Source organism: Daphnia pulicaria, chromosome 3 (genome assembly GCF_021234035.1).
Source record: "Daphnia pulicaria isolate SC F1-1A chromosome 3, SC_F0-13Bv2, whole genome shotgun sequence".
In the NCBI taxonomy this organism is placed as follows: domain Eukaryota; kingdom Metazoa; phylum Arthropoda; class Branchiopoda; order Diplostraca; family Daphniidae; genus Daphnia; species Daphnia pulicaria.
In genome coordinates, this window is record NC_060915.1 from 5,668,324 (window position 1) to 5,740,412 (window position 72,089).

Genomic DNA, 72,089 nt, shown 5'->3' on the forward strand with positions numbered 1-72,089 from the left:
TTGAAAAGAATATGGTGCCATTTGGGAGAGAAAAGTTTTTATATTTGATTGAAAAGAATTTGGTGCCATTTGGGAGAGAAAAGTTTTTATGTTTGATTGAGAAGAATATGGTGCCATTTGGAAGAGAAAAGTTTTTATGTTTAATTGAGAAGAATATGGTGCCATTTGGAAGAGAAAAGTTTTTATATTTGATTGAAAAGAATTGCTGCCATTTGGGAGAGAAAAATTTTTATGTTTGATTGAGAAGAATATGGTGCCATTTGGAAGAGAAAAGTTTTGATGTTTGATTGAGAAGAATATGGTGCCATTTGGGAGAGAAAAGTTTTTATATTTGATTGAAAAGAATATGGTGCCATTTTGGAGAGAAAAGTTTTTATATTTGATTAAAAAGAATATGGTGCCATTTGGGAGAGAAAAATTTTTATGTTTGATTGAGAAGAATATGGTGCCATTTGGAAAAGAAAAGTTTTTTATGTTTGATTGAGGAGAATATGGTGCCATTAGGGAGAGAAAAGTTTTTATGTTTGATTGATAAGATTATGGTGCCATTTGGGAGAGAAAAGTTTTTATGTTTGATTGAGAAGAATATGATGCCATTTGGGAGAGAAAAGTTTTTATGTTTGATTGAGAAGAATATGGTGCCATTTGGGAGAGAAAAGTTTTGATGTTTGATTAAGAAGAATATGTTGCCATTAGGGAGAGAAAAGTTTCTATATTTGATTGAGAAGAATATGGTGCCATTTGGGAGAGAAAATTTTTTATGTTTGATTGAGAAGAATATGGTGCCATTTGGGAGAGAAAAGTTTTGATGTTTGATTAAGAAGAATATGTTGCCATTTGGGAGAGAAAAGTTTCTATATTTGATTGAGAAGAATATGGTGCCATTTGGGAGAGAAAAGTTTTTATGTTTGATTGAGAAGAATTTGGTGCCATTCGGGAGAGCAAATTTTTTATGTTTGATTGAGAAGAATGTTGTGCCATTTGGGATAGAAAAGTTTTTATATTTGATTGAAATGAATATGGTGCCATTTGGAAGAGATAATTTTTTTTATGTTTGATTGAGAAGAATATGTTGCCATTTTGGAGAGAAAAGTTTTTATGTTTGATTGAGAAGAATATGGTGCCATTTGGGAGAGAAAAGTTTTGATGTTTGATTGAGAAGAATATGGTGCCATTTGGGAGAGAAAAGTTATTATTTTTGACTAAGAAGAATATTGTGCCATATGGGAGAGAAAAGTTTTTATGTTTGAATGAGAAGAATATGGTGCCATTTGGTAGAAAAAAGTTTTTATGTTTGATTGAGAAGAATATGGTGCCATTTGGAAAGAAAAGTTTTTATGTTTGATTGAGAAGATTATGGTGCCATTTGGAAAATAAAATTTTTTTATGTTTGATTGAGGAGAATATGGTGCAATTTGGAAGAGAAAAGTTTTGATGTTTGATTGAGAAGAATATGGTGCCATTTGGGAGAGAAAAGTTTTTATATTTGATTGAAAAGAATATGGTGCCATTTGGGAGAGAAAAGTTTTTATATTTGATTGAAAAGAATTTGGTGCCATTTGGGAGAGAAAAGTTTTTATGTTTGATTGAGAAGAATATGGTGCCATTTGGAAGAGAAAAGTTTTTATGTTTAATTGAGAAGAATATGGTGCCATTTGGAAGAGAAAAGTTTTTATATTTGATTAAGAAGAATATGTTGCCATTAGGGAGAGAAAAGTTTCTATATTTGATTGAGAAGAATATGGTGCCATTTGGGAGAGAAAATTTTTTATGTTTGATTGAGAAGAATATGGTGCCATTTGGGAGAGAAAAGTTTTGATGTTTGATTAAGAAGAATATGTTGCCATTTGGGAGAGAAAAGTTTCTATATTTGATTGAGAAGAATATGGTGCCATTTGGGAGAGAAAAGTTTTTATGTTTGATTGAGAAGAATTTGGTGCCATTCGGGAGAGCAAATTTTTTATGTTTGATTGAGAAGAATGTTGTGCCATTTGGGATAGAAAAGTTTTTATATTTGATTGAAATGAATATGGTGCCATTTGGAAGAGATAATTTTTTTTATGTTTGATTGAGAAGAATATGGTGCCATTTGGAAAAGAAAATTTTTTTATGTTTGATTGAGGAGAATATGGTGCCATTTGGGAGAGAAAATTTTTTATGTTTGATTGAGAAGAATATGGTGCCATTTGGGAGAGAAAAGTTTTTATGTTTGATTGAGAAGAATATGGTGCCATTTGGGAGAGAAAAGTTTTTCTATTTGATTGAAAAGAATATGGTGCCATTTGGAAGAGAAAAGTTTTTATGTTTGATTGAGAAGAATATGGTGCCATTTGGGAGAGAAAAGTTTTGATGTTTGATTGAGAAGAATATGGTGCCATTTTGGAGAGAAAAGTTTTGATGTTTGATTGAGAAGAATATGGTGCCATTTGGGAGAGAAAATTTTTCATGTTTGATTGAGAAGAATATGGTGCCATTTGGGAGAGAAAAGTTTCTATGTTTGATTGAGAAGAATATGGTGCCATTTGGAAAAGAAAAGTTTTTTATGTTTGATTGAGGAGAATATGGTGCCATTAGGGAGAGAAAAGTTTTCATGTTTGATTGAGAAGAATGTTGTGCCATTTGGGAGAGAAAAGTTTTTATATTTGATTAAGAAGAATATGGTTCATTTGGGAGAGAAAAGTTTTTATGTTTGATTGAGAAGATTATGGTGCCATTTGGGAGAGAAAAGTTTTTATGTTTGATTAAGAAGAATATGGTTCATTTGGGAGAGAAAAGTGTTTATGTTTGATTGAGAAGAATATGATGCCATTTGGGAGAGAAAAGTTTTTATGTTTGATTGAGAAGAATATGGTGCCATTTGGGAGAGAAAAGTTTTGATGTTTGATTGAGGAGAATATGGTGCCATTAGGGAGAGAAAAGTTTTGATGTTTGATTGAGAAGAATGTTGAGCCATTTGGGAGAGAAAAGTTTTTATATTTGATTAAGAAGAATATGGTTCATTTGGGAGAGAAAAATTTTGATGTTTGATTGAGAAGAATTTGGTGCCATTCGGGAGAGAAAAGTTTTGATGTTTGATTAAGAAGAATATGTTGCCATTTGGGAGAGAAAAGTTTTTATATTTGATTGAAAAGAATATGGTGCCATCTGGGAGAGATAAGTTTTGATGTTTGATTGAGAAGAATATGGTGCCATTTGGGAGAGAAAAGTTATTATTTTTGACTAAGAAGAATATTGTGCCATATGGGAGAGAAAAGTTTTTATGTTTGAATGAGAAGAATATGGTGCCATTTGGTAGAAAAAAGTTTTTATGTTTGATTGAGAAGAATATGGTGCCATTTGGAAAGAAAAGTTTTTATGTTTGATTGAGAAGATTATGGTGCCATTTGGAAAAGAAAATTTTTTTATGTTTGATTGAGGAGAATATGGTGCAATTTGGAAGAGAAAAGTTTTGATGTTTGATTGAGAAGAATATGGTGCCATTTGGGAGAGAAAAGTTTTTATATTTGATTGAAAAGAATATGGTGCCATTTGGGAGAGAAAAGTTTTTATATTTGATTGAAAAGAATTCGTGCCATTTGGGAGAGAAAAGTTTTTATGTTTGATTGAGAAGAATATGGTGCCATTTGGAAGAGAAAAGTTTTTATGTTTAATTGAGAAGAATATGGTGCCATTTGGAAGAGAAAAGTTTTTATATTTGATTGAAAAGAATTGCTGCCATTTGGGAGAGAAAAATTTTTATGTTTGATTGAGAAGAATATGGTGCCATTTGGAAGAGAAAAGTTTTGATGTTTGATTGAGAAGAATATGGTGCCATTTGGGAGAGAAAAGTTTTTATATTTGATTGAAAAGAATATGGTGCCATTTTGGAGAGAAAAGTTTTTATATTTGATTAAAAAGAATATGGTGCCATTTGGGAGAGAAAAATTTTTATGTTTGATTGAGAAGAATATGGTGCCATTTGGAAAAGAAAAGTTTTTTATGTTTGATTGAGGAGAATATGGTGCCATTAGGGAGAGAAAAGTTTTTATGTTTTATTGAGAAGTATATGGTGCCATTTGGGAGAGAAAAGTTTTTATGTTTGATTGAGAAGAATTTGGTGCCATTCGGGAGAGAAAAGTTTTGATGTTTGATTGAGAAGAATGTTGTGCCATTTGGGAGAGAAAAGTTTTTATATTTGATTAAGAAGAATATGGTGCCATTTGGGAGAGAAAAGTTTTTATGTTTGATTGAGAAGATTATGGTGCCATTTGGGAGAGAAAAGTTTTTATGTTTGATTGAGAAGAATATGATGCCATTTGGGAGAGAAAAGTTTTTATGTTTGATTGAGAAGAATATGGTGCCATTTGGGAGAGAAAAGTTTTGATGTTTGATTAAGAAGAATATGTTGCCATTAGGGAGAGAAAAGTTTCTATATTTGATTGAGAAGAATATGGTGCCATTTGGGAGAGAAAATTTTTTATGTTTGATTGAGAAGAATATGGTGCCATTTGGGAGAGAAAAGTTTTGATGTTTGATTAAGAAGAATATGTTGCCATTTGGGAGAGAAAAGTTTCTATATTTGATTGAGAAAAATATGGTGCCATTTGGGAGAGAAAAGTTTTTCTATTTGATTGAAAAGAATATGGTGCCATTTGGAAGAGAAAAGTTTTTATGTTTGATTGAGAAGATTATGGTGCCATTTGGGAGAGAAAAGTTTTTATGTTTGATTAAGAAGAATATGGTTCATTTGGGAGAGAAAAGTTTTTATGTTTGATTGAGAAGAATATGATGCCATTTGGGAGAGAAAAGTTTTTATGTTTGATTGAGAAGAATATGGTGCCATTTGGGAGAGAAAAGTTTTGATGTTTGATTGAGGAGAATATGGTGCCATTAGGGAGAGAAAAGTTTTGATGTTTGATTGAGAAGAATGTTGTGCCATTTGGGAGAGAAAAGTTTTTATATTTGATTAAGAAGAATATGGTTCATTTGGGAGAGAAAAATTTTGATGTTTGATTGAGAAGAATTTGGTGCCATTCGGGAGAGAAAAGTTTTGATGTTTGATTAAGAAGAATATGTTGCCATTTGGGAGAGAAAAGTTTTTATATTTGATTGAAAAGAATATGGTGCCATCTGGGAGAGATAAGTTTTGATGTTTGATTGAGAAGAATATGGTGCCGTTTGGGAGAGAAAAGTTATTATTTTTGACTAAGAAGAATATTGTGCCATATGGGAGAGAAAAGTTTTTATGTTTGAATGAGAAGAATATGGTGCCATTTGGTAGAAAAAAGTTTTTATGTTTGATTGAGAAGAATATGGTGCCATTTGGAAAGAAAAGTTTTTATGTTTGATTGAGAAGATTATGGTGCCATTTGGAAAAGAAAATTTTTTTATGTTTGATTGAGGAGAATATGGTGCAATTTGGAAGAGAAAAGTTTTGATGTTTGATTGAGAAGAATATGGTGCCATTTGGGAGAGAAAAGTTTTTATATTTGATTGAAAAGAATATGGTGCCATTTGGGAGAGAAAAGTTTTTATATTTGATTGAAAAGAATTCGTGCCATTTGGGAGAGAAAAGTTTTTATGTTTGATTGAGAAGAATATGGTGCCATTTGGAAGAGAAAAGTTTTTATGTTTAATTGAGAAGAATATGGTGCCATTTGGAAGAGAAAAGTTTTTATATTTGATTGAAAAGAATTGCTGCCATTTGGGAGAGAAAAATTTTTATGTTTGATTGAGAAGAATATGGTGCCATTTGGAAGAGAAAAGTTTTGATGTTTGATTGAGAAGAATATGGTGCCATTTGGGAGAGAAAAGTTTTTATATTTGATTGAAAAGAATATGGTGCCATTTTGGAGAGAAAAGTTTTTATATTTGATTAAAAAGAATATGGTGCCATTTGGGAGAGAAAAATTTTTATGTTTGATTGAGAAGAATATGGTGCCATTTGGAAAAGAAAAGTTTTTTATGTTTGATTGAGGAGAATATGGTGCCATTAGGGAGAGAAAAGTTTTTATGTTTTATTGAGAAGTATATGGTGCCATTTGGGAGAGAAAAGTTTTTATGTTTGATTGAAAAGAATTTGGTGCCATTCGGGAGAGAAAAGTTTTGATGTTTGATTGAGAAGAATGTTGTGCCATTTGGGAGAGAAAAGTTTTTATATTTGATTAAGAAGAATATGGTGCCATTTGGGAGAGAAAAGTTTTTATGTTTGATTGAGAAGATTATGGTGCCATTTGGGAGAGAAAAGTTTTTATGTTTGATTGAGAAGAATATGATGCCATTTGGGAGAGAAAAGTTTTTATGTTTGATTGAGAAGAATATGGTGCCATTTGGGAGAGAAAAGTTTTGATGTTTGATTAAGAAGAATATGTTGCCATTAGGGAGAGAAAAGTTTCTATATTTGATTGAGAAGAATATGGTGCCATTTGGGAGAGAAAATTTTTTATGTTTGATTGAGAAGAATATGGTGCCATTTGGGAGAGAAAAGTTTTGATGTTTGATTAAGAAGAATATGTTGCCATTTGGGAGAGAAAAGTTTCTATATTTGATTGAGAAGAATATGGTGCCATTTGGGAGAGAAAAGTTTTTCTATTTGATTGAAAAGAATATGGTGCCATTTGGAAGAGAAAAGTTTTTATGTTTGATTGAGAAGAATATGGTGCCATTTGGGAGAGAAAAGTTTTGATGTTTGATTGAGAAGAATATGGTGCCATTTGGGAGAGAAAAGTTTTTATGTTTGATTGAGAAGAATATGGTGCCATTCGGGAGAGCAAAGTTTTTTATGTTTGATTGAGAAGAATATGGAGCCATTTGGGAGAAAAAAGTTTTCATGTTTGATTGAGGAGAATATGGTGCCATTTGGGAGAGAAAAGTTTTTATATTTGATTGAGAAGAATATGGAGCCATTTGGAAAAGAAAATTTTTTAATGTTTGATTGAGGAGAATATGGTGCCATTTGGAAGAGATAATTTTTTTTATGTTTGATTGAGAAGAATATGGTGCCATTTGGAAAAGAAAATTTTTTTATGTTTGATTGAGGAGAATATGGTGCCATTTGGGAGAGAAAAGATTTGATGTTTGATTGAAAAGAATATGGTGCCATTTGGGAGAGAAAAGTTTTTATGTTTGATTGAGAAGAATATGGTGTCATTTGGAAGAGAAAAGTTTTTATATTTGAATAAAAAGAATTTTGTGCCATTTGGGAGAGAAAAGTTTTGATGTTTGATTAAGAAGAATATGTTGCCATTTGGGAGAGAAAAGTTTTTATGTTTGATTGAGAAGAATGTTGTGCCATTTGGGAGAGAAAAGTTTTTATATTTGATTAAGAAGAATATGGTTCATTTGGGAGAGAAAAGTTTTTATGTTTGATTAAGAAGATTATGGTGCCATTTGGGAGAGAAAAGTTTTTATGTTTGATTGAGAAGAATATGATGCCATTTGGGAGAGAAAAGTTTTTATGTTTGATTGAGAAGAATATGGTGCCATTTGGGAGAGAAAAGTTTTGATGTTTGATTGAGAAGAATATGGTGCCATTTGGGAGAGAAAAGTTTTGATGTTTGATTGAGGAGAATATGGTGCCATTAGGGAGAGAAAAGTTTTGATGTTTGATTGAGAAGAATGTTGTGCCATTTGGGAGAGAAAAGTTTTTATATTTGATTAAGAAGAATATGGTTCATTTGGGAGAGAAAAGTTTTTATGTTTGATTGAGAAGATTATGGTGCCATTTGGGAGAGAAAAGTTTTTATGTTTGATTGAGAAGAATATGATGCCATTTGGGAGAGAAAAGTTTTTATGTTTGATTGAGAAGAATATGGTGCCATTTGGGAGAGAAAAGTTTTTATGTTTGATTGAGAAGAATTTGGTGCCATTCGGGAGAGAAAAGTTTTGATGTTTGATTAAGAAGAATATGTTGCCATTTGGGAGAGAAAAGTTTTTATATTTGATTGAAAAGAATATGGTGCCATCTGGGAGAGATAAGTTTTGATGTTTGATTGAGAAGAATATGGTGCCATTTGGGAGAGAAAAGTTATTATTTTTGACTAAGTAGAATATTGTGCCATATGGGAGAGAAAAGTTTTTATGTTTGAATGAGAAGAATATGGTGCCATTTGGTAGAAAAAAGTTTTTATGTTTGATTGAGAAGAATATGGTGCCATTTGGAAAGAAAAGTTTTTATGTTTGATTGAGAAGATTATGGTGCCATTTGGAAAAGAAAATTTTTTTATGTTTGATTGAGGAGAATATGGTGCAATTTGGAAGAGAAAAGTTTTGATGTTTGATTGAGAAGAATATGGTGCCATTTGGGAGAGAAAAGTTTTTATATTTGATTGAAAAGAATATGGTGCCATTTGGGAGAGAAAAGTTTTTATATTTGATTGAAAAGAATTTGGTGCCATTTGGGAGAGAAAAGTTTTTATGTTTTATTGAGAAGTATATGGTGCCATTTGGGAGAGAAAAGTTTTTATGTTTGATTGAGAAGAATTTGGTGCCATTCGGGAGAGAAAAGTTTTGATGTTTGATTGAGAAGAATGTTGTGCCATTTGGGAGAGAAAAGTTTTTATATTTGATTAAGAAGAATATGGTGCCATTTGGGAGAGAAAAGTTTTTATGTTTGATTGAGAAGATTATGGTGCCATTTGGGAGAGAAAAGTTTTTATGTTTGATTGAGAAGAATATGATGTCATTTGGAAGAGAAAAGTTTTTATATTTGATTGAGAAGAATATGGAGCCATTTGGAAAAGAAAATTTTTTAATGTTTGATTGAGGAGAATATGGTGCCATTTGGAAGAGATAATTTTTTTTATGTTTGATTGAGAAGAATATGGTGCCATTTGGAAAAGAAAATTTTTTTATGTTTGATTGAGGAGAATATGGTGCCATTTGGGAGAGAAAAGATTTGATGTTTGATTGAAAAGAATATGGTGCCATTTGGGAGAGAAAAGTTTTTATGTTTGATTGAGAAGAATATGGTGTCATTTGGAAGAGAAAAGTTTTTATATTTGAATAAAAAGAATTTTGTGCCATTTGGGAGAGAAAAGTTTTGATGTTTGATTAAGAAGAATATGTTGCCATTTGGGAGAGAAAAGTTTTTATGTTTGATTGAGAAGAATTTGGTGCCATTCGGGAGAGAAAAGTTTTGATGTTTGATTAAGAAGAATATGTTGCCATTAGGGAGAGAAAAGTTTCTATATTTGATTAAGAAGAATATGGTGCCATTTGGGAGAGAAAATTTTTTATGTTTGATTGAGAAGAATATGGTGCCATTTGGGAGAGAAAAGTTTTGATGTTTCATTAAGAAGAATATGTTGCCATTTGGGAGAGAAAAGTTTCTATATTTGATTGAGAAGAATATGGTGCCATTTGGGAGAGAAAAGTTTTTATTTTTGATTGAGAAGAATTTGGTGCCATTCGGGAGAGCAAATTTTTTATGTTTGATTGAGAATAATGTTGTGCCATTTGGGATAGAAAAGTTTTTATATTTGATTGAAATGAATATGGTGCCATTTGGAAGAGATAATTTTTTTTATGTTTGATTGAGAAGAATATGGTGCCATTTGGAAAAGAAAATTTTTTTATGTTTGATTGAGGAGAATATGGTGCCATTTGGGAGAGAAAATTTTTTATGTTTGATTGAGAAGAATATGGTGCCATTTGGGAGAGAAAAGTTTTTATATTTGATTGAGAAGAATATGGAGCCATTTGGAAAAGAAAATTTTTTAATGTTTGATTGAGGAGAATATGGTGCCATTTGGAAGAGATAATTTTTTTTATGTTTGATTGAGAAGAATATGGTGCCATTTGGAAAAGAAAATTTTTTTATGTTTGATTGAGGAGAATATGGTGCCATTTGGGAGAGAAAAGATTTGATGTTTGATTGAAAAGAATATGGTGCCATTTGGGAGAGAAAAGTTTTTATGTTTGATTGAGAAGAATATGGTGTAATTTGGAAGAGAAAAGTTTTTATATTTGAATAAAAAGAATTTTGTGCCATTTGGGAGAGAAAAGTTTTGATGTTTGATTAAGAAGAATATGTTGCCATTTGGGAGAGAAAAGTTTTTATGTTTGATTGAGAAGAATGTTGTGCCATTTGGGAGAGAAAAGTTTTTATATTTGATTAAGAAGAATATGGTTCATTTGGGAGAGAAAAGTTTTTATGTTTGATTGAGAAGATTATGGTGCCATTTGGGAGAGAAAAGTTTTTATGTTTGATTGAGAAGAATATGATGCCATTTGGGAGAGAAAAGTTTTTATGTTTGATTGAGAAGAATATGGTGCCATTTGGGAGAGAAAAGTTTTGATGTTTGATTGAGAAGAATATGGTGCCATTTGGGAGAGAAAAGTTTTGATGTTTGATTGAGGAGAATATGGTGCCATTAGGGAGAGAAAAGTTTTGATGTTTGATTGAGAAGAATGTTGTGCCATTTGGGAGAGAAAAGTTTTTATATTTGATTAAGAAGAATATGGTTCATTTGGGAGAGAAAAGTTTTTATGTTTGATTGAGAAGATTATGGTGCCATTTGGGAGAGAAAAGTTTTTATGTTTGATTGAGAAGAATATGATGCCATTTGGGAGAGAAAAGTTTTTATGTTTGATTGAGAAGAATATGGTGCCATTTGGGAGAGAAAAGTTTTGATGTTTGATTGAGAAGAATATGGTGCCATTTGGGAGAGAAAAGTTTTGATGTTTGATTAAGAAGAATATGTTGCCATTTGGGAGAGAAAAGTTTCTATATTTGATTGAGAAGAATATGGTGCCATTTGGGAGAGAAAAGTTTTTATGTTTGATTGAGAAGAATATGGTGCCATTTGGGAGAGAAAAGTTTTTATGTTTGATTGAGAAGAATTTGGTGCCATTCGGGAGAGAAAAGTTTTGATGTTTGATTAAGAAGAATATGTTGCCATTTGGGAGAGAAAAGTTTTTATATTTGATTGAAAAGAATATGGTGCCATCTGGGAGAGATAAGTTTTGATGTTTGATTGAGAAGAATATGGTGCCATTTGGGAGAGAAAAGTTATTATTTTTGACTAAGAAGAATATTGTGCCATATGGGAGAGAAAAGTTTTTATGTTTGAATGAGAAGAATATGGTGCAATTTGGAAGAGAAAAGTTTTGATGTTTGATTGAGAAGAATATGGTGCCATTTGGGAGAGAAAAGTTTTTATATTTGATTGAAAAGAATATGGTGCCATTTGGGAGAGAAAAGTTTTTATATTTGATTGAAAAGAATTTGGTGCCATTTGGGAGAGAAAAGTTTTTATGTTTTATTGAGAAGTATATGGTGCCATTTGGGAGAGAAAAGTTTTTATGTTTGATTGAGAAGAATTTGGTGCCATTCGGGAGAGAAAAGTTTTGATGTTTGATTGAGAAGAATGTTGTGCCATTTGGGAGAGAAATGTTTTTATATTTGATTAAGAAGAATATGGTGCCATTTGGGAGAGAAAAGTTTTTATGTTTGATTGAGAAGATTATGGTGCCATTTGGGAGAGAAAAGTTTTTATGTTTGATTGAGAAGAATTTGGTGCCATTCGGGAGAGAAAAGTTTTGATGTTTGATTAAGAAGAATATGTTGCCATTTGGGAGAGAAAAGTTTTTATATTTGATTGAAAAGAATATGGTGCCATCTGGGAGAGATAAGTTTTGATGTTTGATTGAGAAGAATATGGTGCCATTTGGGAGAGAAAAGTTATTATTTTTGACTAAGAAGAATATTGTGCCATATGGGAGAGAAAAGTTTTTATGTTTGAATGAGAAGAATATGGTGCAATTTGGAAGAGAAAAGTTTTGATGTTTGATTGAGAAGAATATGGTGCCATTTGGGAGAGAAAAGTTTTTATATTTGATTGAAAAGAATATGGTGCCATTTGGGAGCGAAAAGTTTTTATATTTGATTGAAAAGAATTTGGTGCCATTTGGGAGAGAAAAGTTTTTATGTTTTATTGAGAAGTATATGGTGCCATTTGGGAGAGAAAAGTTTTTATGTTTGATTGAGAAGAATTTGGTGCCATTCGGGAGAGAAAAGTTTTGATGTTTGATTGAGAAGAATGTTGTGCCATTTGGGAGAGAAATGTTTTTATATTTGATTAAGAAGAATATGGTGCCATTTGGGAGAGAAAAGTTTTTATGTTTGATTGAGAAGATTATGGTGCCATTTGGGAGAGAAAAGTTTTTATGTTTGATTGAGAAGAATTTGGTGCCATTCGGGAGAGAAAAGTTTTGATGTTTGATTAAGAAGAATATGTTGCCATTTGGGAGAGAAAAGTTTTTATATTTGATTGAAAAGAATATGGTGCCATCTGGGAGAGATAAGTTTTGATGTTTGATTGAGAAGAATATGGTGCCATTTGGGAGAGAAAAGTTATTATTTTTGACTAAGAAGAATATTGTGCCATATGGGAGAGAAAAGTTTTTATGTTTGAATGAGAAGAATATGGTGCAATTTGGAAGAGAAAAGTTTTGATGTTTGATTGAGAAGAATATGGTGCCATTTGGGAGAGAAAAGTTTTTATATTTGATTGAAAAGAATATGGTGCCATTTGGGAGAGAAAAGTTTTTATATTTAATTGAAAAGAATTTGGTGCCATTTGGGAGAGAAAAGTTTTTATGTTTTATTGAGAAGTATATGGTGCCATTTGGGAGAGAAAAGTTTTTATGTTTGATTGAGAAGAATTTGGTGCCATTCGGGAGAGAAAAGTTTTGATGTTTGATTGAGAAGAATGTTGTGCCATTTGGGAGAGAAATGTTTTTATATTTGATTAAGAAGAATATGGTGCCATTTGGGAGAGAAAAGTTTCTATATTTGATTGAGAAGAATATGGTGCCATTTGGGAGAGAAAATTTTTTATGTTTGATTGAGAAGAATATGGTGCCATTTGGGAGAGAAAAGTTTTGATGTTTGATTCAGAAGAATATGTTGCCATTTGGGAGAGAAAAGTTTCTATATTTGATTGAGAAGAATATGGTGCCATTTGGGAGAGAAAAGTTTTTATGTTTGATTGAGAAGAATATGGTGCCATTTGGGAGAGAAAAGTTTTGATGTTTGATTGAGAAGAATATGGTGCCATTTGGGAGAGAAAAGTTTTTCTATTTGATTGAAAAGAATATGGTGCTATTTGGAAGAGAAAAGTTTTTATGTTTGATTGAGAAGAATATGGTTCCATTTGGGAGAGAAAAGTTTTTTATGTTTGATTGAGGAGAATATGGTGCCATTTGGAAGAGATAATTTTTTTTATGTTTGATTGAGAAGAATATGGTGCCATTTGGAAAAGAAAATTTTTTTATGTTTGATTGAGGAGAATATGGTGCCATTTGGGAGAGAAAAGATTTGATGTTTGATTGAAAAGAATATGGTGCCATTTGGGAGAGAAAAGTTTTTATGTTTGATTGAGAAGAATATGGTGTCATTTGGAAGAGAAAAGTTTTTATATTTGAATAAAAAGAATTTTGTGCCATTTGGGAGAGAAAAGTTTTGATGTTTGATTAAGAAGAATATGTTGCCATTTGGGAGAGAAAAGTTTTTATGTTTGATTGAGAAGAATGTTGTGCCATTTGGGAGAGAAAAGTTTTTATATTTGATTAAGAAGAATATGGTTCATTTGGGAGGGAAAAGTTTTTATGTTTGATTGAGAAGATTATGGTGCCATTTGGGAGAGAAAAGTTTTTATGTTTGATTGAGAAGAATATGATGCCATTTGGGAGAGAAAAGTTTTTATGTTTGATTGAGAAGAATATGGTGCCATTTGGGAGAGAAAAGTTTTGATGTTTGATTGAGAAGAATATGGTGCCATTTGGGAGAGAAAAGTTTTGATGTTTGATTAAGAAGAATATGTTGCCATTTGGGAGAGAAAAGTTTCTATATTTGATTGAGAAGAATATGGTGCCATTTGGGAGAGAAAAGTTTTTATGTTTGATTGAGAAGAATATGGTGCCATTTGGGAGAGAAAAGTTTTTATGTTTGATTGAGAAGAATTTGGTGCCATTCGGGAGAGAAAAGTTTTGATGTTTGATTAAGAAGAATATGTTGCCATTTGGGAGAGAAAAGTTTTTATATTTGATTGAAAAGAATATGGTGCCATCTGGGAGAGATAAGTTTTGATGTTTGATTGAGAAGAATATGGTGCCATTTGGGAGAGAAAAGTTATTATTTTTGACTAAGAAGAATATTGTGCCATATGGGAGAGAAAAGTTTTTATGTTTGAATGAGAAGAATATGGTGCAATTTGGAAGAGAAAAGTTTTGATGTTTGATTGAGAAGAATATGGTGCCATTTGGGAGAGAAAAGTTTTTATATTTGATTGAAAAGTATATGGTGCCATTTGGGAGAGAAAAGTTTTTATATTTGATTGAAAAGAATTTGGTGCCATTTGGGAGAGAAAAGTTTTTATGTTTTATTGAGAAGTATATGGTGCCATTTGGGAGAGAAAAGTTTTTATGTTTGATTGAGAAGAATATGGTGCCATTTGGGAGAGAAAAGTTTTGATGTTTGATTAAGAAGAATATGTTGCCATTAGGGAGAGAAAAGTTTCTATATTTGATTGAGAAGAATATGGTGCCATTTGGGAGAGAAAATTTTTTATGTTTGATTGAGAAGAATATGGTGCCATTTGGGAGAGAAAAGTTTTGATGTTTGATTAAGAAGAATATGTTGCCATTTGGGAGAGAAAAGTTTCTATATTTGATTGAGAAGAATATGGTGCCATTTGGGAGACAAAAGTTTTTATGTTTGATTGAGAAGAATTTGGTGCCATTCGGGAGAGCAAATTTTTTATGTTTGATTGAGAAGAATGTTGTGCCATTTGGGATAGAAAAGTTTTTATATTTGATTGAAATGAATATGGTGCCATTTGGAAGAGATAATTTTTTTTATGTTTGATTGAGAAGAATATGGTGCCATTTGGAAAAGAAAATTTTTTTATGTTTGATTGAGGAGAATATGGTGCCATTTGGGAGAGAAAATTTTTTATGTTTGATTGAGAAGAATATGGTGCCATTTGGGAGAGAAAAGTTTTTATATTTGATTGAGAAGAATATGGAGCCATTTGGAAAAGAAAATTTTTTAATGTTTGATTGAGGAGAATATGGTGCCATTTGGAAGAGATAATTTTTTTTATGTTTGATTGAGAAGAATATGGTGCCATTTGGAAAAGAAAATTTTTTTATGTTTGATTGAGGAGAATATGGTGCCATTTGGGAGAGAAAAGATTTGATGTTTGATTGAAAAGAATATGGTGCCATTTGGGAGAGAAAAGTTTTTATGTTTGATTGAGAAGAATATGGTGTAATTTGGAAGAGAAAAGTTTTTATATTTGAATAAAAAGAATTTTGTGCCATTTGGGAGAGAAAAGTTTTGATGTTTGATTAAGAAGAATATGTTGCCATTTGGGAGAGAAAAGTTTTTATGTTTGATTGAGAAGAATGTTGTGCCATTTGGGAGAGAAAAGTTTTTATATTTGATTAAGAAGAATATGGTTCATTTGGGAGAGAAAAGTTTTTATGTTTGATTGAGAAGATTATGGTGCCATTTGGGAGAGAAAAGTTTTTATGTTTGATTGAGAAGAATATGATGCCATTTGGGAGAGAAAAGTTTTTATGTTTGATTGAGAAGAATATGGTGCCATTTGGGAGAGAAAAGTTTTGATGTTTGATTGAGAAGAATATGGTGCCATTTGGGAGAGAAAAGTTTTGATGTTTGATTGAGGAGAATATGGTGCCATTAGGGAGAGAAAAGTTTTGATGTTTGATTGAGAAGAATGTTGTGCCATTTGGGAGAGAAAAGTTTTTATATTTGATTAAGAAGAATATGGTTCATTTGGGAGAGAAAAGTTTTTATGTTTGATTGAGAAGATTATGGTGCCATTTGGGAGAGAAAAGTTTTTATGTTTGATTGAGAAGAATATGATGCCATTTGGGAGAGAAAAGTTTTTATGTTTGATTGAGAAGAATATGGTGCCATTTGGGAGAGAAAAGTTTTGATGTTTGATTGAGAAGAATATGGTGCCATTTGGGAGAGAAAAGTTTTGATGTTTGATTAAGAAGAATATGTTGCCATTTGGGAGAGAAAAGTTTCTATATTTGATTGAGAAGAATATGGTGCCATTTGGGAGAGAAAAGTTTTTATGTTTGATTGAGAAGAATATGGTGCCATTTGGGAGAGAAAAGTTTTTATGTTTGATTGAGAAGAATTTGGTGCCATTCGGGAGAGAAAAGTTTTGATGTTTGATTAAGAAGAATATGTTGCCATTTGGGAGAGAAAAGTTTTTATATTTGATTGAAAAGAATATGGTGCCATCTGGGAGAGATAAGTTTTGATGTTTGATTGAGAAGAATATGGTGCCATTTGGGAGAGAAAAGTTATTATTTTTGACTAAGAAGAATATTGTGCCATATGGGAGAGAAAAGTTTTTATGTTTGAATGAGAAGAATATGGTGCAATTTGGAAGAGAAAAGTTTTGATGTTTGATTGAGAAGAATATGGTGCCATTTGGGAGAGAAAAGTTTTTATATTTGATTGAAAAGAATATGGTGCCATTTGGGAGAGAAAAGTTTTTATATTTGATTGAAAAGAATTTGGTGCCATTTGGGAGAGAAAAGTTTTTATGTTTTATTGAGAAGTATATGGTGCCATTTGGGAGAGAAAAGTTTTTATGTTTGATTGAGAAGAATTTGGTGCCATTCGGGAGAGAAAAGTTTTGATGTTTGATTGAGAAGAATGTTGTGCCATTTGGGAGAGAAATGTTTTTATATTTGATTAAGAAGAATATGGTGCCATTTGGGAGAGAAAAGTTTTTATGTTTGATTGAGAAGATTATGGTGCCATTTGGGAGAGAAAAGTTTTTATGTTTGATTGAGAAGAATTTGGTGCCATTCGGGAGAGAAAAGTTTTGATGTTTGATTAAGAAGAATATGTTGCCATTTGGGAGAGAAAAGTTTTTATATTTGATTGAAAAGAATATGGTGCCATCTGGGAGAGATAAGTTTTGATGTTTGATTGAGAAGAATATGGTGCCATTTGGGAGAGAAAAGTTATTATTTTTGACTAAGAAGAATATTGTGCCATATGGGAGAGAAAAGTTTTTATGTTTGAATGAGAAGAATATGGTGCAATTTGGAAGAGAAAAGTTTTGATGTTTGATTGAGAAGAATATGGTGCCATTTGGGAGAGAAAAGTTTTTATATTTGATTGAAAAGAATATGGTGCCATTTGGGAGCGAAAAGTTTTTATATTTGATTGAAAAGAATTTGGTGCCATTTGGGAGAGAAAAGTTTTTATGTTTTATTGAGAAGTATATGGTGCCATTTGGGAGAGAAAAGTTTTTATGTTTGATTGAGAAGAATTTGGTGCCATTCGGGAGAGAAAAGTTTTGATGTTTGATTGAGAAGAATGTTGTGCCATTTGGGAGAGAAATGTTTTTATATTTGATTAAGAAGAATATGGTGCCATTTGGGAGAGAAAAGTTTTTATGTTTGATTGAGAAGATTATGGTGCCATTTGGGAGAGAAAAGTTTTTATGTTTGATTGAGAAGAATTTGGTGCCATTCGGGAGAGAAAAGTTTTGATGTTTGATTAAGAAGAATATGTTGCCATTTGGGAGAGAAAAGTTTTTATATTTGATTGAAAAGAATATGGTGCCATCTGGGAGAGATAAGTTTTGATGTTTGATTGAGAAGAATATGGTGCCATTTGGGAGAGAAAAGTTATTATTTTTGACTAAGAAGAATATTGTGCCATATGGGAGAGAAAAGTTTTTATGTTTGAATGAGAAGAATATGGTGCAATTTGGAAGAGAAAAGTTTTGATGTTTGATTGAGAAGAATATGGTGCCATTTGGGAGAGAAAAGTTTTTATATTTGATTGAAAAGAATATGGTGCCATTTGGGAGAGAAAAGTTTTTATATTTAATTGAAAAGAATTTGGTGCCATTTGGGAGAGAAAAGTTTTTATGTTTTATTGAGAAGTATATGGTGCCATTTGGGAGAGAAAAGTTTTTATGTTTGATTGAGAAGAATTTGGTGCCATTCGGGAGAGAAAAGTTTTGATGTTTGATTGAGAAGAATGTTGTGCCATTTGGGAGAGAAATGTTTTTATATTTGATTAAGAAGAATATGGTGCCATTTGGGAGAGAAAAGTTTCTATATTTGATTGAGAAGAATATGGTGCCATTTGGGAGAGAAAATTTTTTATGTTTGATTGAGAAGAATATGGTGCCATTTGGGAGAGAAAAGTTTTGATGTTTGATTCAGAAGAATATGTTGCCATTTGGGAGAGAAAAGTTTCTATATTTGATTGAGAAGAATATGGTGCCATTTGGGAGAGAAAAGTTTTTATGTTTGATTGAGAAGAATATGGTGCCATTTGGGAGAGAAAAGTTTTGATGTTTGATTGAGAAGAATATGGTGCCATTTGGGAGAGAAAAGTTTTTCTATTTGATTGAAAAGAATATGGTGCTATTTGGAAGAGAAAAGTTTTTATGTTTGATTGAGAAGAATATGGTTCCATTTGGGAGAGAAAAGTTTTTTATGTTTGATTGAGGAGAATATGGTGCCATTTGGAAGAGATAATTTTTTTTATGTTTGATTGAGAAGAATATGGTGCCATTTGGAAAAGAAAATTTTTTTATGTTTGATTGAGGAGAATATGGTGCCATTTGGGAGAGAAAAGATTTGATGTTTGATTGAAAAGAATATGGTGCCATTTGGGAGAGAAAAGTTTTTATGTTTGATTGAGAAGAATATGGTGTCATTTGGAAGAGAAAAGTTTTTATATTTGAATAAAAAGAATTTTGTGCCATTTGGGAGAGAAAAGTTTTGATGTTTGATTAAGAAGAATATGTTGCCATTTGGGAGAGAAAAGTTTTTATGTTTGATTGAGAAGAATGTTGTGCCATTTGGGAGAGAAAAGTTTTTATATTTGATTAAGAAGAATATGGTTCATTTGGGAGGGAAAAGTTTTTATGTTTGATTGAGAAGATTATGGTGCCATTTGGGAGAGAAAAGTTTTTATGTTTGATTGAGAAGAATATGATGCCATTTGGGAGAGAAAAGTTTTTATGTTTGATTGAGAAGAATATGGTGCCATTTGGGAGAGAAAAGTTTTGATGTTTGATTGAGAAGAATATGGTGCCATTTGGGAGAGAAAAGTTTTGATGTTTGATTAAGAAGAATATGTTGCCATTTGGGAGAGAAAAGTTTCTATATTTGATTGAGAAGAATATGGTGCCATTTGGGAGAGAAAAGTTTTTATGTTTGATTGAGAAGAATATGGTGCCATTTGGGAGAGAAAAGTTTTTATGTTTGATTGAGAAGAATTTGGTGCCATTCGGGAGAGAAAAGTTTTGATGTTTGATTAAGAAGAATATGTTGCCATTTGGGAGAGAAAAGTTTTTATATTTGATTGAAAAGAATATGGTGCCATCTGGGAGAGATAAGTTTTGATGTTTGATTGAGAAGAATATGGTGCCATTTGGGAGAGAAAAGTTATTATTTTTGACTAAGAAGAATATTGTGCCATATGGGAGAGAAAAGTTTTTATGTTTGAATGAGAAGAATATGGTGCAATTTGGAAGAGAAAAGTTTTGATGTTTGATTGAGAAGAATATGGTGCCATTTGGGAGAGAAAAGTTTTTATATTTGATTGAAAAGTATATGGTGCCATTTGGGAGAGAAAAGTTTTTATATTTGATTGAAAAGAATTTGGTGCCATTTGGGAGAGAAAAGTTTTTATGTTTTATTGAGAAGTATATGGTGCCATTTGGGAGAGAAAAGTTTTTATGTTTGATTGAGAAGAATATGGTGCCATTTGGGAGAGAAAAGTTTTGATGTTTGATTAAGAAGAATATGTTGCCATTAGGGAGAGAAAAGTTTCTATATTTGATTGAGAAGAATATGGTGCCATTTGGGAGAGAAAATTTTTTATGTTTGATTGAGAAGAATATGGTGCCATTTGGGAGAGAAAAGTTTTGATGTTTGATTAAGAAGAATATGTTGCCATTTGGGAGAGAAAAGTTTCTATATTTGATTGAGAAGAATATGGTGCCATTTGGGAGACAAAAGTTTTTATGTTTGATTGAGAAGAATTTGGTGCCATTCGGGAGAGCAAATTTTTTATGTTTGATTGAGAAGAATGTTGTGCCATTTGGGATAGAAAAGTTTTTATATTTGATTGAAATGAATATGGTGCCATTTGGAAGAGATAATTTTTTTTATGTTTGATTGAGAAGAATATGGTGCCATTTGGAAAAGAAAATTTTTTTATGTTTGATTGAGGAGAATATGGTGCCATTTGGGAGAGAAAATTTTTTATGTTTGATTGAGAAGAATATGGTGCCATTTGGGAGAGAAAAGTTTTTATGTTTGATTGAGAAGAATATGGTGCCATTTGGGAGAGAAAAGTTTTTCTATTTGATTGAAAAGAATATGGTGCCATTTGGAAGAGAAAAGTTTTTATGTTTGATTGAGAAGAATATGGTGCCATTTGGGAGAGAAAAGTTTTGATGTTTGATTGAGAAGAATATGGTGCCATTTGGGAGAGAAAAGTTTTTATTTTTGATTGAGAAGAATATGGTGCCATTTGGGAGAGAAAAGTTTTTCTATTTGATTGAAAAGAATATGGTGCTATTTGGAAGAGAAAAGTTTTTATGTTTGATTGAGAAGAATATGGTGCCATTTGGGAGAGAAAAGTTTTTTATGTTTGATTGAGGAGAATATGGTGCCATTAGGGAGAGAAAAGTTTTTTATGTTTGATTGAGAAGAATATGGAGCCATTTGGGAGAAAAAAGTTTTCATGTTTGATTGAGGAGAATATGGTGCCATTTGGGAGAGAAAAGTTTTTATATTTGATTGAGAAGAATATGGAGCCATTTGGAAAAGAAAATTTTTTAATGTTTGATTGAGGAGAATATGGTGCCATTTGGAAGAGATAATTTTTTTTATGTTTGATTGAGAAGAATATGGTGCCATTTGGAAAAGAAAATTTTTTTATGTTTGATTGAGGAGAATATGGTGCCATTTGGGAGAGAAAAGATTTGATGTTTGATTGAAAAGAATATGGTGCCATTTGGGAGAGAAAAGTTTTTATGTTTGATTGAGAAGAATATGGTGTCATTTGGAAGAGAAAAGTTTTTATATTTGAATAAAAAGAATTTTGTGCCATTTGGGAGAGAAAAGTTTTGATGTTTGATTAAGAAGAATATGTTGCCATTTGGGAGAGAAAAGTTTTTATGTTTGATTGAGAAGAATTTGGTGCCATTCGGGAGAGAAAAGTTTTGATGTTTGATTAAGAAGAATATGTTGCCATTTGGGAGAGAAAAGTTTTTATATTTGATTGAAAAGAATATGGTGCCATCTGGGAGAGATAAGTTTTGATGTTTGATTGAGAAGAATATGGTGCCATTTGGGAGAGAAAAGTTTTTATTTTTGACTAAGAAGAATATTGTGCCATATGGGAGAGAAAAGTTTTTATGTTTGAATGAGAAGAATATGGTGCAATTTGGAAGAGAAAAGTTTTGATGTTTGATTGAGAAGAATATGGTGCCATTTGGGAGAGAAAAGTTTTTATATTTGATTGAAAAGAATATTGTGCCATTTGGGAGAGAAAAGTTTTTATATTTGATTGAAAAGAATTTGGTGCCATTTGGGAGAGAAAAGTTTTTATGTTTTATTGAGAAGTATATGGTGCCATTTGGGAGAGAAAAGTTTTTATATTTGATTGAAAAGAATTGCTGCCATTTGGGAGAGAAAAATTTTTATGTTTGATTGAGAAGAATATGGTGCCATTTGGAAGAGAAAAGTTTTGATGTTTGATTGAGAAGAATATGGTGGCATTTGGGAGAGAAAAGTTTTTCTATTTGATTGAAAAGAATATGGTGCCATTTGGAAGAGAAAAGTTTTTTATGTTTGATTGAGGAGAATATGGTGCCATTAGGGAGAGAAAAGTTTTTTATGTTTGATTGAGAAGAATATGGAGCCATTTGGGAGAAAAAAGTTTTCATGTTTGATTAAGGAGAATATGGTGCCATTTGGGAGAGAAAAGTTTTTATATTTGATTGAGAAGAATATGGAGCCATTTGGAAAAGAAAATTTTTTAATGTTTGATTGAGGAGAATATGGTGCCATTTGGAAGAGATAATTTTTTTTATGTTTGATTGAGAAGAATATGGTGCCATTTGGAAAAGAAAATTTTTTTATGTTTGATTGAGGAGAATATGGTGCCATTTGGGAGAGAAAAGATTTGATGTTTGATTGAAAAGAATATGGTGCCATTTGGGAGAGAAAAGTTTTTATGTTTGATTGAGAAGAATATGGTGTCATTTGGAAGAGAAAAGTTTTTATATTTGCATAAAAAGAATTTTGTGCCATTTGGGAGAGAAAAGTTTTGATGTTTGATTAAGAAGAATATGTTGCCATTTGGGAGAGAAAAGTTTTTATGTTTGATTGAGAAGAATGTTGTGCCATTTGGGAGAGAAAAGTTTTTATATTTGATTAAGAAGAATATGGTTCATTTGGGAGAGAAAAGTTTTTATGTTTGATTGAGAAGATTATGGTGCCATTTGGGAGAGAAAAGTTTTTATGTTTGATTGAGAAGAATATGATGCCATTTGGGAGAGAAAAGTTTTTATGTTTGATTGAGAAGAATATGGTGCCATTTGGGAGAGAAAAGTTTTGATGTTTGATTGAGAAGAATATGGTGCCATTTGGGAGAGAAAAGTTTTGATGTTTGATTGAGGAGAATATGGTGCCATTAGGGAGAGAAAAGTTTTGATGTTTGATTGAGAAGAATGTTGTGCCATTTGGGAGAGAAAAGTTTTTATATTTGATTAAGAAGAATATGGTTCATTTGGGAGAGAAAAGTTTTTATGTTTGATTGAGAAGATTATGGTGCCATTTGGGAGAGAAAAGTTTTTATGTTTGATTGAGAAGAATATGATGCCATTTGGGAGAGAAAAGTTTTTATGTTTGATTGAGAAGAATATGGTGCCATTTGGGAGAGAAAAGTTTTGATGTTTGATTGAGAAGAATATAGTGCCATTTGGGAGAGAAAAGTTTTGATGTTTGATTAAGAAGAATATGTTGCCATTTGGGAGAGAAAAGTTTCTATATTTGATTGAGAAGAATATGGTGCCATTTGGGAGAGAAAAGTTTTTATGTTTGATTGAGAAGAATATGGTGCCATTTGGGAGAGAAAAGTTTTTATGTTTGATTGAGAAGAATTTGGTGCCATTCGGGAGAGAAAAGTTTTGATGTTTGATTAAGAAGAATATGTTGCCATTTGGGAGAGAAAAGTTTTTATATTTGATTGAAAAGAATATGGTGCCATCTGGGAGAGATAAGTTTTGATGTTTGATTGAGAAGAATATGGTGCCATTTGGGAGAGAAAAGTTATTATTTTTGACTAAGAAGAATATTGTGCCATATGGGAGAGAAAAGTTTTTATGTTTGAATGAGAAGAATATGGTGCAATTTGGAAGAGAAAAGTTTTGATGTTTGATTGAGAAGAATATGGTGCCATTTGGGAGAGAAAAGTTTTTATATTTGATTGAAAAGAATATTGTGCCATTTGGGAGAGAAAAGTTTTTATATTTGATTGAAAAGAATTTGGTGCCATTTGGGAGAGAAAAGTTTTTATGTTTTATTGAGAAGTATATGGTGCCATTTGGGAGAGAAAAGTTTTTATGTTTGATTGAGAAGAATTTGGTGCCATTCGGGAGAGAAAAGTTTTGATGTTTGATTGAGAAGAATGTTGTGCCATTTGGGAGAGAAAAGTTTTTATATTTGATTAAGAAGAATATGGTGCCATTTGGGAGAGAAAAGTTTTTATGTTTGATTGAGAAGATTATGGTGCCATTTGGGAGAGAAAAGTTTTTATGTTTGATTGAGAAGAATATGATGCCATTTGGGAGAGAAAAGTTTTTATGTTTGATTGAGAAGAATATGGTGCCATTTGGGAGAGAAAAGTTTTGATGTTTGATTAAGAAGAATATGTTGCCATTAGGGAGAGAAAAGTTTCTATATTTGATTGAGAAGAATATGGTGCCATTTGGGAGAGAAAATTTTTTATGTTTGATTGAGAAGAATATGGTGCCATTTGGGAGAGAAAAGTTTTGATGTTTGATTAAGAAGAATATGTTGCCATTTCGGAGAGAAAAGTTTCTATATTTGATTGAGAAGAATATGGTGCCATTTGGGAGAGAAAAGTTTTTATGTTTGATTGAGAAGAATTTGGTGCCATTCGGGAGAGCAAATTTTTTATGTTTGATTGAGAAGAATGTTGTGCCATTTGGGATAGAAAAGTTTTTATATTTGATTGAAATGAATATGGTGCCATTTGGAAGAGATAATTTTTTTTATGTTTGATTGAGAAGAATATGGTGCCATTTGGAAAAGAAAATTTTTTTATGTTTGATTGAGGAGAATATGGTGCCATTTGGGAGAGAAAAGTTTTTATGTTTGATTGAGAAGAATATGGTGCCATTTGGGAGAGAAAAGTTTTTATGTTTGATTGAGAAGAATATGGTGCCATTTGGGAGAGAAAAGTTTTTCTATTTGATTGAAAAGAATATGGTGCCATTTGGAAGAGAAAAGTTTTTATGTTTGATTGAGAATAATATGGTGCCATTTGGGAGAGAAAAGTTTTGATGTTTGATTGAGAAGAATGTGGTGCCATTTGGGAGAGAAAAGTTTTTATGTTTGATTGAGAAGAATATGGTGCCATTTGGGAGAGAAAAGTTTTTCTATTTGATTGAAAAGAATATGGTGCTATTTGGAAGAGAAAAGTTTTTATGTTTGATTGAGAAGAATATGGTGCCATTTGGGAGAGAAAAGTTTTTTATGTTTGATTGAGGAGAATATGGTGCCATTAGAGAGAGAAAAGTTTTTTATGTTTGATTGAGAAGAATATGGAGCCATTTGGGAGAAAAAAGTTTTCATGTTTGATTGAGGAGAATATGGTGCCATTTGGGAGAGAAAAGTTTTTATATTTGATTGAGAAGAATATGGAGCCATTTGGAAAAGAAAATTTTTTAATGTTTGATTGAGGAGAATATGGTGCCATTTGGAAGAGATAATTTTTTTTATGTTTGATTGAGAAGAATATGGTGCCATTTGGAAAAGAAAATTTTTTTATGTTTGATTGAGGAGAATATGGTGCCATTTGGGAGAGAAAAGATTTGATGTTTGATTGAAAAGAATATGGTGCCATTTGGGAGAGAAAAGTTTTTATGTTTGATTGAGAAGAATATGGTGTCATTTGGAAGAGAAAAGTTTTTATATTTGAATAAAAAGAATTTTGTGCCATTTGGGAGAGAAAAGTTTTGATGTTTGATTAAGAAGAATATGTTGCCATTTGGGAGAGAAAAGTTTTTATGTTTGATTGAGAAGAATTTGGTGCCATTCGGGAGAGAAAAGTTTTGATGTTTGATTAAGAAGAATATGTTGCCATTTGGGAGAGAAAAGTTTTTATATTTGATTGAAAAGAATATGGTGCCATCTGGGAGAGATAAGTTTTGATGTTTGATTGAGAAGAATATGGTGCCATTTGGGAGAGAAAAGTTTTTATTTTTGACTAAGAAGAATATTGTGCCATATGGGAGAGAAAAGTTTTTATGTTTGAATGAGAAGAATATGGTGCCATTTGGTAGAAAAAAGTTTTTATGTTTGATTGAGAAGAATATGGTGCCATTTGGAAAGAAAAGTTTTTATGTTTGATTGAGAAGATTATGGTGCCATTTGGAAAAGAAAATTTTTTTATGTTTGATTGAGGAGAATATGGTGCAATTTGGAAGAGAAAAGTTTTGATGTTTGATTGAGAAGAATATGGTGCCATTTGGGAGAGAAAAGTTTTTATATTTGATTGAAAAGAATATGGTGCCATTTGGGAGAGAAAAGTTTTTATATTTGATTGAAAAGAATTTGGTGCCATTTGGGAGAGAAAAGTTTTTATGTTTGATTGAGAAGAATATGGTGCCATTTGGAAGAGAAAAGTTTTTATGTTTAATTGAGAAGAATATGGTGCCATTTGGAAGAGAAAAGTTTTTATATTTGATTGAAAAGAATTGCTGCCATTTGGGAGAGAAAAATTTTTATGTTTGATTGAGAAGAATATGGTGCCATTTGGAAGAGAAAAGTTTTGATGTTTGATTGAGAAGAATATGGTGCCATTTGGGAGAGAAAAGTTTTTCTATTTGATTGAAAAGAATATGGTGCCATTTGGAAGAGAAAAGTTTTTATGTTTGATTGAGAAGAATATGGTGCCATTTGGGAGAGAAAAGTTTTGATGTTTGATTGAGAAGAATATGGTGCCATTTGGGAGAGAAAAGTTTTTATGTTTGATTGAGAAGAATATGGTGCCATTTGGGAGAGAAAAGTTTTTCTATTTTATTGAAAAGAATATGGTGCTATTTGGAAGAGAAAAGTTTTTATGTTTGATTGAGAAGAATATGGTGCCATTTGGGAGAGAAAAGTTTTTTATGTTTGATTGAGGAGAATATGGTGCCATTAGGGAGAGAAAAGTTTTTTATGTTTGATTGAGAAGAATATGGAGCCATTTGGGAGAAAAAAGTTTTCATGTTTGATTAAGGAGAATATGGTGCCATTTGGGAGAGAAAAGTTTTTATATTTGATTGAGAAGAATATGGAGCCATTTGGAAAAGAAAATTTTTTAATGTTTGATTGAGGAGAATATGGTGCCATTTGGAAGAGATAATTTTTTTTATGTTTGATTGAGAAGAATATGGTGCCATTTGGAAAAGAAAATTTTTTTATGTTTGATTGAGGAGAATATGGTGCCATTTGGGAGAGAAAAGATTTGATGTTTGATTGAAAAGAATATGGTGCCATTTGGGAGAGAAAAGTTTTTATGTTTGATTGAGAAGAATATGGTGTCATTTGGAAGAGAAAAGTTTTTATATTTGAATAAAAAGAATTTTGTGCCATTTGGGAGAGAAAAGTTTTGATGTTTGATTAAGAAGAATATGTTGCCATTTGGGAGAGAAAAGTTTTTATGTTTGATTGAGAAGATTATGGTGCCATTTGGGAGAGAAAAGTTTTTATGTTTGATTGAGAAGAATATGATGCCATTTGGGAGAGAAAAGTTTTTATGTTTGATTGAGAAGAATATGGTGCCATTTGGGAGAGAAAAGTTTTGATGTTTGATTGAGAAGAATATGGTGCCATTTGGGAGAGAAAAGTTTTGATGTTTGATTGAGGAGAATATGGTGCCATTAGGGAGAGAAAAGTTTTGATGTTTGATTGAGAAGAATGTTGTGCCATTTGGGAGAGAAAAGTTTTTATATTTGATTAAGAAGAATATGGTTCATTTGGGAGAGAAAAGTTTTTATGTTTGATTGAGAAGAATATGGTGCCATTTGGGAGAGAAAAGTTTTGATGTTTGATTGAGAAGAATATGGTGCCATTTGGGAGAGAAAAGTTTTGATGTTTGATTAAGAAGAATATGTTGCCATTTGGGAGAGAAAAGTTTCTATATTTGATTGAGAAGAATATGGTGCCATTTGGGAGAGAAAAGTTTATATGTTTGATTGAGAAGAATATGGTGCCATTTGGGAGAGAAAAGTTTTTATGTTTGATTGAGAAGAATTTGGTGCCATTCGGGAGAGAAAAGTTTTGATGTTTGATTAAGAAGAATATGTTGCCATTTGGGAGAGAAAAGTTTTTATATTTGATTGAAAAGAATATGGTGCCATCTGGGAGAGATAAGTTTTGATGTTTGATTGAGAAGAATATGGTGCCATTTGGGAGAGAAAAGTTATTATTTTTGACTAAGAAGAATATTGTGCCATATGGGAGAGAAAAGTTTTTATGTTTGAATGAGAAGAATATGGTGCAATTTGGAAGAGAAAAGTTTTGATGTTTGATTGAGAAGAATATGGTGCCATTTGGGAGAGAAAAGTTTTTATATTTGATTGAAAAGAATATGGTGCCATTTGGGAGAGAAAAGTTTTTATATTTGATTGAAAAGAATTTGGTGCCATTTGGGAGAGAAAAGTTTTGATGTTTGATTGAGAAGAATGTTGTGCCATTTGGGAGAGAAAAGTTTTTATGTTTGATTGAGAAGAATTTGGTGCCATTCGGGAGAGAAAAGTTTCTATATTTGATTGAGAAGAATATGGTGCCATTTGGGAGAGAAAATTTTTTATGTTTGATTGAGAAGAATATGGTGCCATTTGGGAGAGAAAAGTTTTGATGTTTGATTAAGAAGAATATGTTGCCATTTGGGAGAGAAAAGTTTCTATATTTGATTGAGAAGAATATGGTGCCATTTGGGAGAGAAAAGTTTTTATGTTTGATTGAGAAGAATTTGGTGCCATTCGGGAGAGCAAATTTTTTATGTTTGATTGAGAAGAATGTTGTGCCATTTGGGATAGAAAAGTTTTTATATTTGATTGAAATGAATATGGTGCCATTTGGAAGAGATAATTTTTTTTATGTTTGATTGAGAAGAATATGGTGCCATTTGGAAAAGAAAATTTTTTTATGTTTGATTGAGGAGAATATGGTGCCATTTGGGAGAGAAAATTTTTTATGTTTGATTGAGAAGAATATGGTGCCATTTGGGAGAGAAAAGTTTTTATGTTTGATTGAGAAGAATATGGTGCCATTTGGGAGAGAAAAGTTTTTCTATTTGATTGAAAAGAATATGGTGCCATTTGGAAGAGAAAAGTTTTTATGTTTGATTGAGAAGAATATGGTGCCATTTGGGAGAGAAAAGTTTTGATGTTTGATTGAGAAGAATATGGTGCCATTTGGGAGAGAAAAGTTTTTATGTTTGATTGAGAAGAATATGGTGCCATTTGGGAGAGAAAAGTTTTTCTATTTGATTGAAAAGAATATGGTGCTATTTGGAAGAGAAAAGTTTTTATGTTTGATTGAGAAGAATATGGTGCCATTTGGGAGAGAAAAGTTTTTTATGTTTGATTGAGGAGAATATGGTGCCATTAGGGAGAGAAAAGTTTTTTATGTTTGATTGAGAAGAATATGGAGCCATTTGGGAGAAAAAAGTTTTCATGTTTGATTGAGGAGAATATGGTGCCATTTGGGAGAGAAAAGTTTTTATATTTGATTGAGAAGAATATTGAGCCATTTGGAAAAGAAAATTTTTTAATGTTTGATTGAGGAGAATATGGTGCCATTTGGAAGAGATAATTTTTTTTATGTTTGATTGAGAAGAATATGGTGCCATTTGGAAAAGAAAATTTTTTTATGTTTGATTGAGGAGAATATGGTGCCATTTGGGAGAGAAAAGATTTGATGTTTGATTGAAAAGAATATGGTGCCATTTGGGAGAGAAAAGTTTTTATGTTTGATTGAGAAGAATATGGTGTCATTTGGAAGAGAAAAGTTTTTATATTTGAATAAAAAGAATTTTGTGCCATTTGGGAGAGAAAAGTTTTGATGTTTGATTAAGAAGAATATGTTGCCATTTGGGAGAGAAAAGTTTTTATGTTTGATTGAGAAGAATTTGGTGCCATTCGGGAGAGAAAAGTTTTGATGTTTGATTAAGAAGAATATGTTGCCATTTGGGAGAGAAAAGTTTTTATATTTGATTGAAAAGAATATGGTGCCATCTGGGAGAGATAAGTTTTGATGTTTGATTGAGAAGAATATGGTGCCATTTGGGAGAGAAAAGTTTTTATTTTTGACTAAGAAGAATATTGTGCCATATGGGAGAGAAAAGTTTTTATGTTTGAATAAGAAGAATATGGTGCCATTTGGTAGAAAAAAGTTTTTATGTTTGATTGAGAAGAATATGGTGCCATTTGGAAAGAAAAGTTTTTATGTTTGATTGAGAAGATTATGGTGCCATTTGGAAAAGAAAATTTTTTTATGTTTGATTGAGGAGAATATGGTGCAATTTGGAAGAGAAAAGTTTTGATGTTTGATTGAGAAGAATATGGTGCCATTTGGGAGAGAAAAGTTTTTATATTTGATTGAAAAGAATATGGTGCCATTTGGGAGAGAAAAATTTTTATGTTTAATTGAGAAGAATATGGTGCCATTTGGAAGAGAAAAGTTTTTATATTTGATTGAAAAGAATTGCTGCCATTTGGGACAGAAAAATTTTTATGTTTGATTGAGAAGAATATGGTGCCATTTGGAAGAGAAAAGTTTTGATGTTTGATTGAGAAGAATATGGTGCCATTTGGGAGAGAAAAGTTTTTATATTTGATTGAAAAGAATATGGTGCCATTTTGGAGAGAAAAGTTTTTATATTTGATTAAAAAGAATATGGTGCCATTTGGGAGAGAAAAATTTTTATGTTTGATTGAGAAGAATATGGTGCCATTTGGAAAAGAAAAGTTTTTTATGTTTGATTGAGGAGAATATGGTGCCATTTGGGAGAGAAAAATTTTTATGTTTTATTGAGAAGTATATGGTGCCATTTGGGAGAGAAAAGTTTTTATTTTTGACTAAGAAGAATATTGTGCCATATGGGAGAGAAAAGTTTTTATGTTTGAATGAGAAGAATATGGTGCCATTTGGTAGAAAAAAGTTTTTATGTTTGATTGAGAAGAATATGGTGCCATTTGGAAAGAAAAGTTTTTATGTTTGATTGAGAAGATTATGGTGCCATTTGGAAAAGAAAATTTTTTTATGTTTGATTGAGGAGAATATGGTGCAATTTGGAAGAGAAAAGTTTTGATGTTTGATTGAGAAGAATATGGTGCCATTTGGGAGAGAAAAGTTTTTATATTTGATTGAAAAGAATATGGTGCCATTTGGGAGAGAAAAATTTTTATGTTTAATTGAGAAGAATATGGTGCCATTTGGAAGAGAAAAGTTTTTATATTTGATTGAAAAGAATTGCTGCCATTTGGGAGAGAAAAATTTTTATGTTTGATTGAGAAGAATATGGTGCCATTTGGAAGAGAAAAGTTTTGATGTTTGATTGAGAAGAATATGGTGCCATTTGGGAGAGAAAAGTTTTTATATTTGATTGAAAAGAATATGGTGCCATTTTGGAGAGAAAAGTTTTTATATTTGATTAAAAAGAATATGGTGCCATTTGGGAGAGAAAAATTTTTATGTTTGATTGAGAAGAATATGGTGCCATTTGGAAAAGAAAAGTTTTTTATGTTTGATTGAGGAGAATATGGTGCCATTTGGGAGAGAAAAGTTTTTATGTTTTATTGAGAAGTATATGGTGCCATTTGGGAGAGAAAAGTTTTTATGTTTGATTGAGAAGAATTTGGTGCCATTCGGGAGAGAAAAGTTTTGATGTTTGATTGAGAAGAATGTTTTGCCATTTGGGAGAGAAAAGTTTTTATATTTGATTAAGAAGAATATGGTGCCATTTGGGAGAGAAAAGTTTTTATGTTTGATTGAGAAGATTATGGTGCCATTTGGGAGAGAAAAGTTTTGATGTTTGATTAAGAAGAATATGTTGCCATTTGGGAGAGAAAAGTTTTTATGTTTGATTGAGAAGAATATGGTGCCATTTGGGAGAGAAAAGTTTTGATGTTTGATTAAGAAGAATATGTTGCCATTAGGGAGAGAAAAGTTTCTATATTTGATTGAGAAGAATATGGTGCCATTTGGGAGAGAAAATTTTTTATGTTTGATTGAGAAGAATATGGTGCCATTTGGGAGAGAAAAGTTTTGATGTTTGATTAAGAAGAATATGTTGCCATTTGGGAGAGAAAAGTTTCTATATTTGATTGAGCAGAATATGGTGCCATTTGGGAGAGAAAAGTTTTTATGTTTGATTGAGAAGAATTTGGTGCCATTCGGGAGAGCAAATTTTTTATGTTTGATTGAGAAGAATGTTGTGCCATTTGGGATAGAAGAGTTTTTATATTTGATTGAAATGAATGTGGTGCCATTTGGAAGAGATAATTTTTTTTATGTTTGATTGAGAAGAATATGGTGCCATTTGGGAGAGAAAAGTTTTTTATGTTTGATTGAGGAGAATATGGTGCCATTAGGGAGAGAAAAGTTTTTTATGTTTGATTGAGAAGAATATGGAGCCATTTGGGAGAAAAAAGTTTTCATGTTTGATTAAGGAGAATATGGTGCCATTTGGGAGAGAAAAGTTTTTATATTTGATTGAGAAGAATATGGAGCCATTTGGGAGAGAAAAGTTTTTATATTTGATTGAAAAGAATATGGTGCCATCTGGGAGAGATAAGTTTTGATGTTTGATTGAGAAGAATATGGTGCCATTTGGGAGAGAAAAGTTTTTATTTTTGACTACGAAGAATATTGTGCCATATGGGAGAGAAAAGTTTTTATGTTTGAATGAGAAGAATATGGTGCCATTTGGTAGAAAAAAGTTTTTATGTTTGATTGAGAAGAATATGGTGCCATTTGGAAAGAAAAGTTTTTATGTTTGATTGAGAAGATTATGGTGCCATTTGGAAAAGAAAATTTTTTTATGTTTGATTGAGGAGAATATGGTGCAATTTGGAAGAGAAAAGTTTTGATGTTTGATTGAGAAGAATATGGTGCCATTTGGGAGAGAAAAGTTTTTATATTTGATTGAAAAGAATATGGTGCCATTTGGGAGAGAAAAGTTTTTATATTTGATTGAAAAGAATTTGGTGCCATTTGGGAGAGAAAAGTTTTTATGTTTGATTGAGAAGAATATGGTGCCATTTGGAAGAGAAAAGTTTTTATGTTTAATTGAGAAGAATATGGTGCCATTTGGAAGAGAAAAGTTTTTATATTTGATTGAAAAGAATTGCTGCCATTTGGGAGAGAAAAATTTTTATGTTTGATTGAGAAGAATATGGTGCCATTTGGAAGAGAAAAGTTTTGATGTTTGATTGAGAAGAATATGGTGCCATTTGGGAGAGAAAAGTTTTTATATTTGATTGAAAAGAATATGGTGCCATTTTGGAGAGAAAAGTTTTTATATTTGATTAAAAAGAATATGGTGCCATATGGGAGAGAAAAATTTTTATGTTTGATTGAGAAGAATATGGTGCCATTTGGTAGAAAAAAGTTTTTATGTTTGATTGAGAAGAATATGGTGCCATTTGGAAAGAAAAGTTTTTATGTTTGATTGAGAAGATTATGGTGCCATTTGGAAAAGAAAATTTTTTTATGTTTGATTGAGGAGAATATGGTGCAATTTGGAAGAGAAAAGTTTTGATGTTTGATTGAGAAGAATATGGTGCCATTTGGGAGAGAAAAGTTTTTATATTTGATTGAAAAGAATTTGGTGCCATTTGGGAGAGAAAAGTTTTTATGTTTGATTGAGAAGAATATGGTGCCATTTGGAAGAGAAAAGTTTTTATGTTTAATTGAGAAGAATATGGTGCCATTTGGAAGAGAAAAGTTTTTATATTTGATTGAAAAGAATTGCTGCCATTTGGGAGAGAAAAATTTTTATGTTTGATTGAGAAGAATATGGTGCCATTTGGAAGAGAAAAGTTTTGATGTTTGATTGAGAAGAATATGGTGCCATTTGGGAGAGAAAAGTTTTTATATTTGATTGAAAAGAATATGGTGCCATTTTGGAGAGAAAAGTTTTTATATTTGATTAAAAAGAATATGGTGCCATTTGGGAGAGAAAAATTTTTATGTTTGATTGAGAAGAATATGGTGCCATTTGGAAAAGAAAAGTTTTTTATGTTTGATTGAGGAGAATATGGTGCCATTTGGGAGAGAAAAATTTTTATGTTTTATTGAGAAGTATATGGTGCCATTTGGGAGAGAAAAGTTTTTATTTTTGACTAAGAAGAATATTGTGCCATATGGGAGAGAAAAGTTTTTATGTTTGAATGAGAAGAATATGGTGCCATTTGGTAGAAAAAAGTTTTTATGTTTGATTGAGAAGAATATGGTGCCATTTGGAAAGAAAAGTTTTTATGTTTGATTGAGAAGATTATGGTGCCATTTGGAAAAGAAAATTTTTTTATGTTTGATTGAGGAGAATATGGTGCAATTTGGAAGAGAAAAGTTTTGATGTTTGATTGAGAAGAATATGGTGCCATTTGGGAGAGAAAAGTTTTTATATTTGATTGAAAAGAATATGGTGCCATTTGGGAGAGAAAAATTTTTATGTTTAATTGAGAAGAATATGGTGCCATTTGGAAGAGAAAAGTTTTTATATTTGATTGAAAAGAATTGCTGCCATTTGGGAGAGAAAAATTTTTATGTTTGATTGAGAAGAATATGGTGCCATTTGGAAGAGAAAAGTTTTGATGTTTGATTGAGAAGAATATGGTGCCATTTGGGAGAGAAAAGTTTTGATGTTTGATTGAGAAGAATATGGTGCCATTTGGGAGAGAAAAGTTTTTATATTTGATTGAAAAGAATATGGTGCCATTTTGGAGAGAAAAGTTTTTATATTTGATTAAAAAGAATATGGTGCCATTTGGGAGAGAAAAATTTTTATGTTTGATTGAGAAGAATATGGTGCCATTTGGAAAAGAAAAGTTTTTTATGTTTGATTGAGGAGAATATGGTGCCATTTGGGAGAGAAAAATTTTTATGTTTTATTGAGAAGTATATGGTGCCATTTGGGAGAGAAAAGTTTTTATTTTTGACTAAGAAGAATATTGTGCCATATGGGAGAGAAAAGTTTTTATGTTTGAATGAGAAGAATATGGTGCCATTTGGTAGAAAAAAGTTTTTATGTTTGATTGAGAAGAATATGGTGCCATTTGGAAAGAAAAGTTTTTATGTTTGATTGAGAAGATTATGGTGCCATTTGGAAAAGAAAATTTTTTTATGTTTGATTGAGGAGAATATGGTGCAATTTGGAAGAGAAAAGTTTTGATGTTTGATTGAGAAGAATATGGTGCCATTTGGGAGAGAAAAGTTTTTATATTTGATTGAAAAGAATATGGTGCCATTTGGGAGAGAAAAATTTTTATGTTTAATTGAGAAGAATATGGTGCCATTTGGAAGAGAAAAGTTTTTATATTTGATTGAAAAGAATTGCTGCCATTTGGGAGAGAAAAATTTTTATGTTTGATTGAGAAGAATATGGTGCCATTTGGAAGAGAAAAGTTTTGATGTTTGATTGAGAAGAATATGGTGCCATTTGGGAGAGAAAAGTTTTTATATTTGATTGAAAAGAATATGGTGCCATTTTGGAGAGAAAAGTTTTTATATTTGATTAAAAAGAATATGGTGCCATTTGGGAGAGAAAAATTTTTATGTTTGATTGAGAAGAATATGGTGCCATTTGGAAAAGAAAAGTTTTTTATGTTTGATTGAGGAGAATATGGTGCCATTTGGGAGAGAAAAGTTTTTATGTTTTATTGAGAAGTATATGGTGCCATTTGGGAGAGAAAAGTTTTTATGTTTGATTGAGAAGAATTTGGTGCCATTCGGGAGAGAAAAGTTTTGATGTTTGATTGAGAAGAATGTTTTGCCATTTGGGAGAGAAAAGTTTTTATATTTGATTAAGAAGAATATGGTGCCATTTGGGAGAGAAAAGTTTTTATGTTTGATTGAGAAGATTATGGTGCCATTTGGGAGAGAAAAGTTTTGATGTTTGATTAAGAAGAATATGTTGCCATTTGGGAGAGAAAAGTTTTTATGTTTGATTGAGAAGAATATGGTGCCATTTGGGAGAGAAAAGTTTTGATGTTTGATTAAGAAGAATATGTTGCCATTAGGGAGAGAAAAGTTTCTATATTTGATTGAGAAGAATATGGTGCCATTTGGGAGAGAAAATTTTTTATGTTTGATTGAGAAGAATATGGTGCCATTTGGGAGAGAAAAGTTTTGATGTTTGATTAAGAAGAATATGTTGCCATTTGGGAGAGAAAAGTTTCTATATTTGATTGAGCAGAATATGGTGCCATTTGGGAGAGAAAAGTTTTTATGTTTGATTGAGAAGAATTTGGTGCCATTCGGGAGAGCAAATTTTTTATGTTTGATTGAGAAGAATGTTGTGCCATTTGGGATAGAAGAGTTTTTATATTTGATTGAAATGAATGTGGTGCCATTTGGAAGAGATAATTTTTTTTATGTTTGATTGAGAAGAATATGGTGCCATTTGGGAGAGAAAAGTTTTTTATGTTTGATTGAGGAGAATATGGTGCCATTAGGGAGAGAAAAGTTTTTTATGTTTGATTGAGAAGAATATGGAGCCATTTGGGAGAAAAAAGTTTTCATGTTTGATTAAGGAGAATATGGTGCCATTTGGGAGAGAAAAGTTTTTATATTTGATTGAGAAGAATATGGAGCCATTTGGGAGAGAAAAGTTTTTATATTTGATTGAAAAGAATATGGTGCCATCTGGGAGAGATAAGTTTTGATGTTTGATTGAGAAGAATATGGTGCCATTTGGGAGAGAAAAGTTTTTATTTTTGACTACGAAGAATATTGTGCCATATGGGAGAGAAAAGTTTTTATGTTTGAATGAGAAGAATATGGTGCCATTTGGTAGAAAAAAGTTTTTATGTTTGATTGAGAAGAATATGGTGCCATTTGGAAAGAAAAGTTTTTATGTTTGATTGAGAAGATTATGGTGCCATTTGGAAAAGAAAATTTTTTTATGTTTGATTGAGAAGAATATGGTGCCATTTGGGAGAGAAAAGTTTTTATATTTGATTGAAAAGAATATGGTGCCATTTGGGAGAGAAAAGTTTTTATATTTGATTGAAAAGAATTTGGTGCCATTTGGGAGAGAAAAGTTTTTATGTTTGATTGAGAAGAATATGGTGCCATTTGGAAGAGAAAAGTTTTTATGTTTAATTGAAAAGAATATGGTGCCATTTGGAAGAGAAAAGTTTTTATATTTGATTGAAAAGAATTGCTGCCATTTGGGAGAGAAAAATTTTTATGTTTGATTGAGAAGAATATGGTGCCATTTGGAAGAGAAAAGTTTTGATGTTTGATTGAGAAGAATATGGTGCCATTTGGGAGAGAAAAGTTTTTATATTTGATTGAAAAGAATATGGTGCCATTTTGGAGAGAAAAGTTTTTATATTTGATTAAAAAGAATATGGTGCCATATGGGAGAGAAAAATTTTTATGTTTGATTGAGAAGAATATGGTGCCATTTGGTAGAAAAAAGTTTTTATGTTTGATTGAGAAGAATATGGTGCCATTTGGAAAGAAAAGTTTTTATGTTTGATTGAGAAGATTATGGTGCCATTTGGAAAAGAAAATTTTTTTATGTTTGATTGAGGAGAATATGGTGCAATTTGGAAGAGAAAAGTTTTGATGTTTGATTGAGAAGAATATGGTGCCATTTGGGAGAGAAAAGTTTTTATATTTGATTGAAAAGAATTTGGTGCCATTTGGGAGAGAAAAGTTTTTATGTTTGATTGAGAAGAATATGGTGCCATTTGGAAGAGAAAAGTTTTTATGTTTAATTGAGAAGAATATGGTGCCATTTGGAAGAGAAAAGTTTTTATATTTGATTGAAAAGAATTGCTGCCATTTGGGAGAGAAAAATTTTTATGTTTGATTGAGAAGAATATGGTGCCATTTGGAAGAGAAAAGTTTTGATGTTTGATTGAGAAGAATATGGTGCCATTTGGGAGAGAAAAGTTTTTATATTTGATTGAAAAGAATATGGTGCCATTTTGGAGAGAAAAGTTTTTATATTTGATTAAAAAGAATATGGTGCCATTTGGGAGAGAAAAATTTTTATGTTTGATTGAGAAGAATATGGTGCCATTTGCAAAAGAAAAGTTTTTTATGTTTGATTGAGGAGAATATGGTGCCATTAGGGAGAGAAAAGTTTTTATGTTTTATTGAGAAGTATATGGTGCCATTTGGGAGAGAAAAGTTTTTATGTTTGATTGAGAAGAATTTGGTGCTATTCGGGAGAGAAAAGTTTTGATGTTTGATTGAGAAGAATGTTGTGCCATTTGGGAGAGAAAAGTTTTTATATTTGATTAAGAAGAATATGGTGCCATTTGGGAGAGAAAAGTTTTTATGTTTGATTGAGAAGATTATGGTGCCATTTGGGAGAGAAAAGTTTTTATGTTTGATTGAGAAGAATATGGTGCCATTTGGAAAAGAAAATTTTTTTATGTTTGATTGAGGAGAATATGGTGCCATTTGGGAGAGAAAAGATTTGATGTTTGATTGAAAAGAAAATGGTGCCATTTGGGAGAGAAAAGTTTTTATGTTTGATTGAGAAGAATATGGTGTCATTTGGAAGAGAAAAGTTTTTATATTTGAATAAAAAGAATTTTGTGCCATTTGGGAGAGAAAAGTTTTGATGTTTGATTAAGAAGAATATGTTGCCATTTGGGAGAGAAAAGTTTTTATGTTTGATTGAGAAGAATTTGGTGCCATTCGGGAGAGAAAAGTTTTGATGTTTGATTAAGAAGAATATGTTGCCATTTGGGAGAGAAAAGTTTTTATATTTGATTGAAAAGAATATGGTGCCATCTGGGAGAGATAAGTTTTGATGTTTGATTGAGAAGAATATGGTGCCATTTGGGAGAGAAAAGTTTTTATTTTTGACTAAGAAGAATATTGTGCCATATGGGAGAGAAAAGTTTTTATGTTTGAATGAGAAGAATATGGTGCCATTTGGTAGAAAAAAGTTTTTATGTTTGATTGAGAAGAATATGGTGCCATTTGGAAAGAAAAGTTTTTATGTTTGATTGAGAAGATTATGGTGCCATTTGGAAAAGAAAATTTTTTTATGTTTGATTGAGGAGAATATGGTGCAATTTGGAAGAGAAAAGTTTTGATGTTTGATTGAGAAGAATATGGTGCCATTTGGGAGAGAAAAGTTTTTATATTTGATTGAAAAGAATATGGTGCCATTTGGGAGAGAAAAATTTTTATGTTTAATTGAGAAGAATATGGTGCCATTTGGAAGAGAAAAGTTTTTATATTTGATTGAAAAGAATTGCTGCCATTTGGGAGAGAAAAATTTTTATGTTTGATTGAGAAGAATATGGTGCCATTTGGAAGAGAAAAGTTTTGATGTTTGATTGAGAAGAATATGGTGCCATTTGGGAGAGAAAAGTTTTTATATTTGATTGAAAAGAATATGGTGCCATTTTGGAGAGAAAAGTTTTTATATTTGATTAAAAAGAATATGGTGCCATTTGGGAGAGAAAAATTTTTATGTTTGATTGAGAAGAATATGGTGCCATTTGGAAAAGAAAAGTTTTTTATGTTTGATTGAGGAGAATATGGTGCCATTTGGGAGAGAAAAGTTTTTATGTTTTATTGAGAAGTATATGGTGCCATTTGGGAGAGAAAAGTTTTTATGTTTGATTGAGAAGAATTTGGTGCCATTCGGGAGAGAAAAGTTTTGATGTTTGATTGAGAAGAATGTTGTGCCATTTGGGAGAGAAAAGTTTTTATATTTGATTAAGAAGAATATGGTGCCATTTGGGAGAGAAAAGTTTTTATGTTTGATTGAGAAGATTATGGTGCCATTTGGGAGAGAAAAGTTTTTATGTTTGATTGAGAAGAATATGATGCCATTTGGGAGAGAAAAGTTTTTATGTTTGATTGAGAAGAATATGGTGCCATTTGGGAGAGAAAAGTTTTGATGTTTGATTAAGAAGAATATGTTGCCATTAGGGAGAGAAAAGTTTCTATATTTGATTGAGAAGAATATGGTGCCATTTGGGAGAGAAAATTTTTTATGTTTGATTGAGAAGAATATGGTGCCATTTGGGAGAGAAAAGTTTTGATGTTTGATTAAGAAGAATATGTTGCCATTTGGGAGAGAAAAGTTTCTATATTTGATTGAGCAGAATATGGTGCCATTTGGGAGAGAAAAGTTTTTATGTTTGATTGAGAAGAATTTGGTGCCATTCGGGAGAGCAAATTTTTTATGTTTGATTGAGAAGAATGTTGTGCCATTTGGGATAGAAGAGTTTTTATATTTGATTGAAATGAATGTGGTGCCATTTGGAAGAGATAATTTTTTTTATGTTTGATTGAGAAGAATATGGTGCCATTTGGGAGAGAAAAGTTTTTTATGTTTGATTGAGGAGAATATGGTGCCATTAGGGAGAGAAAAGTTTTTTATGTTTGATTGAGAAGAATATGGAGCCATTTGGGAGAAAAAAGTTTTCATGTTTGATTAAGGAGAATATGGTGCCATTTGGGAGAGAAAAGTTTTTATATTTGATTGAGAAGAATATGGAGCCATTTGGGAGAGAAAAGTTTTTATATTTGATTGAAAAGAATATGGTGCCATCTGGGAGAGATAAGTTTTGATGTTTGATTGAGAAGAATATGGTGCCATTTGGGAGAGAAAAGTTTTTATTTTTGACTACGAAGAATATTGTGCCATATGGGAGAGAAAAGTTTTTATGTTTGAATGAGAAGAATATGGTGCCATTTGGTAGAAAAAAGTTTTTATGTTTGATTGAGAAGAATATGGTGCCATTTGGAAAGAAAAGTTTTTATGTTTGATTGAGAAGATTATGGTGCCATTTGGAAAAGAAAATTTTTTTATGTTTGATTGAGGAGAATATGGTGCAATTTGGAAGAGAAAAGTTTTGATGTTTGATTGAGAAGAATATGGTGCCATTTGGGAGAGAAAAGTTTTTATATTTGATTGAAAAGAATATGGTGCCATTTGGGAGAGAAAAGTTTTTATATTTGATTGAAAAGAATTTGGTGCCATTTGGGAGAGAAAAGTTTTTATGTTTGATTGAGAAGAATATGGTGCCATTTGGAAGAGAAAAGTTTTTATGTTTAATTGAGAAGAATATGGTGCCATTTGGAAGAGAAAAGTTTTTATATTTGATTGAAAAGAATTGCTGCCATTTGGGAGAGAAAAATTTTTATGTTTGATTGAGAAGAATATGGTGCCATTTGGAAGAGAAAAGTTTTGATGTTTGATTGAGAAGAATATGGTGCCATTTGGGAGAGAAAAGTTTTTATATTTGATTGAAAAGAATATGGTGCCATTTTGGAGAGAAAAGTTTTTATATTTGATTAAAAAGAATATGGTGCCATATGGGAGAGAAAAATTTTTATGTTTGATTGAGAAGAATATGGTGCCATTTGGTAGAAAAAAGTTTTTATGTTTGATTGAGAAGAATATGGTGCCATTTGGAAAGAAAAGTTTTTATGTTTGATTGAGAAGATTATGGTGCCATTTGGAAAAGAAAATTTTTTTATGTTTGATTGAGGAGAATATGGTGCAATTTGGAAGAGAAAAGTTTTTATATTTGATTGAAAAGAATTGCTGCCATTTGGGAGAGAAAAATTTTTATGTTTGATTGAGAAGAATATGGTGCCATTTGGAAGAGAAAAGTTTTGATGTTTGATTGAGAAGAATATGGTGCCATTTGGGAGAGAAAAGTTTTTATATTTGATTGAAAAGAATATGGTGCCATTTTGGAGAGAAAAGTTTTTATATTTGATTAAAAAGAATATGGTGCCATTTGGGAGAGAAAAATTTTTATGTTTGATTGAGAAGAATATGGTGCCATTTGCAAAAGAAAAGTTTTTTATGTTTGATTGAGGAGAATATGGTGCCATTAGGGAGAGAAAAGTTTTTATGTTTTATTGAGAAATATATGGTGCCATTTGGGAGAGAAAAGTTTTTATGTTTGATTGAGAAGAATTTGGTGCTATTCGGGAGAGAAAAGTTTTGATGTTTGATTGAGAAGAATGTTGTGCCATTTGGGAGAGAAAAGTTTTTATATTTGATTAAGAAGAATATGGTGCCATTTGGGAGAGAAAAGTTTTTATGTTTGATTGAGAAGATTATGGTGCCATTTGGGAGAGAAAAGTTTTTATGTTTGATTGAGAAGAATATGATGCCATTTGGGAGAGAAAAGTTTTTATGTTTCATTGAGAAAAAATATGGTGCCATTTTGGAGAGAAAAGTTTTGATGTTTGATTAAGAAGAATATGTTGCCATTAGGGAGAGAAAAGTTTCTATATTTGATTGAGAAGAATATGGTGCCATTTGGGAGAGAAAATTTTTTATGTTTGATTGAGAAGAATATGGTGCCATTTGGGAGAGAAAAGTTTTGATGTTTGATTGAGAAGAATATGGTGCCATTTGGAAGAGAAAAGTTTTTATGTTTAATTGAGAAGAATATGGTGCCATTTGGAAGAGAAAAGTTTTTATATTTGATTGAAAAGAATTGCTGCCATTTGGGAGAGAAAAATTTTTATGTTTGATTGAGAAGAATATGGTGCCATTTGGAAAGAAAAGTTTTTATGTTTGATTGAGAAGATTATGGTGCCATTTGCAAGAGAAAAGTTTTTATATTTGATTGAAAAGAATTTCTGCCATTTGGGAGAGAAAAATTTTTATGTTTGATTGAGAAGAATATGGTGCCATTTGGAAGAGAAAAGTTTTTATATTTGATTGAAAAGAATATGGTGCCATTTTGGAGAGAAAAGTTTTTATATTTGATTAAAAAGAATATGGTGCCATTTGGGAGAGAAAAATTTTTATGTTTGATTGAGAAGAATATGGTGCCATTTGGAAAAGAAAAGTTTTTTATGTTTGATTGAGGAGAATATGGTGCCATTAGGGAGAGAAAAGTTTTTATGTTTTATTGAGAAGTATATGGTGCCATTTGGGAGAGAAAAGTTTTTATGTTTGATTGAGAAGAATTTGGTGCTATTCGGGAGAGAAAAGTTTTGATGTTTGATTGAGAAGAATGTTGTGCCATTTGGGAGAGAAAAGTTTTTATATTTGATTAAGAAGAATATGGTGCCATTTGGGAGAGAAAAGTTTTTATGTTTGATTGAGAAGATTATGGTGCCATTTGGGAGAGAAAAGTTTTTATGTTTGATTGAGAAGAATATGATGCCATTTGGGAGAGAAAAGTTTTTATGTTTTATTGAGAAAAAATATGGTGCCATTTTGGAGAGAAAAGTTTTGATGTTTGATTAAGAAGAATATGTTGCCATTAGGGAGAGAAAAGTTTCTATATTTGATTGAGAAGAATATGGTGCCATTTGGGAGAGAAAATTTTTTATGTTTGATTGAGAAGAATATGGTGCCATTTGGGAGAGAAAAGTTTTGATGTTTGATTAAGAAGAATATGTTGCCATTTGGGAGAGAAAAGTTTCTATATTTGATTGAGAAGAATATGGTGCCATTTGGGAGAGAAAAGTTTTTATGTTTGATTGAGAAGAATTTGGTGCCATTCGGGAGAGCAAATTTTTTATGTTTGATTGAGAAGAATGTTGTGCCATTTGGGATAGAAAAGTTTTTATATTTGATTGAAATGAATATGGTGCCATTTGGAAGAGATAATTTTTTTATGTTTGATTGAAAAGAATATGGTGCCATTTGGAAGAGAAAAGTTTTTATGTTTAATTGAAAAGAATATGGTGCCATTTGGAAGAGAAAAGTTTTTATATTTGATTGAAAAGAATTGCTGCCATTTGGGAGAGAAAAATTTTTATGTTTGATTGAGAAGAATATGGTGCCATTTGGAAGAGAAAAGTTTTGATGTTTGATTGAGAAGAATATGGTGCCATTTGGGAGAGAAAAGTTTTTATATTTGATTGAAAAGAATATGGTGCCATTTTGGAGAGAAAAGTTTTTATATTTGATTAAAAAGAATATGGTGCCATTTGGGAGAGAAAAATTTTTATGTTTGATTGAGAAGAATATGGTGCCATTTGCAAAAGAAAAGTTTTTTATGTTTGATTGAGGAGAATATGGTGCCATTAGGGAGAGAAAAGTTTTTATGTTTTATTGAGAAGTATATGGTGCCATTTGGGAGAGAAAAGTTTTTATGTTTGATTGAGAAGAATTTGGTGCTATTCGGGAGAGAAAAGTTTTGATGTTTGATTGAGAAGAATGTTGTGCCATTTGGGAGAGAAAAGTTTTTATATTTGATTAAGAAGAATATGGTGCCATTTGGGAGAGAAAAGTTTTTATGTTTGATTGAGAAGATTATGGTGCCATTTGGGAGAGAAAAGTTTTTATGTTTGATTGAGAAGAATATGGTGCCATTTGGAAAAGAAAATTTTTTTATGTTTGATTGAGGAGAATATGGTGCCATTTGGGAGAGAAAAGATTTGATGTTTGATTGAAAAGAAAATGGTGCCATTTGGGAGAGAAAAGTTTTTATGTTTGATTGAGAAGAATATGGTGTCATTTGGAAGAGAAAAGTTTTTATATTTGAATAAAAAGAATTTTGTGCCATTTGGGAGAGAAAAGTTTTGATGTTTGATTAAGAAGAATATGTTGCCATTTGGGAGAGAAAAGTTTTTATGTTTGATTGAGAAGAATTTGGTGCCATTCGGGAGAGAAAAGTTTTGATGTTTGATTAAGAAGAATATGTTGCCATTTGGGAGAGAAAAGTTTTTATATTTGATTGAAAAGAATATGGTGCCATCTGGGAGAGATAAGTTTTGATGTTTGATTGAGAAGAATATGGTGCCATTTGGGAGAGAAAAGTTTTTATTTTTGACTAAGAAGAATATTGTGCCATATGGGAGAGAAAAGTTTTTATGTTTGAATGAGAAGAATATGGTGCCATTTGGTAGAAAAAAGTTTTTATGTTTGATTGAGAAGAATATGGTGCCATTTGGAAAGAAAAGTTTTTATGTTTGATTGAGAAGATTATGGTGCCATTTGGAAAAGAAAATTTTTTTATGTTTGATTGAGGAGAATATGGTGCAATTTGGAAGAGAAAAGTTTTGATGTTTGATTGAGAAGAATATGGTGCCATTTGGGAGAGAAAAGTTTTTATATTTGATTGAAAAGAATATGGTGCCATTTGGGAGAGAAAAATTTTTATGTTTAATTGAGAAGAATATGGTGCCATTTGGAAGAGAAAAGTTTTTATATTTGATTGAAAAGAATTGCTGCCATTTGGGAGAGAAAAATTTTTATGTTTGATTGAGAAGAATATGGTGCCATTTGGAAGAGAAAAGTTTTGATGTTTGATTGAGAAGAATATGGTGCCATTTGGGAGAGAAAAGTTTTTATATTTGATTGAAAAGAATATGGTGCCATTTTGGAGAGAAAAGTTTTTATATTTGATTAAAAAGAATATGGTGCCATTTGGGAGAGAAAAATTTTTATGTTTGATTGAGAAGAATATGGTGCCATTTGGAAAAGAAAAGTTTTTTATGTTTGATTGAGGAGAATATGGTGCCATTTGGGAGAGAAAAGTTTTTATGTTTTATTGAGAAGTATATGGTGCCATTTGGGAGAGAAAAGTTTTTATGTTTGATTGAGAAGAATTTGGTGCCATTCGGGAGAGAAAAGTTTTGATGTTTGATTGAGAAGAATGTTGTGCCATTTGGGAGAGAAAAGTTTTTATATTTGATTAAGAAGAATATGGTGCCATTTGGGAGAGAAAAGTTTTTATGTTTGATTGAGAAGATTATGGTGCCATTTGGGAGAGAAAAGTTTTTATGTTTGATTGAGAAGAATATGATGCCATTTGGGAGAGAAAAGTTTTTATGTTTGATTGAGAAGAATATGGTGCCATTTGGGAGAGAAAAGTTTTGATGTTTGATTAAGAAGAATATGTTGCCATTAGGGAGAGAAAAGTTTCTATATTTGATTGAGAAGAATATGGTGCCATTTGGGAGAGAAAATTTTTTATGTTTGATTGAGAAGAATATGGTGCCATTTGGGAGAGAAAAGTTTTGATGTTTGATTAAGAAGAATATGTTGCCATTTGGGAGAGAAAAGTTTCTATATTTGATTGAGCAGAATATGGTGCCATTTGGGAGAGAAAAGTTTTTATGTTTGATTGAGAAGAATTTGGTGCCATTCGGGAGAGCAAATTTTTTATGTTTGATTGAGAAGAATGTTGTGCCATTTGGGATAGAAGAGTTTTTATATTTGATTGAAATGAATGTGGTGCCATTTGGAAGAGATAATTTTTTTTATGTTTGATTGAGAAGAATATGGTGCCATTTGGGAGAGAAAAGTTTTTTATGTTTGATTGAGGAGAATATGGTGCCATTAGGGAGAGAAAAGTTTTTTATGTTTGATTGAGAAGAATATGGAGCCATTTGGGAGAAAAAAGTTTTCATGTTTGATTAAGGAGAATATGGTGCCATTTGGGAGAGAAAAGTTTTTATATTTGATTGAGAAGAATATGGAGCCATTTGGGAGAGAAAAGTTTTTATATTTGATTGAAAAGAATATGGTGCCATCTGGGAGAGATAAGTTTTGATGTTTGATTGAGAAGAATATGGTGCCATTTGGGAGAGAAAAGTTTTTATTTTTGACTACGAAGAATATTGTGCCATATGGGAGAGAAAAGTTTTTATGTTTGAATGAGAAGAATATGGTGCCATTTGGTAGAAAAAAGTTTTTATGTTTGATTGAGAAGAATATGGTGCCATTTGGAAAGAAAAGTTTTTATGTTTGATTGAGAAGATTATGGTGCCATTTGGAAAAGAAAATTTTTTTATGTTTGATTGAGGAGAATATGGTGGAAAAGTTTTGATGTTTGATTGAGAAGAATATGGTGCCATTTGGGAGAGAAAAGTTTTTATATTTGATTGAAAAGAATATGGTGCCATTTGGGAGAGAAAAGTTTTTATATTTGATTGAAAAGAATTTGGTGCCATTTGGGAGAGAAAAGTTTTAATGTTTGATTGAGAAGAATATGGTGCCATTTGGAAGAGAAAAGTTTTTATGTTTAATTGAGAAGAATATGGTGCCATTTGGAAGAGAAAAGTTTTTATATTTGATTGAAAAGAATTGCTGCCATTTGGGAGAGAAAAATTTTTATGTTTGATTGAGAAGAATATGGTGCCATTTGGAAGAGAAAAGTTTTGATGTTTGATTGAGAAGAATATGGTGCCATTTGGGAGAGAAAAGTTTTTATATTTGATTGAAAAGAATATGGTGCCATTTTGGAGAGAAAAGTTTTTATATTTGATTAAAAAGAATATGGTGCCATATGGGAGAGAAAAATTTTTATGTTTGATTGAGAAGAATATGGTGCCATTTGGTAGAAAAAAGTTTTTATGTTTGATTGAGAAGAATATGGTGCCATTTGGAAAGAAAAGTTTTTATGTTTGATTGAGAAGATTATGGTGCCATTTGGAAAAGAAAATTTTTTTATGTTTGATTGAGGAGAATATGGTGCAATTTGGAAGAGAAAAGTTTTTATATTTGATTGAAAAGAATTGCTGCCATTTGGGAGAGAAAAATTTTTATGTTTGATTGAGAAGAATATGGTGCCATTTGGAAGAGAAAAGTTTTGATGTTTGATTGAGAAGAATATGGTGCCATTTGGGAGAGAAAAGTTTTTATATTTGATTGAAAAGAATATGGTGCCATTTTGGAGAGAAAAGTTTTTATATTTGATTAAAAAGAATATGGTGCCATTTGGGAGAGAAAAATTTTTATGTTTGATTGAGAAGAATATGGTGCCATTTGCAAAAGAAAAGTTTTTTATGTTTGATTGAGGAGAATATGGTGCCATTAGGGAGAGAAAAGTTTTTATGTTTTATTGAGAAATATATGGTGCCATTTGGGAGAGAAAAGTTTTTATGTTTGATTGAGAAGAATTTGGTGCTATTCGGGAGAGAAAAGTTTTGATGTTTGATTGAGAAGAATGTTGTGCCATTTGGGAGAGAAAAGTTTTTATATTTGATTAAGAAGAATATGGTGCCATTTGGGAGAGAAAAGTTTTTATGTTTGATTGAGAAGATTATGGTGCCATTTGGGAGAGAAAAGTTTTTATGTTTGATTGAGAAGAATATGATGCCATTTGGGAGAGAAAAGTTTTTATGTTTCATTGAGAAAAAATATGGTGCCATTTTGGAGAGAAAAGTTTTGATGTTTGATTAAGAAGAATATGTTGCCATTAGGGAGAGAAAAGTTTCTATATTTGATTGAGAAGAATATGGTGCCATTTGGGAGAGAAAATTTTTTATGTTTGATTGAGAAGAATATGGTGCCATTTGGGAGAGAAAAGTTTTGATGTTTGATTGAGAAGAATATGGTGCCATTTGGAAGAGAAAAGTTTTTATGTTTAATTGAGAAGAATATGGTGCCATTTGGAAGAGAAAAGTTTTTATATTTGATTGAAAAGAATTGCTGCCATTTGGGAGAGAAAAATTTTTATGTTTGATTGAGAAGAATATGGTGCCATTTGGAAAGAAAAGTTTTTATGTTTGATTGAGAAGATTATGGTGCCATTTGCAAGAGAAAAGTTTTTATATTTGATTGAAAAGAATTTCTGCCATTTGGGAGAGAAAAATTTTTATGTTTGATTGAGAAGAATATGGTGCCATTTGGAAGAGAAAAGTTTTTATATTTGATTGAAAAGAATATGGTGCCATTTTGGAGAGAAAAGTTTTTATATTTGATTAAAAAGAATATGGTGCCATTTGGGAGAGAAAATTTTTTATGTTTGATTGAGAAGAATATGGTGCCATTTGGAAAAGAAAAGTTTTTTATGTTTGATTGAGGAGAATATGGTGCCATTAGGGAGAGAAAAGTTTTTATGTTTTATTGAGAAGTATATGGTGCCATTTGGGAGAGAAAAGTTTTTATGTTTGATTGAGAAGAATTTGGTGCTATTCGGGAGAGAAAAGTTTTGATGTTTGATTGAGAAGAATGTTGTGCCATTTGGGAGAGAAAAGTTTTTATATTTGATTAAGAAGAATATGGTGCCATTTGGGAGAGAAAAGTTTTTATGTTTGATTGAGAAGATTATGGTGCCATTTGGGAGAGAAAAGTTTTTATGTTTGATTGAGAAGAATATGATGCCATTTGGGAGAGAAAAGTTTTTATGTTTTATTGAGAAAAAATATGGTGCCATTTTGGAGAGAAAAGTTTTGATGTTTGATTAAGAAGAATATGTTGCCATTAGGGAGAGAAAAGTTTCTATATTTGATTGAGAAGAATATGGTGCCATTTGGGAGAGAAAATTTTTTATGTTTGATTGAGAAGAATATGGTGCCATTTGGGAGAGAAAAGTTTTGATGTTTGATTAAGAAGAATATGTTGCCATTTGGGAGAGAAAAGTTTCTATATTTGATTGAGAAGAATATGGTGCCATTTGGGAGAGAAAAGTTTTTATGTTTGATTGAGAAGAATTTGGTGCCATTCGGGAGAGCAAATTTTTTATGTTTGATTGAGAAGAATGTTGTGCCATTTGGGATAGAAAAGTTTTTATATTTGATTGAAATGAATATGGTGCCATTTGGAAGAGATAATTTTTTTATGTTTGATTGAAAAGAATATGGTGCCATTTGGAAAAGAAAATTTTTTTATGTTTGATTGAGGAGAATATGGTGCCATTTGGGAGAGAAAAGTTTTGATGTTTGATTGAGAAGAATATGGTGCCATTTGGGAGAGAAAAGTTTTTCTATTTGATTGAAAAGAATATGGTGCTATTTGGAAGAGAAAAGTTTTTATGTTTGATTGAGAAGAATATGGTGCCATTTGGGAGAGAAAAGTTTTTTATGTTTGATTGAGGAGAATATGGTGCCATTAGGGAGAGAAAAGTTTTTTATGTTTGATTGAGAAGAATATGGAGCCATTTGGGAGAAAAAAGTTTTCATGTTTGATTGAGGAGAATATGGTGCCATTTGGGAGAGAAAATTTTTTATGTTTGATTGAGAAGAATATGGTGCCATTTGGGAGAGAAAAGTTTTGATGTTTGATTAAGAAGAATATGTTGCCATTTGGGAGAGAAAAGTTTCTATATTTGATTGAGAAGAATATGGTGCCATTTGGGAGAGAAAAGTTTTTATGTTTGATTGAGAAGAATTTGGTGCCATTCGGGAGAGCAAATTTTTTATGTTTGATTGAGAAGAATGTTGTGCCATTTGGGATAGAAAAGTTTTTATATTTGATTGAAATGAATATGGTGCCATTTGGAAGAGATAATTTTTTTTATGTTTGATTGAGAAGAATATGGTGCCATTTGGAAAAGAAAATTTTTTTATGTTTGATTGAGGAGAATATGGTGCATTTTGGGAGAGAAAAGTTTTTATGTTTGATTGAGAAGAATTTGGTGCTATTCGGGAGAGAAAAGTTTTGATGTTTGATTGAGAAGAATGTTGTGCCATTTGGGAGAGAAAAGTTTTTATATTTGATTAAGAAGAATATGGTGCCATTTGGGAGAGAAAAGTTTTTATGTTTGATTGAGAAGATTATGGTGCCATTTGGGAGAGAAAAGTTTTTATGTTTGATTGAGAAGAATATGATGCCATTTGGGAGAGAAAAGTTTTTATGTTTTATTGAGAAAAAATATGGTGCCATTTTGGAGAGAAAAGTTTTGATGTTTGATTAAGAAGAATATGTTGCCATTAGGGAGAGAAAAGTTTCTATATTTGATTGAGAAGAATATGGTGCCATTTGGGAGAGAAAATTTTTTATGTTTGATTGAGAAGAATATGGTGCCATTTGGGAGAGAAAAGTTTTGATGTTTGATTAAGAAGAATATGTTGCCATTTGGGAGAGAAAAGTTTCTATATTTGATTGAGAAGAATATGGTGCCATTTGGGAGAGAAAAATTTTTATGTTTGATTGAGAAGAATTTGGTGCCATTCGGGAGAGCAAATTTTTTATGTTTGATTGAGAAGAATGTTGTGCCATTTGGGATAGAAAAGTTTTTATATTTGATTGAAATGAATATGGTGCCATTTGGAAGAGATAATTTTTTTATGTTTGATTGAAAAGAATATGGTGCCATTTGGAAAAGAAAATTTTTTTATGTTTGATTGAGGAGAATATGGTGCCATTTGGGAGAGAAAAGTTTTGATGTTTGATTGAGAAGAATATGGTGCCATTTGGGAGAGAAAAGTTTTTCTATTTGATTGAAAAGAATATGGTGCTATTTGGAAGAGAAAAGTTTTTATGTTTGATTGAGAAGAATATGGTGCCATTTGGGAGAGAAAAGTTTTTTATGTTTGATTGAGGAGAATATGGTGCCATTAGGGAGAGAAAAGTTTTTTATGTTTGATTGAGAAGAATATGGAGCCATTTGGGAGAAAAAAGTTTTCATGTTTGATTGAGGAGAATATGGTGCCATTTGGGAGAGAAAATTTTTTATGTTTGATTGAGAAGAATATGGTGCCATTTGGGAGAGAAAAGTTTTGATGTTTGATTAAGAAGAATATGTTGCCATTTGGGAGAGAAAAGTTTCTATATTTGATTGAGAAGAATATGGTGCCATTTGGGAGAGAAAAGTTTTTATGTTTGATTGAGAAGAATTTGGTGCCATTCGGGAGAGCAAATTTTTTATGTTTGATTGAGAAGAATGTTGTGCCATTTGGGATAGAAAAGTTTTTATATTTGATTGAAATGAATATGGTGCCATTTGGAAGAGATAATTTTTTTTATGTTTGATTGAGAAGAATATGGTGCCATTTGGAAAAGAAAATTTTTTTATGTTTGATTGAGGAGAATATGGTGCATTTTGGGAGAGCAAATTTTTTATGTTTGATTGAGAAGAATATGGTGCCATTTGGGAGAGAAAAGTTTTTATGTTTGATTGAGAAGAATATGGTGCCATTTGGGAGAGAAAAGCTTTTCTATTTGATTGAAAAGAATATGGTGCCATTTGGAAGAGAAAAGTTTTTATGTTTGATTGAGAAGAATATGGTGCCATTTGGGAGAGAAAAGTTTTGATGTTTGATTGAGAAGAATATGGTGCCATTTGGGAGAGAAAAGTTTTTATGTTTGATTAAGAAGAATATGGTGCCATTTGGGAGAGAAAAGTTTTTCTATTTGATTGAAAAGAATATGGTGCTATTTGGAAGAGAAAAGTTTTTATGTTTGATTGAGAAGAATATGGTGCCATTTGGGAGAGAAAAGTTTTTTATGTTTGATTGAGGAGAATATGGTGCCATTTGGAAGAGAAAAGTTTTTTATGTTTGATTGAGAAGAATATGGAGCCATTTGGGAGAAAAAAGTTTTCATGTTTGATTGAGGAGAATATGGTGCCATTTGGGAGAGAAAAGTTTTTATATTTGATTGAGAAGAATATGGAGCCATTTGGAAAAGAAAATTTTTTAATGTTTGATTGAGGAGAATATGGTGCCATTTGGAAGAGATAATTTTTTTTATGTTTGATTGAGAAGAATATGGTGCCATTTGGAAAAGAAAATTTTTTTATGTTTGATTGAGGAGAATATGGTGCCATTTGGGAGAGAAAAGATTTGATGTTTGATTGAAAAGAATATGGTGCCATTTGGGAGAGAAAAGTTTTTATGTTTGATTGAGAAGAATATGGTGTCATTTGGAAGAGAAAAGTTTTTATATTTGAATAAAAAGAATTTTGTGCCATTTGGGAGAGAAAAGTTTTGATGTTTGATTAAGAAGAATATGTTGCCATTTGGGAGAGAAAAGTTTTTATGTTTGATTGAGAAGAATTTGGTGCCATTCGGGAGAGAAAAGTTTTGATGTTTGATTAAGAAGAATATGTTGCCATTTGGGAGAGAAAAGTTTTTATATTTGATTGAAAAGAATATGGTGCCATCTGGGAGAGATAAGTTTTGATGTTTGATTGAGAAGAATATGGTGCCATTTGGGAGAGAAAAGTTTTTATTTTTGACTAAGAAGAATATTGTGCCATATGGGAGAGAAAAGTTTTTATGTTTGAATGAGAAGAATATGGTGCCATTTGGTAGAAAAAAGTTTTTATGTTTGATTGAGAAGAATATGGTGCCATTTGGAAAGAAAAGTTTTTATGTTTGATTGAGAAGATTATGGTGCCATTTGGAAAAGAAAATTTTTTTATGTTTGATTGAGGAGAATATGGTGCAATTTGGAAGAGAAAAGTTTTGATGTTTGATTGAGAAGAATATGGTGCCATTTGGGAGAGAAAAGTTTTTATATTTGATTGAAAAGAATATGGTGCCATTTGGGAGAGAAAAGTTTTTATATTTGATTGAAAAGAATTTGGTGCCATTTGGGAGAGAAAAGTTTTTATGTTTGATTGAGAAGAATATGGTGCCATTTGGAAGAGAAAAGTTTTTATGTTTGATTGAGAAGAATTTGGTGCCATTCGGGAGAGCAAATTTTTTATGTTTGATTGAGAAGAATATTGTGCCATTTGGGATAGAAAAGTTTTTATATTTGATTGAAATGAATATGGTTCCATTTGGAAGAGATAATTTTTTTTATGTTTGATTGAGAAGAATATGGTGCCATTTGGAAAAGAAAATTTTTTTATGTTTGATTGAGAAGAATATGGTGCCATTTGGGAGAGAAAAGTTTTTATGTTTGATTGAGAAGAATATGGTGCCATTTGGGAGAGAAAAGTTTTTCTATTTGATTGAAAAGAATATGGTGCCATTTGGAAGAGAAAAGTTTTTATGTTTGATTGAGAAGAATATGGTGCCATTTGGGAGAGAAAAGTTTTGATGTTTGATTGAGAAGAATATGGTGCCATTTGGGAGAGAAAAGTTTTTATATTTGATTGAAAAGAATATGGTGCCATTTGGGAGAGAAAAGTTTTTATATTTGATTGAAAAGAATTTGGTGCCATTTGGGAGAGAAAAGTTTTTATGTTTGATTGAGAAGAATATGGTGCCATTTGGAAAAGAAATTTTTTTTATGTTTGATTGAGGAGAATATGGTGCCATTTGGGAGAGAAAATTTTTTATGTTTGATTGAGAAGAATATGGTGCCATTTGGGAGAGAAAAGTTTTTCTATTTGATTGAAAAGAATATGGTGCCATTTGGAAGAGAAAAGTTTTTATATTTGATTGAAAAGAATTTGGTTCAATTTGGGAGAGAAAAATTTTTATATTTGATTGAAAAGAATATGGTGCCATCTGGGAGAGATAAGTTTTGATGTTTTATTGAGAAGAATATGGTGCCAATTGGTAGAAAAAAGTTTTTATGTTTGATTGAGAAGAATATGGTTCCATTTAAGAGAGAAAAGTTTTTATGTTTGATTGAGAAGAATATGGTGCCATTTGGAAGAGATAATTTTTTTTATGTTTGATTGAGAAGAATATGGTGCCATTTGGGAGAGAAAAGTTTTGATGTTTGATTGAGAAGAATATGGTGCCCTTTGGAAGAGAAAAGTTTTGATGTTTGATTGAGAAGAATATGGTGCCATTTGGGAGAGAAAAGTTTTTATATTTGATTGAAAAGAATATGGTGCCATTTGGGAGAGAAAAGTTTTTATATTTGATTAAAAAGAATTTGGTGCCATTTGGGAGAGAAAAATTTTTATGTTTGATTGAGAAGAATATGGTGCCATTTGGAAAAGAAAAGTTTTTTATGTTTGATTGAGAAGAATATGGTGCCATTAGGGAGAGAAAAGTTTTTTATGTTTGATTGAGAAGAATATGGAGCCATTTGGGAGAGAAAAGTTTTCATGTTTGATTGAGGAGAATATGGTGCCATTTGGGAGAGAAAAGTTTTTATGTTTGATTGAGAAGAATATGGTGCCATTTGGAAAAGAAAAGTTTTTTATGTTTGATTGAGGAGAATATGGTGCCATTTGGGAGAGAAAAGTTTTTATATTTGATTGAGAAGAATATGGAGCCATTTGGAAAAGAAAATTTTTTAATGTTTGATTGAGGAGAATATGGTGCCATTTGGGAAAGAAAAGTTTTTATGTTTGATTGAGAAGAATATGGTGCCATTTGGAAAAGAAAAGTTTTTTATGTTTGATTGAGGAGAATATGGTGCCATTAGGGAGAGAAAAGTTTTTATGTTTGATTGAGAAGAATATGTTGCCATTTGGGAGAGAAAAATTTTTATGTTTGATTGAGAAGAATATGGTGCCATTTGGGAGAGAAAAGTTATTATGTTTGATTGAGAAGTATATGGTGCCATTTGGGAGAGAAAAGTTTTTATGTTTGATTGAGAAGAATATGGTGCCATTTGGAAGAGATAATTTTTTTTATGTTTGATTGAGAAGAATATGGTGCCATTTGGAAAAGAAAATTTTTTTATGTTTGATTGAGGAGAATATGGTGCCATTTGGGAGAGAAAAGATTTGATGTTTGATTGAAAAGAATATGGTGCCATTTGGGAGAGAAAAGTTTTTATGTTTGATTGAGAAGAATATGGTGTCATTTGGAAGAGAAAAGTTTTTATATTTGAATAAAAAGAATTTTGTGCCATTTGGGAGAGAAAAATTTTTATGTTTTATTGAGAAGAATATGGTGCCATTTGGGAGAGAATAGTTTTTATGTTTGATTGAGAAGAATATGGTGCCATTTGGGAGAGAAAAGTTTTTATATTTGATTGAAAAGAATTTGCTGCCATTTGGGAGAGAAAAATTTTTATGTTTGACTGAGAAGAATATGGTGCCATTTGGAAGAGAAAAGTTTTGATGTTTGATTAAAAAGAATTTGGTGCCATTTGGGAGCGAAAAATTTTTATGTTTGATTGAGAAGAATATGATGCCATTTGGGAGAGAAAAGTTTTGATGTTTGATTGAGAAGAATATGGTGCCATTTGGGAGAGAAAAGTTTTGATGTTTGATTAAGAAGAATATGTTGCCATTTGGGAGAGAAAACTTTCTATATTTGATTGAGAAGAATATGGTGCCATTTGGGAGAGAAAATTTTTTATGTTTGATTGATAAGAATTTGGTCCATTTGGGAGAGAAAAGTTTTGATGTTTGATTAAGAAGAATATGTTGCCATTTGGGAGAGAAAAATTTTTATATTTGATTGAGAAGAATATGGTGCCATTTGGGAGAGAAAAGTTTTTATGTTTGATTGAGAAGAATATGGTGCCATTTGGGAGAGAAAAGTTTTTCTATTTGATTGAAAAGAATATGGTGCCATTTGGAAGAGAAAAGTTTTTATGTTTGATTGAGAAGAATATGGTGCCATTTGGGAGAGAAAAGTTTTGATGTTTGATTGAGAAGAATATGGTGCCATTTGGGAGAGAAAAGTTTTGATGTTTGATTGAGAAGAATATGGTGCCATTTGGGAGAGAAAAGTTTTTATATTTGATTGAAAAGAATATGGTGCCATTTGGGAGAGAAAAGTTTTTATGTTTGATTGAGAAGAATATGGTGCCATTTGGGAGAGAAAAGTTTTTATATTTGATTGAAAAGAATTTGGTTAATTTGGGAGAGAAAAATTTTTATATTTGATTGAAAAGAATATGGTGCCATCTGGGAGAGATAATTTTTTTTATGTTTGATTGAGAAGAATATGGTGCCATTTGGAAAAGAAAATTTTTTTATGTTTGATTGAGGAGAATATGGTGCCATTTGGGAGAGAAAAGTTTTGATGTTTGATTGAGAAGAATATGGTGCCATTTGGGAGAGAAAAGTTTTTATGTTTGATTGAGAAGAATATGGTGCCATTTGGTAGAAAAAAGTTTTTATGTTTGATTGAGAAGAATATGGTTCCATTTGGGAGAGAAAAGTTTTTATGTTTGATTGAGAAGAATATGGTGCCATTTGGAAAAGAAAATTTTTTTATGTTTGATTGAGGAGAATATGGTGCATTTTGGGAGAGAAAAGTTTTTATGTTTGATTGAGAAGAATTTGGTGCTATTCGGGAGAGAAAAGTTTTGATGTTTGATTGAGAAGAATGTTGTGCCATTTGGGAGAGAAAAGTTTTTATATTTGATTAAGAAGAATATGGTGCCATTTGGGAGAGAAAAGTTTTTATGTTTGATTGAGAAGATTATGGTGCCATTTGGGAGAGAAAAGTTTTTATGTTTGATTGAGAAGAATATGATGCCATTTGGGAGAGAAAAGTTTTTATGTTTTATTGAGAAAAAATATGGTGCCATTTTGGAGAGAAAAGTTTTGATGTTTGATTAAGAAGAATATGTTGCCATTAGGGAGAGAAAAGTTTCTATATTTGATTGAGAAGAATATGGTGCCATTTGGGAGAGAAAATTTTTTATGTTTGATTGAGAAGAATATGGTGCCATTTGGGAGAGAAAAGTTTTGATGTTTGATTAAGAAGAATATGTTGCCATTTGGGAGAGAAAAGTTTCTATATTTGATTGAGAAGAATATGGTGCCATTTGGGAGAGAAAAATTTTTATGTTTGATTGAGAAGAATTTGGTGCCATTCGGGAGAGCAAATTTTTTATGTTTGATTGAGAAGAATGTTGTGCCATTTGGGATAGAAAAGTTTTTATATTTGATTGAAATGAATATGGTGCCATTTGGAAGAGATAATTTTTTTATGTTTGATTGAAAAGAATATGGTGCCATTTGGAAAAGAAAATTTTTTTATGTTTGATTGAGGAGAATATGGTGCCATTTGGGAGAGAAAAGTTTTGATGTTTGATTGAGAAGAATATGGTGCCATTTGGGAGAGAAAAGTTTTTCTATTTGATTGAAAAGAATATGGTGCTATTTGGAAGAGAAAAGTTTTTATGTTTGATTGAGAAGAATATGGTGCCATTTGGGAGAGAAAAGTTTTTTATGTTTGATTGAGGAGAATATGGTGCCATTAGGGAGAGAAAAGTTTTTTATGTTTGATTGAGAAGAATATGGAGCCATTTGGGAGAAAAAAGTTTTCATGTTTGATTGAGGAGAATATGGTGCCATTTGGGAGAGAAAATTTTTTATGTTTGATTGAGAAGAATATGGTGCCATTTGGGAGAGAAAAGTTTTGATGTTTGATTAAGAAGAATATGTTGCCATTTGGGAGAGAAAAGTTTCTATATTTGATTGAGAAGAATATGGTGCCATTTGGGAGAGAAAAGTTTTTATGTTTGATTGAGAAGAATTTGGTGCCATTCGGGAGAGCAAATTTTTTATGTTTGATTGAGAAGAATGTTGTGCCATTTGGGATAGAAAAGTTTTTATATTTGATTGAAATGAATATGGTGCCATTTGGAAGAGATAATTTTTTTTATGTTTGATTGAGAAGAATATGGTGCCATTTGGAAAAGAAAATTTTTTTATGTTTGATTGAGGAGAATATGGTGCATTTTGGGAGAGCAAATTTTTTATGTTTGATTGAGAAGAATATGGTGCCATTTGGGAGAGAAAAGTTTTTATGTTTGATTGAGAAGAATATGGTGCCATTTGGGAGAGAAAAGCTTTTCTATTTGATTGAAAAGAATATGGTGCCATTTGGAAGAGAAAAGTTTTTATGTTTGATTGAGAAGAATATGGTGCCATTTGGGAGAGAAAAGTTTTGATGTTTGATTGAGAAGAATATGGTGCCATTTGGGAGAGAAAAGTTTTTATGTTTGATTAAGAAGAATATGGTGCCATTTGGGAGAGAAAAGTTTTTCTATTTGATTGAAAAGAATATGGTGCTATTTGGAAGAGAAAAGTTTTTATGTTTGATTGAGAAGAATATGGTGCCATTTGGGAGAGAAAAGTTTTTTATGTTTGATTGAGGAGAATATGGTGCCATTTGGAAGAGAAAAGTTTTTTATGTTTGATTGAGAAGAATATGGAGCCATTTGGGAGAAAAAAGTTTTCATGTTTGATTGAGGAGAATATGGTGCCATTTGGGAGAGAAAAGTTTTTATATTTGATTGAGAAGAATATGGAGCCATTTGGAAAAGAAAATTTTTTAATGTTTGATTGAGGAGAATATGGTGCCATTTGGAAGAGATAATTTTTTTTATGTTTGATTGAGAAGAATATGGTGCCATTTGGAAAAGAAAATTTTTTTATGTTTGATTGAGGAGAATATGGTGCCATTTGGGAGAGAAAAGATTTGATGTTTGATTGAAAAGAATATGGTGCCATTTGGGAGAGAAAAGTTTTTATGTTTGATTGAGAAGAATATGGTGTCATTTGGAAGAGAAAAGTTTTTATATTTGAATAAAAAGAATTTTGTGCCATTTGGGAGAGAAAAGTTTTGATGTTTGATTAAGAAGAATATGTTGCCATTTGGGAGAGAAAAGTTTTTATGTTTGATTGAGAAGAATTTGGTGCCATTCGGGAGAGAAAAGTTTTGATGTTTGATTAAGAAGAATATGTTGCCATTTGGGAGAGAAAAGTTTTTATATTTGATTGAAAAGAATATGGTGCCATCTGGGAGAGATAAGTTTTGATGTTTGATTGAGAAGAATATGGTGCCATTTGGGAGAGAAAAGTTTTTATTTTTGACTAAGAAGAATATTGTGCCATATGGGAGAGAAAAGTTTTTATGTTTGAATGAGAAGAATATGGTGCCATTTGGTAGAAAAAAGTTTTTATGTTTGATTGAGAAGAATATGGTGCCATTTGGAAAGAAAAGTTTTTATGTTTGATTGAGAAGATTATGGTGCCATTTGGAAAAGAAAATTTTTTTATGTTTGATTGAGGAGAATATGGTGCAATTTGGAAGAGAAAAGTTTTGATGTTTGATTGAGAAGAATATGGTGCCATTTGGGAGAGAAAAGTTTTTATATTTGATTGAAAAGAATATGGTGCCATTTGGGAGAGAAAAGTTTTTATATTTGATTGAAAAGAATTTGGTGCCATTTGGGAGAGAAAAGTTTTTATGTTTGATTGAGAAGAATATGGTGCCATTTGGAAGAGAAAAGTTTTTATGTTTGATTGAGAAGAATTTGGTGCCATTCGGGAGAGCAAATTTTTTATGTTTGATTGAGAAGAATATTGTGCCATTTGGGATAGAAAAGTTTTTATATTTGATTGAAATGAATATGGTTCCATTTGGAAGAGATAATTTTTTTTATGTTTGATTGAGAAGAATATGGTGCCATTTGGAAAAGAAAATTTTTTTATGTTTGATTGAGGAGAATATGGTGCCATTTGGGAGAGAAAATTTTTTATGTTTGATTGAGAAGAATATGGTGCCATTTGGGAGAGAAAAGTTTTTATGTTTGATTGAGAAGAATATGGTGCCATTTGGGAGAGAAAAGTTTTTCTATTTGATTGAAAAGAATATGGTGCCATTTGGAAGAGAAAAGTTTTTATGTTTGATTGAGAAGAATATGGTGCCATTTGGGAGAGAAAAGTTTTGATGTTTGATTGAGAAGAATATGGTGCCATTTGGGAGAGAAAAGTTTTTATATTTGATTGAAAAGAATATGGTGCCATTTGGGAGAGAAAAGTTTTTATATTTGATTGAAAAGAATTTGGTGCCATTTGGGAGAGAAAAGTTTTTATGTTTGATTGAGAAGAATATGGTGCCATTTGGAAAAGAAATTTTTTTTATGTTTGATTGAGGAGAATATGGTGCCATTTGGGAGAGAAAATTTTTTATGTTTGATTGAGAAGAATATGGTGCCATTTGGGAGAGAAAAGTTTTTCTATTTGATTGAAAAGAATATGGTGCCATTTGGAAGAGAAAAGTTTTTATATTTGATTGAAAAGAATTTGGTTCAATTTGGGAGAGAAAAATTTTTTTATTTGATTGAAAAGAATATGGTGCCATCTGGGAGAGATAAGTTTTGATGTTTGATTGAGAAGAATATGGTGCCAATTGGTAGAAAAAAGTTTTTATGTTTGATTGAGAAGAATATGGTTCCATTTAAGAGAGAAAAGTTTTTATGTTTGATTGAGAAGAATATGGTGCCATTTGGAAGAGATAATTTTTTTTATGTTTGATTGAGAAGAATATGGTGCCATTTGGGAGAGAAAAGTTTTGATGTTTGATTGAGAAGAATATGGTGCCCTTTGGAAGAGAAAAGTTTTGATGTTTGATTGAGAAGAATATGGTGCCATTTGGGAGAGAAAAGTTTTTATATTTGATTGAAAAGAATATGGTGCCATTTGGGAGAGAAAAGTTTTTATATTTGATTAAAAAGAATTTGGTGCCATTTGGGAGAGAAAAATTTTTATGTTTGATTGAGAAGAATATGGTGCCATTTGGAAAAGAAAAGTTTTTTATGTTTGATTGAGAAGAATATGGTGCCATTAGGGAGAGAAAAGTTTTTTATGTTTGATTGAGAAGAATATGGAGCCATTTGGGAGAGAAAAGTTTTCATGTTTGATTGAGGAGAATATGGTGCCATTTGGGAGAGAAAAGTTTTTATGTTTGATTGAGAAGAATATGGTGCCATTTGGAAAAGAAAAGTTTTTTATGTTTGATTGAGGAGAATATGGTGCCATTTGGGAGAGAAAAGTTTTTATATTTGATTGAGAAGAATATGGAGCCATTTGGAAAAGAAAATTTTTTAATGTTTGATTGAGGAGAATATGGTGCCATTTGGGAAAGAAAAGTTTTTATGTTTGATTGAGAAGAATATGGTGCCATTTGGAAAAGAAAAGTTTTTTATGTTTGATTGAGGAGAATATGGTGCCATTAGGGAGAGAAAAGTTTTTATGTTTGATTGAGAAGAATATGTTGCCATTTGGGAGAGAAAAATTTTTATGTTTGATTGAGAAGAATATGGTGCCATTTGGGAGAGAAAAGTTATTATGTTTGATTGAGAAGTATATGGTGCCATTTGGGAGAGAAAAGTTTTTATGTTTGATTGAGAAGAATATGGTGCCATTTGGAAGAGATAATTTTTTTTATGTTTGATTGAGAAGAATATGGTGCCATTTGGAAAAGAAAATTTTTTTATGTTTGATTGAGGAGAATATGGTGCCATTTGGGAGAGAAAAGATTTGATGTTTGATTGAAAAGAATATGGTGCCATTTGGGAGAGAAAAGTTTTTATGTTTGATTGAGAAGAATATGGTGTCATTTGGAAGAGAAAAGTTTTTATATTTGAATAAAAAGAATTTTGTGCCATTTGGGAGAGAAAAATTTTTATGTTTTATTGAGAAGAATATGGTGCCATTTGGGAGAGAATAGTTTTTATGTTTGATTGAGAAGAATATGGTGCCATTTGGGAGAGAAAAGTTTTTATATTTGATTGAAAAGAATTTGCTGCCATTTGGGAGAGAAAAATTTTTATGTTTGACTGAGAAGAATATGGTGCCATTTGGAAGAGAAAAGTTTTGATGTTTGATTAAAAAGAATTTGGTGCCATTTGGGAGCGAAAAATTTTTATGTTTGATTGAGAAGAATATGATGCCATTTGGGAGAGAAAAGTTTTGATGTTTGATTGAGAAGAATATGGTGCCATTTGGGAGAGAAAAGTTTTGATGTTTGATTAAGAAGAATATGTTGCCATTTGGGAGAGAAAACTTTCTATATTTGATTGAGAAGAATATGGTGCCATTTGGGAGAGAAAATTTTTTATGTTTGATTGATAAGAATTTGGTCCATTTGGGAGAGAAAAGTTTTGATGTTTGATTAAGAAGAATATGTTGCCATTTGGGAGAGAAAAATTTTTATATTTGATTGAGAAGAATATGGTGCCATTTGGGAGAGAAAAGTTTTTATGTTTGATTGAGAAGAATATGGTGCCATTTGGGAGAGAAAAGTTTTTCTATTTGATTGAAAAGAATATGGTGCCATTTGGAAGAGAAAAGTTTTTATGTTTGATTGAGAAGAATATGGTGCCATTTGGGAGAGAAAAGTTTTGATGTTTGATTGAGAAGAATATGGTGCCATTTGGGAGAGAAAAGTTTTGATGTTTGATTGAGAAGAATATGGTGCCATTTGGGAGAGAAAAGTTTTTATATTTGATTGAAAAGAATATGGTGCCATTTGGGAGAGAAAAGTTTTTATGTTTGATTGAGAAGAATATGGTGCCATTTGGGAGAGAAAAGTTTTTATATTTGATTGAAAAGAATTTGGTTAATTTGGGAGAGAAAAATTTTTATATTTGATTGAAAAGAATATGGTGCCATCTGGGAGAGATAATTTTTTTTATGTTTGATTGAGAAGAATATGGTGCCATTTGGAAAAGAAAATTTTTTTATGTTTGATTGAGGAGAATATGGTGCCATTTGGGAGAGAAAAGTTTTGATGTTTGATTGAGAAGAATATGGTGCCATTTGGGAGAGAAAAGTTTTTATGTTTGATTGAGAAGAATATGGTGCCATTTGGTAGAAAAAAGTTTTTATGTTTGATTGAGAAGAATATGGTTCCATTTGGGAGAGAAAAGTTTTTATGTTTGATTGAGAAGAATATGGTGCCATTTGGAAGAGATAATTTTTTTTATGTTTGATTGAGAAGAATATGGTGCCATTTTGAAAAGAAAATTTTTTTATGTTTGATTGAGGAGAATATGGTGCTATTTGGGAGAGAAAAATTTTTATGTTTGATTGAGAAGAATATGGTGCCATTTGGGAGAGAAAAGTTTTATGTTTGATTGAGAAGAATATGGTGCCATTTGGGAGAGAAAAGTTTTTACGTTTGATTGAGAAGAATATGGTGCCATTTGGGAGAGAAAAGTTTTTATATTTGATTGAAAAGAATTTGGTTCAATTTGGGAGAGAAAAATTTTTATATTTGATTGAAAAGAATATGGTGCCATCTGGGAGAGATAAGTTTTGATGTTTGATTGAGAAGAATATGGTGCCATTTGGTAGAAAAAAGTTTTTATGTTTGATTGAGAAGAATATGGTTCCATTTGGGAGAGAAAAGTTTTTATGTTTGATTGAGAAGAATATGGTGCCATTTGGAAGAGATAATTTTTTTTATGTTTGATTGAGAAGAATATGGTGCCATTTTGAAAAGAAAATTTTTTTATGTTTGATTGAGGAGAATATGGTGCCATTTGGGAGAGAAAAGTTTTTATATTTGATTGAGAAGAATGTTGTGCCATTTGGTAGAGAAAAGTTTTTATATTTGATTAAGAAGAATATGGTGCCATTTGGGAGAAAAAAGTTTTTATGTTTGATTGAGAAGATTATGGTGCCATTTGGAAAAGAAAATTTTTTGATGTTTGATTGAGGAGAATATGGTGCCATTTGGGAGAGAAAAGTTTTTATGTTTGATTGAGAAGAATATGGTGCCATTTGGAAAAGAAAAGTTTTTTCTGTTTGATTGAGGAGAATATGGTGCCATTAGGGAGAGAAAAGTTTTTATATTTGATTGAAAAGAATATGGTGCCATTTGGGAGAGAAAAGTTTTTATATTTGATTAAAAAGAATTTGGTGCCATTTGGGAGAGAAAAATTTTTATGTTTGATTGAGAAGAATATGGTGCCATTTGGAAAAGAAAAGTTTTTTATGTTTGATTGAGGAGAATATGGTGCCATTAGGGAAAGAAAAGTTTTTATGTTTGATTGAGAAGTATATGGTGCCATTTGGGAGAGAAAAGTTTTTATGTTTGATTGAGAAGAATTTGGTGCCATTCGGGAGAGAAAAGTTTTGATGTTTGATTGAGAAGAATGTTGTGCCATTTGGGAGAGAAAAGTATTTATGTTTGATTGAGAAGATTATGGTGCCATTTGGGAGAGAAAAGTTTTTATGTTTGATTGAAAAGAATATGATGCCATTTGGGAGAGAAAAGTTTTTATGTTTGATTGAGAAGAATATGGTGCCATTTGGGAGAGAAAAGTTATTATTTTTGATTGAGAAGAATATTGTGCCACATGGGAGAGAAAAGTTTTTATGTTTGAATGAGAAGAATATGGTGCCATTTGGTAGAAAAAAGTTTTTATGTTTGATTGAGAAGAATATGGTTCCATTTGGGAGAGAAAAGTTTTTATGTTTGATTGAGAAGAATATGGTGCCATTTGGAAGAGATAATTTTTTTTATGTTTGATTGAGAAGAATATGGTGCCATTTTGAAAAGAAAATTTTTTTATGTTTGATTGAGGAGAATATGGTGCCATTTGGGAGAGAAAAGTTTTTATATTTGATTGAGAAGAATGTTGTGCCATTTGGTAGAGAAAAGTTTTTATATTTGATTAAGAAGAATATGGTGCCATTTGGGAGAAAAAAGTTTTTATGTTTGATTGAGAAGATTATGGTGCCATTTGGAAAAGAAAATTTTTTGATGTTTGATTGAGGAGAATATGGTGCCATTTGGGAGAGAAAAGTTTTATGTTTGATTGAGAAGAATATGGTGCCATTTGGGAGAGAAAAGTTTTTACGTTTGATTGAGAAGAATATGGTGCCATTTGGGAGAGAAAAGTTTTTATATTTGATTGAAAAGAATTTGGTTCAATTTGGGAGAGAAAAATTTTTATATTTGATTGAAAAGAATATGGTGCCATCTGGGAGAGATAAGTTTTGATGTTTGATTGAGAAGAATATGGTGCCATTTGGTAGAAAAAAGTTTTTATGTTTGATTGAGAAGAATATGGTTCCATTTGGGAGAGAAAAGTTTTTATGTTTGATTGAGAAGAATATGGTGCCATTTGGAAGAGATAATTTTTTTTATGTTTGATTGAGAAGAATATGGTGCCATTTTGAAAAGAAAATTTTTTTATGTTTGATTGAGGAGAATATGGTGCCATTTGGGAGAGAAAAGTTTTTATGTTTGATTGAGAAGAATATGGTTCCATTTGGAAAAGAAAAGTTTTTTCTGTTTGATTGAGGAGAATATGGTGCCATTAGGGAGAGAAAAGTTTTTATATTTGATTGAAAAGAATATGGTGCCATTTGGGAGAGAAAAGTTTTTATATTTGATTAAAAAGAATTTGGTGCCATTTGGGAGAGAAAAATTTTTATGTTTGATTGAGAAGAATATGGTGCCATTTGGAAAAGAAAAGTTTTTTATGTTTGATTGAGGAGAATATGGTGCCATTAGGGAGAGAAAAGTTTTTATGTTTGATTGAGAAGTATATGGTGCCATTTGGGAGAGAAAACTTTTTATGTTTGATTGAGAAGAATTTGGTGCCATTCGGGAGAGAAAAGTTTTGATGTTTGATTGAGAAGAATGTTGTGCCATTTGGAAAAGAAAAGTTTTTGATGTTTGATTGAGGAGAATATGGTGCCATTTGGGAGAGAAAAGTTTTATGTTTGATTGAGAAGAATATGGTGCCATTTGGGAGAGAAAAGTTTTTACGTTTGATTGAGAAGAATATGGTGCCATTTGGGAGAGAAAAGTTTTTATATTTGATTGAAAAGAATTTGGTTCAATTTGGGAGAGAAAAATTTTTATATTTGATTGAAAAGAATATGGTGCCATCTGGGAGAGATAAGTTTTGATGTTTGATTGAGAAGAATATGGTGCCATTTGGTAGAAAAAAGTTTTTATGTTTGATTGAGAAGAATATGGTTCCATTTGGGAGAGAAAAGTTTTTATGTTTGATTGAGAAGAATATGGTGCCATTTGGAAGAGATAATTTTTTTTATGTTTGATTGAGAAGAATATGGTGCCATTTTGAAAAGAAAATTTTTTTATGTTTGATTGAGGAGAATATGGTGCCATTTGGGAGAGAAAAGTTTTTATGTTTGATTGAGAAGAATATGGTTCCATTTGGAAAAGAAAAGTTTTTTCTGTTTGATTGAGGAGAATATGGTGCCATTAGGGAGAGAAAAGTTTTTATATTTGATTGAAAAGAATATGGTGCCATTTGGGAGAGAAAAGTTTTTATATTTGATTAAAAAGAATTTGGTGCCATTTGGGAGAGAAAAATTTTTATGTTTGATTGAGAAGAATATGGTGCCATTTGGAAAAGAAAAGTTTTTTATGTTTGATTGAGGAGAATATGGTGCCATTAGGGAGAGAAAAGTTTTTATGTTTGATTGAGAAGTATATGGTGCCATTTGGGAGAGAAAACTTTTTATGTTTGATTGAGAAGAATTTGGTGCCATTCGGGAGAGAAAAGTTTTGATGTTTGATTGAGAAGAATGTTGTGCCATTTGGAAAAGAAAAGTTTTTGATGTTTGATTGAGGAGAATATGGTGCCATTTGGGAGAGAAAAGTTTTATGTTTGATTGAGAAGAATATGGTGCCATTTGGGAGAGAAAAGTTTTTACGTTTGATTGAGAAGAATATGGTGCCATTTGGGAGAGAAAAGTTTTTATATTTGATTGAAAAGAATTTGGTTCAATTTGGGAGAGAAAAATTTTTATATTTGATTGAAAAGAATATGGTGCCATCTGGGAGAGATAAGTTTTGATGTTTGATTGAGAAGAATATGGTGCCATTTGGTAGAAAAAAGTTTTTATGTTTGATTGAGAAGAATATGGTTCCATTTGGGAGAGAAAAGTTTTTATGTTTGATTGAGAAGAATATGGTGCCATTTGGAAGAGATAATTTTTTTTATGTTTGATTGAGAAGAATATGGTGCCATTTTGAAAAGAAAATTTTTTTATGTTTGATTGAGGAGAATATGGTGCCATTTGGGAGAGAAAAGTTTTTATATTTGATTGAAAAGAATATGGTGCCATTTGGGAGAGAAAAGTTTTTATATTTGATTAAAAAGAATTTAGTGCCATTTGGGAGAGAAAAATTTTTATGTTTGATTGAGAAGAATATGGTGCCATTTGGAAAAGAAAAGTTTTTTATGTTTGATTGAGGAGAATATGGTGCCATTAGGGAGAGAAAAGTTTTTATGTTTGATTGAGAAGTATATGGTGCCATTTGGGAGAGAAAACTTTTTATGTTTGATTGAGAAGAATTTGGTGCCATTCGGGAGAGAAAAGTTTTGATGTTTGATTGAGAAGAATGTTGTGCCATTTGGGAGAGAAAAGTATTTATGTTTGATTGAGAAGATTATGGTGCCATTTGGGAGAGAAAAGTTTTTATGTTTGATTGAAAAGAATATGATGCCATTTGGGAGAGAAAAGTTTTTATGTTTGATTGAGAAGAATATGGTGCCATTTGGGAGAGAAAAGTTATTATTTTTGATTGAGAAGAATATTGTGCCACATGGGAGAGAAAAGTTTTTATGTTTGAATGAGAAGAATATGGTGCCATTTGGTAGAAAAAAGTTTTTATGTTTGATTGAGAAGAATATGGTTCCATTTGGGAGAGAAAAGTTTTTATGTTTGATTGAGAAGAATATGGTGCCATTTGGAAGAGATAATTTTTTTTATGTTTGATTGAGAAGAATATGGTGCCATTTTGAAAAGAAAATTTTTTTATGTTTGATTGAGGAGAATATGGTGCTATTTGGGAGAGAAAAATTTTTATGTTTGATTGAGAAGAATATGGTGCCATTTGGGAGAGAAAAGTTATTATTTTTGATTGAGAAGAATATTGTGCCATATGGGAGAGAAAAGTTTTTATGTTTGAATGAGAAGAATATGGTGCCATTTGGTAGAAAAAAGTTTTTATGTTTGATTGAGAAGAATATGGTTCCATTTGGGAGAGAAAAGTTTTTATGTTTGATTGAGAAGAATATGGTGCCATTTGGAAGAGATAATTTTTTTTTATGTTTGATTGAGAAGAATATGGTGCCATTTCGAAAAGAAAATTTTTTTATGTTTGATTGAGGAGAATATGGTGCTTTTGGGGAGAGAAAAATTTTTATGTTTGATTGAGAAGAATATGGTGCCATTAGGGAGAGAAAAGTTTTTATGTTTGATTGGTAAGTATATGGTGCCATTTGGGAGAGAAAAGTTTTTATGTTTGATTGAGAAGAATTTGGTGCCATTTGGGAGATAAAAATTTTTATGTTTGATTGAGAAGAATATGGTGCCATTTGTAAAAGAAAAGTTTTTTATGTTTGATTGAGGAGAATATGGTGCCATTAGGGAGAGAAAAGTTTTGATGTTTGATTGAGAAAAATGTTGTGCCATTTGGGAGAGAAAAGTTTTTATATTTAATTAAGAAGAATATGGTGCCATTTGGGAGAGAAAAGCTTTCATTTTTGATTGAGAAGAATTTGGTGCCATTTGGGAGAGAAAAAATTTTATATTTGATTGAAAAGAATTTGGTTCAATTTGGGAGAGAAAAATTTTTATATTTGATTGAAAAGAATATGGTGCCATCTGGGAGAGATAAGTTTTGATGTTTGATTGAGAAGAATATGGTGCCATTTGGGAGAGAAAAGTTTTTATGTTTGATTGAGAAGAATATGGTGTCATTTGGGAGAGAAAAGTTTTTATGTTTGATTGAGAAGAATATGGTTCCATTTGGAAAAGAAAAGTTTTTTCTGTTTGATTGAGGAGAATATGGTGCCATTAGGGAGAGAAAAGTTTTTATATTTGATTGAAAAGAATATGGTGCCATTTGGGAGAGAAAAGTTTTTATATTTGATTAAAAAGAATTTGGTGCCATTTGGGAGAGAAAAATTTTTATGTTTGATTGAGAAGAATATGGTGCCATTTGGAAAAGAAAAGTTTTTTATGTTTGATTGAGGAGAATATGGTGCCATTAGGGAGAGAAAAGTTTTTATGTTTGATTGAGAAGTATATGGTGCCATTTGGGAGAGAAAACTTTTTATGTTTGATTGAGAAGAATTTGGTGCCATTCGGGAGAGAAAAGTTTTGATGTTTGATTGAGAATAATGTTGTGCCATTTGGGAGAGAAAAGTATTTATGTTTGATTGAGAAGATTATGGTGCCATTTGGGAGAGAAAAGTTTTTATGTTTGATTGAAAAGAATATGATGCCATTTGGGAGAGAAAAGTTTTTATGTTTGATTGAGAAGAATATGGTGCCATTTGGGAGAGAAAAGTTATTATTTTTGATTGAGAAGAATATTGTGCCACATGGGAGAGAAAAGTTTTTATGTTTGAATGAGAAGAATATGGTGCCATTTGGTAGAAAAAAGTTTTTATGTTTGATTGAGAAGAATATGGTTCCATTTGGGAGAGAAAAGTTTTTATGTTTGATTGAGAAGAATATGGTGCCATTTGGAAGAGATAATTTTTTTTATGTTTGATTGAGAAGAATATGGTGCCATTTTGAAAAGAAAATTTTTTTATGTTTGATTGAGGAGAATATGGTGCTATTTGGGAGAGAAAAATTTTTATGTTTGATTGAGAAGAATATGGTGCCATTTGGGAGAGAAAAGTTATTATTTTTGATTGAGAAGAATATTGTGCCATATGGGAGAGAAAAGTTTTTATGTTTGAATGAGAAGAATATGGTGCCATTTGGTAGAAAAAAGTTTTTATGTTTGATTGAGAAGAATATGGTTCCATTTGGGAGAGAAAAGTTTTTATGTTTGATTGAGAAGAATATGGTGCCATTTGGAAGAGATAATTTTTTTTTATGTTTGATTGAGAAGAATATGGTGCCATTTCGAAAAGAAAATTTTTTTATGTTTGATTGAGGAGAATATGGTGCTTTTGGGGAGAGAAAAATTTTTATGTTTGATTGAGAAGAATATGGTGCCATTAGGGAGAGAAAAGTTTTTATGTTTGATTGGTAAGTATATGGTGCCATTTGGGAGAGAAAAGTTTTTATGTTTGATTGAGAAGAATTTGGTGCCATTTGGGAGATAAAAATTTTTATGTTTGATTGAGAAGAATATGGTGCCATTTGTAAAAGAAAAGTTTTTTATGTTTGATTGAGGAGAATATGGTGCCATTAGGGAGAGAAAAGTTTTGATGTTTGATTGAGAAGAATGTTGTGCCATTTGGGAGAGAAAAGTTTTTATATTTAATTAAGAAGAATATGGTGCCATTTGGGAGAGAAAAGCTTTCATTTTTGATTGAGAAGAATTTGGTGCCATTTGGGAGAGAAAAAATTTTATATTTGATTGAAAAGAATTTGGTTCAATTTGGGAGAGAAAAATTTTTATATTTGATTGAAAAGAATATGGTGCCATCTGGGAGAGATAAGTTTTGATGTTTGATTGAGAAGAATATGGTGCCATTTGGGAGAGAAAAGTTTTTATGTTTGATTGAGAAGAATATGGTGTCATTTGGGAGAGAAAAGTTATTATTTTTGATTGAGAAGAATATTGCGCCATATGGGAGAGAAAAGTTTTTATGTTTGAATGAGAAGAATATGGTGCCATTTGGTAGAAAAAAGTTTTTATGTTTGATTGAGAAGAATATGGTTCCATTTGGGAGAGAAAAGTTTTTATATTTGATTGAAAAGAATATGGTGCCATTTGGGAGAGAAAAGTTTTTATGTTTCATTGAGAAGAATATGGTGCCATTTGGAAGAGATAATTTTTTTTATGTTTGATTGAGAAGATTATGGTGCCATTTGGGAGAGAAAAGTTTTTATGTTTGATTGAGAAGAATATGATGCCATTTGGGAGAGAAAAGTTTTTATGTTTGATTGAGAAGAATATGGTGCCATTTGGGAGAGAAAAGTTTTGATGTTTGATTAAGAAGAATATGTTGCCATTTGGGAGAGAAAAGTTTCTATATTTGATTGAGAAGAATATGGTGCCATTTGGGAGAGAAAATTTTTTATATTTGATTGAAAAGAATTTGGTTAATTTGGGAATGAAAATTTTTTATATTTGATTGAAAAGAATATGGTGCCATCTGGGAGAGATAAGTTTTGATTTTTGATTGAGAAGAATATGGTGCCATTTGGGAGAGAAAAGTTTTTATGTTTGATTGAGAAGAATATGGTGCCATTTGGGAGAGAAAAGTTTTATGTTTGATTGAGAAGAATATGGTGCCATTTGGGAGAGAAAAGTTTTTATGTTTGATTGAGAAGAATTTGGTTAATTTGGGAATGAAAAATTTTTATATTTGATTGAAAAGAATATGGTGCCATCTGGGAGAGATAAGTTTTGATGTTTGATTGAGAAGAATATGGTGCCATTTGGGAGAGAAAAGTTTTTATGTTTGATTGAGAAGAATATGGTGCCATTTGGGAGAGAAAAGTTTTGATGTTTGATTGAAAAGAATATGGTGCCATTTGGGAGAGAAAAGTTTTGATGTTTGATTAAGAAGAATATGTTGCCATTTGGGAGAGAAAAGTTTCTATATTTGATTGAGAAGAATATGGTGCCATTTGGGAGAGAAAATTTTTTATGTTTGATTGAGAAGAATATGGTGCCATTTGGGAGAGAAAAGTTTTTATATTTGATTGAGAAGAATATGGTGCCATTTGGGAGAGAAAAGTTTTTATGTTTGATTGAGAAGAATATGGTGCCATTTGGGAGAGAAAAGTTTTTATATTTTCAATCAAATATAAAAGAATTTGGTTAATTTGGGAGAGAAAAATTTTTATATTTGATTGAAAAGAATATGGTGCCATCTGGGAGAGATAAGTTTTGATGTTTGATTGAGAAGAATATGGTGCCATTTGGGAGAGAAAAGTTTTTATGTTTGATTGAGAAGAATATTGTGCCATTTGGGAGAGAAAAGTTTTTATATTTGATTGAAAAGAATATGGTGCCATTTGGGAGAGAAAAATTTTTATGTTTGATTGAGAAGAATATGGTGCCATTTGGAAAAGAAAAGTTTTTTCTGTTTGATTGAGGAGAATATGGTGCCATTAGGGAGAGAAAAGTTTTTATATTTGATTGAAAAGAATATGGTGCCATTTGGGAGAGAAAAGTTTTTATATTTGATTAAAAAGAATTTGGTGCCATTTGGGAGAGAAAAATTTTTATGTTTGATTGAGAAGAATATGGTGCCATTTGGAAAAGAAAAGTTTTTTATGTTTGATTGAGGAGAATATGGTGCCATTAGGGAGAGAAAAGTTTTTATGTTTGATTGAGAAGAATATGGTGCCATTTGGGAGAGAAAAGTTTTTATATTTGATTGAGAAGAA